The 72089-nt window shown below is 36.3% G+C and overlaps 1 protein-coding gene across 1 annotated transcript; it reads left to right on the top strand.

The window, feature by feature from the left end:
* Nucleotides 1–21360: 21360 nt before the first annotated feature.
* On the top strand, nucleotides 21361–25234 carry LOC131073502 (pentatricopeptide repeat-containing protein At2g03880, mitochondrial). Its single transcript, XM_058009945.2, has one exon. The coding sequence runs from the start codon at nucleotides 21700–21702 to the stop codon at nucleotides 23986–23988; it is 2289 nt and encodes a 762-aa protein (XP_057865928.2). The 5' UTR covers nucleotides 21361–21699; the 3' UTR covers nucleotides 23989–25234.
* The last annotated feature ends 46855 nt before the right edge of the window (nucleotides 25235–72089 follow it).

Here is a 72089-nt window from a genome sequence, read left to right on the forward strand (position 1 = left end):
ATGAAAAATGAAAAGGGACACACTAAGGTGAGTGCTAACCTAACCGTGGAATTGGACAACCCTAATTAGGGGTGTACAATTTACGATGCTATAGAGTGAAAGATAAAATTGCTACTATGACTCTTGAGGAGGGGAGAAGAATTGTTAGAGATAGCGACATTCTTTTGTTAGAAGGTTGGGACATTTTCTTAGCTATGACAGTTGATTCGTTAAGAAAGAAGAAAGACATGGAGCTTATAGATGATCCTGAAAATGCAAAGGATTTATATTTTGGCTTTGCATTTAATGACAAACAATATATGTTCCCCATTTGATGTATCTTCCCTACAATTTATAAACCAATCATGCTCAAAGAGAAACATGAATTGTGTGGGCACTTAATTTTGAGAAGGTCATCAAATACAATAATAATTCAAGTAGCACAACTAACCTCCCATAGTACCAAATTTACTGAAAAGTTAGCCTTGAGAGAAGAGGAGGACATTGCAATATTGATTGAATAGAATCAAAGGCTAGGAGAGTAGTTGACCACAAGGATTTCATTAATCCCTACCCCTCCACAACCTATTATTTCATTTGAGGAGATAGTAAAGTTACAATAGGATCTAGCAATGGAAAAGGTTAAGATAACTTAGCTTGAAAGGGAAAAGAAAAAAAATTGCAAAGGAAAAATGAAGATATTATGGCTAGAGAGAAGAAGTTAGTATTTGATTTGATCAACTCTCTATTGGGTAATAGGTTGGAATCACTCCTAGGACATGTTAACAAGGCATGGAAAGGCTACAAATCCATAAAAGAAACTTTCAAAGATCATCCTAGGAGTGGGATACATTTGTAATGTGTGGAGAAGATTTTGAAGAGAAGGGTTGAAACCCTCCATGTTTTGATAAGTCAAATGAAAATGGATAAAGATGTGTATGGATTCCCTTATAATATGTTGTAATGCACTAATACCGATAGTAAATTGAGAGGGGAGGGGGGGGGTGGATCATTTTACTAACAATAACAACAATCAATTCAATTATAAACCTTAAACAAGAGCACAACCCAATGAAGAATATAACATGAAAGAACAACACACATAACACCAATATTTGACGTGGAAAACCTAGAAAGGGAAAAACCATGGTGGGAAACCCTACCCACAATCAGATGGATACTCTACAATAGTATTGCGAATAATTACAAAGGGGTATGCACATGCAAAAATTCTAACAACCTAGAGCACACTTCTCATTACAAAGGGAAGTCTCACTGACTTACAAAATCATCGGACTACAATCCTGAAAATGATAAATTGTGAAAGTAGCATCTACTAATGCTTGATACAGTTTTGGTTAAGCACTGATGCTTGCTCTGCAATACAAAACCTTTCCAACCTTCACTTGAATGATATGAATTTATTCACACTTAATTCTTTCTTTGATAGTGTAGACTTAACCAACCATAACCATCGATCTATGCATATGTAAATTACATGAATAAGTCACTTATAAATACAAATTGTCAACCTTATTGACAAGGTCGGCTAAACCCATAAACCCATAATTACAAAAATTACATCACATGATACCGCCATACCAATATTATGATTTACATTACATAGCATGGACCTAAATCAAGTAACCAAACAATTATATCCGTCAGGGATTTTGCTAAGACAAAGATCCAACACACTTCAGTTGTCGGTAGAAACCCTCAATGAAAGTTTAACTAGATCCAAATAGGACCACCATAATAGCACACCATCCAATACAAAGTCACCAAAAACTCAAGATATGATCAAGAAGCACCAACATCATGAAAGAAACTAATTCCATAAGACGGACCCAAAATCAACTAACCAAGTCACCAAAAGAACATACTGGTAAAGCTAACTAGGAACAACAAAAGTTGGTAAAGCCAAAAGCTAGCCGGTAAAGGTATAAACCAACTGGTAACTGGAAATACCAAAAGCGATAACCAAATCATGAAACCATCAGATTATAGCAAGCATATAACCATCAGAATAAGCATCCAAAACTGATTCCAGAGGTCTGATCATACTGGATCAAAATCACATCCAAAACCAAAAAGATCACCAAGACTAACTAGGATAGATCCAATCAGGATACAATGTTGAAATTAATGACAACACTTAACCAAATCCATCATCTTGCCGAAAATCTCCCCTTTTGGCATTGATGGCAACAATGAATGTGAAAAACATCCAAGTGCGAAGGAATGCCAACAAAATCCAAAACCATCAAAAGATCTAGCAGTTTTCACATGAATACCTTCTCCTCCTTTAACATCAATGACAAAGGATGAATACTAAACCAAGAGTACTGAACCAAATATCTTACTACTCCCCCTAAGTAGTAGCACCATCTTTGTCAACTCAAATCAGAAAAGTATTTATGATAAGCTCACCAGATTGATGCATCTTTGCATCTCTAAGTATCTTCCGGAGGGTTGGTAACGCCCAACTGATCTCTGAGATATTCAAAAGTGTCTTTAGGCAATGGTTTCGTTAGAATATCTGCAATCTGTTCCTTAGTAGGCACATAAACCAATCTGACTTCCCTTGCTTCAACCTTTTCCTTCAAGAAATTATACCTTATAGAAATATGTTTTGATTTGGAATGAAATACCGGATTCTTTGACAAATCAATAGCAGCAGTATTATCACAGTGAATAACAATAGGCTCATCATAACTTACCCTTATATCCTTTAACATTTGTTTCATTCATAAAATCTGAGTATAGTTGGTAGCAACTGCAACATATTTTGCTTAAGGCTGTAGACAATGAAGTGCATGATTTTTTCTTACTACGCCATGAAACCAACTTCTTCCCAAGAAAGAATGCATACCATGTCACAAACCCAAGCATTGCGGTGCATAACACAAGGAAACCAAGGGCGCAAACCTTGCAATAATCCCCAAATATTTGATCTTCAGAATGATTTAGCTTTACATACCAGGGAGTCTTTGAATTTTCTTGATTTGCTGACTCATTCCGTTGTTCCTCTGTCACTGTTGAATTTTTTGATGCTATTGATGTCATAGGTTCACTGTTCTAAACTAATTCTTACATTACCAATTCAGGTATGATAAATTCATCTTTCGATCCATAATCATATGCTCTGATCTTATTACTGCCATGCTCATCCACCTTGACATTTATGCTTTCTAATATCCTATTCAATATTTTGTTATAATATCTATATGCTTTGTTCTTAGTAGAATAACCCAAAAATATTCCTTCATCACTTCTAGGATCAAAATTTCCTAATGCATCATCTCTTCTAATGTAACATTTGCTTCCAAAAATTCTGAAGTATCTGACAGTAGGAGTATGACCAAACCATAATTCATAAGGAGTCTTACCGATATTGCCTTTTATATGTACTTTGTTGAAAGTGCATATAGCGGTATTGACAACCTCTCTCCAATAGATATTAGGTAATTTAGCTTTAGTCATCATAGTCCTTGTAGCATCCAAAGTTGTCCTTTTCTTCCTTTCCACCAATCCATTCTGTTGTGGGGTTCTAGGTGCAGAAAGTTGTCTCCTAATACCATTCCTTTCACAAAAGTTGTTGAACTCACTGGATGTAAACTCACCACCATGATCTAATCTTAAGAACTTTATCTTCAGTCCTATCTCAGTCTGAACCATATCCTTAAAGATTTTGAATTTCTCAAAAGCTTAAGATTTCTCTTTCAAAAATGTCACCCACATCATTCTAGAATAGTCATCAATAAGTAACATAAAATATCTATCACCTTGAAATCTTTTAGTCTTTGCCAATCCACACAAATCAGTATGAATAAGATCAAGAATTTCATTAGATCTATCATGTACACTTCTGAAAGAAGTTCTAACTTGCTTACCCATTTGGCATTCTCTACATACTGGATTACGAGGTTTAACAATCTTGGGCAAATCTCTGATTGTCGGTAATGAACTAATCTTTACTATGCAATCAAAATTAACATGACAAATCCTCTTATGCCATAACCAACTTTCATCAATTTGAGTAACGAAGCAAGCCTTCTCATCGGAGTTCAAATGAAATATATTACCATTGGTCTAAGTTCCAGAAGCAATCTCCAATCCAGATTTATTAATGATCTTACATTTTCCATCCTTGAATTGCAAATGAAATCCTCTATCTACCATTTGACCTACACTTAAAAGATTATGCTTTAATCCTTCAACATATTAAACATTATCAGTAGTCTTACCATCCAATGATATTGTTCCTTTGCCTTTGATCCTACATGCCTTGTCTCCAAAACTGACCAATCCACCATTAAATTCTTACAGTGATAAGAACTTTCTTTTGTCACCAGTCATGTGATGTGAGCATCCATTGTCTATAACCCATTCATCCTTTTAATCAATTTTAGCAGCCAAGGCCTTTTCCTCAGTATGTGATGTTTCAATGACAGATTCTAGAGAATCATCCTTGATAGCAATAAAGACGTAATCTTTGCCAGATAAGGCACCATTAATGGATCCACTCATAGGTTCATCATCATCATCATCAAAAATACCATCATCATCACCAACATAATAACATGATTTATCCTTATTCCTTTTGAATCTAGGTTTGCTCTTATATCCAAGATTAGGCTTATAATTCCTCACAAATCTTTCATGATTCCTAGCAGCTCTTTTAGGTCATCTAGATGCAAAATGACCAATCTTATTGCATGAAAAACATTTAAAAGGGAATTTTCCTTCATACTTACTTCCAGTTGGTCCTTTAGGAATTCTTCTAGCAATCAGGGCTTCCAGATCTTCCAGTTCTCTTTCTTATTTCTCAATTTCCTCCATATCCTTAGCATACATTTCTTTCCAATCTATCTTCTATTTATCGAATGCAGATGCTCTAAATGCAGTCTCCGTTTTAGCAACACTCTGATCTCCAAGTTCTTCAAGTTCAAAAGCAGTTAATTTCCCAAGTAGTGTATCTCTAGTCACATGTGTACTTGACATTGTCCACAGTTCATTGATAGCAGTATCCTTCATCTTGTACAATAGAGGTATAACTCTTAGAAATTTTGACACTATCTCATCTTCACTAACAGATCCACCACAACATTTCATACCCACGACAATCTCATTGACTCTATCTATGAAAGAACTTATCTTCTCATCTTCTTCCATCTTTAAAGTTTCATATCTTACCTGGAAACCTTCAAGTTTAGCAATCTTCACAGCCCTGTCACCTTCATAAAGAGTTTCAAGCCTTGTCCAGATTAGCTTAGCATTCTCCAACTCTATGACATTCAATAGATTTTCATCAAATAGGGCGCTTAACAATGCTTCTTTTTCTCTTACATCATTTTTATCTCTCTTATGTTCATCAAAAGGTGTTGGTGTTCTAGAATTAGGATCATGAGGTATATACCCTTTCTCCAATATCTCCTAGACTTCAGATCCAAGACATATGAGATGAATATTCATTCACTCCTTCCATATCTTGTAATTTGTATGATCAATTCAGGGACTCTCCTTCTAGTAAGGATTGAATGTAGAACTAGATGTTGGTATTTTGATGATGATTAGTTGTGATTGTCATTGATGGACACACACTTATTTGATAAATGAATTATTCTCAACCGGAAGTTGTTCTAATAGGTATTGTATGTATAGTCTTTATTTGTTGAATACTATCGGTGTTTTGAAGAAGAAGCTTATTGGTCAAGTGGTATGAAGACCTCAAGTGGAATGAAGACCCCGAGAGGTAGTTAATCTTTTGATCAGATCAACTATGATCCAATTTTCCAGTCTTCACTTGTGAACAGGTGATTGGTATATGTAATTAATCGATATACATGTAATGTGTGATGAGTTATCATCCACCGACACTTTTGCGGTGTTTCTGTGTCATGTTACCAAATGTGTCTAGATGTATTGTACCTAGGAAATTGTAGTCTAATCCTATTGGACTGAAATGAAATCAAGTTCCTATATAAGGACATCATGTCTAGGGTTTTAGATATAGAAGAGAAGTTGATATGTGCGAGTTTTTGAGAGGAGAAAAGATATGCGATTGAGAGTGCAAAGTATAAAAGACTGAAGTAATGCTTGAATGCATTAAAAAGGAGTTGTCAAGGATCCAATCAAGCATTTTGTGCTACTATCTAGATCATTCACTTGTTGATTACTAATATCTTCGACAAGTCTGAAACCCTTAACTGGGTAGGCCCAGCCAAGCCTATTGTAAATCCTCTAACAAGGTGGTTCATAGTCGTGGATCTGAAATCCTTTAACAAGGTAGTCTCTAACAGGACTTATCTCCTAACAGAGATCTAGATTCCTAATAGGATCTATTCTGGTGAAGAACATTGTAAGGCCTTAATCAGTCCGGTTACTATTCTGCGGATAGTTGACTTATGAGTTTTACTCACCATGGTTTTTCCCATTTGGGTTTCCACGTCAAAATATCTTGTGTTATGGTGATTGTGCTTCTGTGGGTGAATGCTTTATTTTCTATTAGGATTATTTATGTTTTAATCAGTTTGTTGTTTAAACTACTACACCGGTCTGCTGGAAATTTGTTTAAGAGTTTGGTTAAGTTCTTAGGCATACTAATTCACTCCCCCTCTTAGTATTCATCAATTGGTATCAGAGCCAACCTTTCTATAAGTCTAACCACTTGGAAGGAGATATGGGGGAATACAACATGAGGGAACTTGCTCACCATTTGGCTGAATTTGAAAGAGCCTATGATGAACTCAAGATCAAGTTCAAAGCCTCTTTAGCTAAGAGAAGAGAGCTTGCTGAGCAATTGATGGAACTTACTAAAAATAGCTCTTGTGATGAAGGAGACATGGATGCCCTGGTTGAAGAAGTAGAAAAATTAAATGAATCCAAAACTAACTTAAGGAGGGAGTTAGAAGGACTGACTATCAGGATGAGTCAGGAACTAGAAAACATAAGAAAAGTTGAAGATTTGGTAAAAGAAAAGGAGCATGAAATCTTTAAATTAAAAGAAGAAATTGGTACCATTACCGCTTATCTACAGGAGGGTAAAGAAGAGAAAGAAGAAATGCAAGCTGAATTGAATGCAACTATCTCTCAAAATGAAACCTTGATGAAGACCAATGATGCTCTTTCCAAGGAACTTGCTGAGACAAAAGAAATACTTGCTAAGTTCAACCAGAGTGCTGTCAAGTTAGAACAAAAACTGGATTTGGTAAATCCATCAAAGGATACCATTGGACTTGGTTTCTCTAGATACGAGGAAGGTGAGACCTTTGGAACCAAGAATGATGGACTGAAGAAGCAATCAACACCTAAGGACAAAAATGAAAGTAAAGGTAAGCAAAAGTTTAAACCTATTTGCTTTAACTATCTTAAGGAAGGACATACTACCAATGTATGTAGGAGAAAACCTTACAATAATTTTCCTTATTTTCAAAACAATGTGGCTAGACCTGGTAGATTTAATGGTCACTGTTATACATGCAACAAGTTTGGGCATAGAGCTTTTGAGTGCAGGTCAGTTATGAACAACTCTAAGAATTATCCACCAAGATTCAATGGAGCTGTCCCTAAACTTCCTATGAAATGAAACCCAAACCAATATAGAATCCATGACCACCAGTCAAACTATTATGAAGCGGAAACCAGTTGGAGAGCAACCTGTCTAATCTATCATGGTAGTGGTCACACTGCTGCAACATGCAAAAGGAAGAATGGAAATGTGAACATTGGACCTTGGAGAACACCTGGAATGGTATGCTATCACTGCAAAAAATCGAGACACACCACCAGAGCATGTAGATTGAGAAAGAATCCATCAGGAGACATACCGATCAACACTGAAGGGAAGATTGATGTTGAAACCATTCAAGCAGATATGAACAAAACTTGGAAAAAGAAATCTGAAGTGAAGCCACATGATGAACCAGTTTCCACACCAAGTGCGGAAATCCCCGAATCAGTAAACTAAGATTCAAAAATTTTAGGGGGAACATATCGGTATAAATATTTAGAAACCCTCGAAGTATATCGGTAAAACACTTTTATCGATAGTTGTTACCTGTCAACTAATAGAAGAATGGAAGCGGTAAAAAGTGAAATTAGGGTTTGAACCCTAATAGTGATGCATTTATTGTGGTAGGTGGAAGCGTGTTTAAAAGTGACTTTTGTTGTCATTTCTACTTACCTAGTCTCCAAGAAACTTTGTTTAAGCTGAGAAGCTCAACCAGAGCTATTCATTTCGCATTCGAAAAGAATTCAGAAAGGAATCTTGCACAAAATCCTACAACTACTTCATACTATCAGTGTGAAAGTCAAAGTGGTAATCAAGTGCCCGGAGAAGTGTGTTTTTCTCATCATCGGCAAACCCTAAGCTTAGAGAATAAAGGTATTTTTCACTGAAACATTCTTATCATTTGGAATCCGTTTGATATGGCATCTGCATCTAATGTCCCCTCTAGTTCTACTGAACCTGAGGACACACCTGAGCTTCTTAAGATGAGATATAATGCCCTATCCCAAATTCTCGTCAGAGTCATTGTCCAAGGCGATGTTTCAGGATACATTGATTGCAAACTAGAAGAACTAGGGTCCCTAGTAATTCACTCCTAGTTGAGTCTGTTCTGTGGAGAGGATAAAAAGATTAAACCTGAATATAGTGTAATATAGAAGAAGAAATTGCACAATGCAGTATACTTTCTCAAAGAATTTACCGAGGAACACATTAGGATCATACTCAATAGGGTTCATGGTGACAAGATGTACCTTGAACGAACTCATGACATTACACCGGAGGCAATTCATGCTGTGACCAGATTCTGCAATATTGGGGAAGTGCTCGTTCTTCGAAAAATCCCCAAATCCAAAGTAACTGAGCTTACTAGTTCTGTAAGTGACCAACGAGCAATGACTGTCAACACCATTAGAGATGATTTGGTAAAATATGCATGTGTGGTAATTAGATACATAATATTCTATGCTAGCCGAATAAATTTTGTTCCTTCAGCTGCGGTGCATGCCGCTTACAGAATGATAAAAAAAAAATGCAGAATGTGACCTATGTACCTGTATGCAGAAATAACTCATAGATAACCCGAAGTCAATCAAATCAGATAAAACTCAGAGGTTCAGGTTTGGTCAACTTCTTATTGGTTTATTTTTATACTTTCAAAGTTACTTTCCTAGAGTCGGTGATGTTCAATGGTCAACTAATTCGCCGATTTGCAAACAAATAAAGGAGAGTCTACAAGCAGTAGGAGTTGCATATCCTAAGACTTTGAACAGGTATTTTGATGAATTCAAACTAAAAATGAACTAGATAATGAGAATATTTGGTGATTTAGTTAAGAAATATGAAGATGACATCTGTTTCACCATTAAAATAGATGAATGCATAATGGAAGCAGTTGAGCCTAGAAAAGATGTAGTTGGGCCTATGGGCTATGAGGTGGTAAATGATATATTGATAGAATATGCCTCAACCCTACTAGCCTCACCACTGGAACCCAAAAAGAAGAGGACTGGTACTTATTTAGAGAGGATCGAATCTTCTGAGGAACCGAAGGAGATAAAAGGTAAATCAATACCATCAGCATCAACATCGGTTACATCTGCTGCTAAAGCCAAAGTGACCAAAAGGTCACCTACTAAGAAGAAACCGAAGGCTATTCCAGAAAAGGTGTTCAAATGAACGAGGAAAACCAGGAACAACTCACCAGATCCAGAAGACTCTGAATTAGAGGTAGAAGTAAAGAAGACAAGGCAATCTACCAAGAAAATGGATTTAACTGGTAATGTACCAACAATCTCTACACCGGTAAAATTAGATATTTCTTCTTACAAACCTATGATACATTGTCAAAGGACCATAAAGAATATTAGAAGAAAATTCCTTGATGATTTAAAAGACTATTTCGATGATTTCAATGATAATGAAAAGGAGGATGTTGAACAAGAATTTATTAAATATATATGCATAAATGACCAGCCACCTTCTGAGATTAAATCTATTACATCTAAGTCTTTGTATGATTCTTTGGATAACAAATGACACATTGCTATTGAAAAAGAGCAAGACATCAGGGAGAAAATTTTTGCTCAATATTTTCTAGATGTCTCTAATTCAAAATTGTTTGAACTCATTGATAAGAACAGAGGCATTTTCTTCATGCGAAGAAGAAGACTTCTGTTACTCGAAGGCAAATCTTCTGAAGTGGAAAAAGATACCCATTTGAAAGTGAAAACTATTGCCGACATGCAAAAAGTACATGAAGCTAATCGGTTGGCTGAACAAGAACCTGATCTATCCATAGCCAAACCCGATGTAGTCTTTGACAGTATGGGTGAAAGAATAATATAACAAAATGACCCCATTGATGTTGATGCACTAGAAATAGAAGATATTGCTCTAGATAAGGAGCAAGTTGGAAAAGAAATATTAGAGAAAGAAAAGGAAGAGAAAGCGAAAAATGAGAAACTTGAAAAAGAGAAAGCAAAGAAAGAAAAACAAGAGAAAGAGCAAGCGGAGAAAGTGTGGAAGGAAAAGAAGAAAAAGGAAGAAGAGGAAAAGAAGGAAAAAGAAGAAGAGGAAAAGAAGAAAAAGGAAGAAGAGGAAAAGAAGGAAAAAGAAGAAGAGGAAAAGAAAAAAAAAAGAAGAAGAGGAGAAGAAGAAGAAAAAGGAAGAAGAAGAAAAGAGGAAAGAAATAGAGAAGAAGAAGAAAGAGGAGAAACAGAGAGAAGAAGAGAGAAAGAAACAAGAGGAGAAGGCTACCAAGGTAGCTCAAAAGACAAGCAGAGGTCCAGGCCAAAGAAGGAGAACAGATTCCTAAGGCAACTGGAGATCACGCCAAGCAGGTTGATTCCACCAGTTCCACTGATTTGACTCTTGCCTATTTGACCTAATCAGTTGATGAAACTAAGCCACTACAAAGCATTCATTTAGCACAGGAGAGGTTGGAAGAACTAAGGAAAAAGAAACAGAAGGATGTCATTCAGTTTGCCATTGACACCCTCTCCAATCTAGTTCTTGGTACTAATCTCCCCAGTACCGACTCCTCGCTGGCTAAGCTCAAACTACTTTGCATAGTAGTTGATGACCAGGTACAATGTTTGGAAGATGTTGCCCAGGCCACTGCAAAGAAAAGCCACGAAAAGGCACTCGCAGTTGCCTTAGTACAACACATGAATGATAACTGGGCAAAATTGCTTAAGCAAAAAGATGATATAAGTTCTTCTATGAGTGAAGGTCACCTACTCTTGAGTAAAATTTGTCAACCTCGCCTGTTTTATGAAGATGCTCTAAAACAAGAAGACACTATTACAAACAGAGTTACAAAAGTACATCGGTAACTTCAAACTGCTCTATGATATGTTCACAACCTATGGACACACTGTTCATCAGTTTCAACATCAAATTGCCAAGCTTAACTCAGAGATGTGCAATTGGACTCGAGATTTGCAGGAGCTTCAGTTGCTCCTATTGCCAAAATTGCAGGTTCATCAACAATGCTTTCTGAACTTAGAAGCCATCATTGTGACCCAAGAGTTGAGCACCATAGATGCGATGGAAGAATTAGCCTTCCAAATGAAGACCGAGAGTGAAATTGCTGCCTCACTTCTTGAGTCGTGGTCTTTAGACATGAAGAATTTTCTGAAAAACTTTAAATCTCTTTTTGAGAAATTTTATTCTTTATTGTCGTAAATACATACTCTGTTTTTACATTTTGCAAATTGGCAAAATTTTGCATTTGCTTTGTCATTGTTGGCAAAGGGGGAGTAGTGCATCTATCTTCAAATTTTGACGAGCATTTTTGCACATACTTGAAATTTTTGCAAAGGGAGTAATGTATATGCTTAGGGGGAGTAATTTTGCTCATGGCATTTTTTTTGTTTTGATTAGCACTTGGATGTCAAAAATTTTCCTAAGTGTTGCCATCAATGCCAAAGGTGGAGATTGTTGGTATTTTGATGATGATTAGTTATGATTGTCATTGATGGACACACACCTATTTGATAAATGAATTATTCTAAACTGGAAGCTGTTCTAACTGGTATTGTATTTATAGTCTTTATTTGTTGAAGACTATCGGTGTTTTGAAGAAGAAGCTTACAGGTCAAGTGGTATGAAGACCTCAAGTGGAACAAAGACCCTGAGTGACAATTAATCTTTTGATCAGATCGACTATGATCCAGTTTTCCAGTCTTCACTTGTGAACTGGTGATTGGTATATGTAATTAACCGGTATACATGTAATGTGTGATGAGTTATCATCCACCGACACTTTTGCAGTGTTTCTGTGTCATGTTACCAAATGTGTCTAGATGCACTGTACCTAGGAAATTGTAGTCTAATCCTATTGGACCGACATGAAATCAAGTTCCTATATAAGGACATCATGTCTAGGGTTTTAGATATAGAAGAGAAGTTGATATGTGCGAGTTTTTGAGAGGAGAAAAGATATGAGATTGAGAGTGCAAAGCATAAAATACTGAAGTAATACTTGAATGCATTAACAAGGAGTTGTCAAGGATCTAATCAAGCATTATGTACTACTATCTAGATCATTCACTTGTTGATTAGTAAAATCTTCGACAAGTCTGAAACCCTTAACTGGGTAGGCCTAGCCAAGCCTATTGTAAATCCTCTAACAAGGTGGTTCATAGTCGTGGATCTGAAATCCTTTAACAAGGTAGTATCTAACAAGACTTATATCCTAACAGAGATCTGGATTCCTAACAAGATCTGTTCTGGTGAAGAACATTGTAAGGCCTTAACTGGTCTGGTTACTATTCTGTAGATAGTTGACTTGTGATTTTTACTCACTGTGGTTTTTCCCATTTGGGTTTCCACGTCAAAATATCTTGTGTTATGGTGATTGTGCTTCTGTGGGTGAATGCTTTATTTGCTATTTGGATTATTTATGTTTTAATTAGTTTGTTATTTAAACTACTACACCGGTCTGCTGGAAAATTGTTTAAGAGTTTGGATAAGTTCTTAGGCATACTAATTCACCCACCCTCTTAGTATTCATCACTAGATGCAGTTGCCATCGGTTCTCCTCAAGCGGTTAAGCTTCTGCAGAGAGGACCTCGCTTTGATACCAATTGTTGGAATGCACTAATACCAACAGTAAACTGAGAGGGGGGGGGGGGTGAATCAGATTAGTAACAATAATAGAAATCAATTCAATTACAAACCTTATACTGGAACATAACCCAATGAATAATATAACATGAAAGAACAACACACATAACACCAATATTTTACATGGAAAACCCGAAAAGGGAAAAACCACGATGGGAAACCCTACCCACAATCAGATGAATACTCTATAGTAGTATTGTGAATAATTACAAAGGGATCCACACATGCAGAAAGACCAACAACCTAGAGCACACTACTCATCACAAAGGGAACTCTCATTGACTTACAAAATCATCGGACTACAATCCGGAAAAAAAAGAACTGTGAAAGTAGCATCTACTAATGCCTGATACAGTTTTAGTTAAGCATTGATGTCTGCTCTACAATACAAAACCTTTCCAACCTTCACCTGAATGATATGACTTTATTCACACTTAATTATTTCTCTGATAATGCAGACTTAACCAACCATAATTGTCAATCTATTCATATGTATATTACATGAATAAGTCACCTATAAATACAAATCATCAACCTTATTGACAAGGTGGGCTAATCCCTTAACCCATAAACCCATAATTTCAAAAATTACATCACATGATACCACCAAACCAATATTATGATTTACATTATATAGCATGGACCTAAATCAAGTAACCAAACAATTACATCAGTCGGGGATTCCACTAAGACCAAGATCCAACACGCTTCACTTCCCGGTAGAAACCCTCAGTGAAATTTTAATCGGATCCAAATAGGACCACCATAATAGCATACCATCCAATGCAAAGTCACCAAATACTAGGGATATGATCAAGAAGCACCAACATCATGAAAGAAACCGATTCCATAAGCCGGACCCAAAATCCACTGACCAAGTCACCAAAATAGCATACTGGTAAAGCTAATCGGGAACGCCAGAAGCTGGTAAAGCCAAAAGATAGTTGGTAAAGGCATAAACCAACCGGTAACCGGAAATACCAAAAGTGATAACCAAATCATGAAACCACCAGAATATAGCAAGCATATAACCATCAAAATAAGCATCCAAAACCAATTCTAGAGGTCTGATCATACTGGATCAGAATCAAAGCCAGAACCAAAAAGGTCACCAAGACTAACTAGGATAGATCCAATCGAGATATTCTCCAATCGGGATACAATGTTGACATCAATGACAACACTTAACCAAATCCAACATATTGCCAACATAATATACATATGAGATATAATCACGTTTCTTTCTTATTGGAGTCACACAAGTTGCACACAAGGATGATTAGGAGGGAATTGACTTCATTTGAAGGAAATTCAGTCTTTCATATGCCCTCATTGTATAAAGAAAATGGTGATCAGAAAAATGTACTAGAATAGAGGACTGATGTCTAGAATATTTTAGGTCCCAATTTTGGAGATATCAATGTTGAAGAAGAAAAGAGCATGGAAAAACTAAGCAAGTATTTGGATGATCTCTCAAAGCTTGAGAGTGGTTTCATTCAAATGACAATGACTACAAAATAATTATTGGGGAATGGTTATAATGAATATATAGCCCTTGTCAATAAAATAAAAATAGATATCGAGGGGGTTATGGCTGCCCTTCCTTTGGTTGAAATTCCTCTTATCCTATTGAGGTGGATATCAAGGGTGTTTCTCTTTTGTCTGCTACAGATCTATCCTATTGAGGTGGAGACTTTGTTTGCTAGAGATGGTGGGAGATTTATTATTTTAGCAGGGTTTCTCTCATTCATTTATTTATGTTTCTCTATTTGTAGGTGATGAGTAATCTGTGTTTTACTTGTTGTTGTTTGTCCTAAGGTTATGGGAGCCTTGTTAAAACCCATGATGGTTACTTTCAATAGCTAAGATTGTTGGCAGCTTCAACTTGTTCTTTTGCAAATGAGTCTTTGATTTTCATATCTTTTTGTTCTACTGTTGTTGGGCTGCTATTTGTCTTTGTTGATATTCTAATAGCCTTCAGTTTGTGGGCTCCAGATCCTTGTAAAATCTGCTTGTAAAGGGGTTTTGGGGTTCCTTCAAAACCTGTTTTACCCAATCAAAACCAAAATAAAAGTAGATGGTATTTTTTCTCTATGAGATGAAAGAGACTGCACAAAGGTGTTGGATTTCAGCTCAGCCATCATACATGCTTTTTCCATGTCATCAACTTACGAAGGCCAATAGTTTTGAAGAGAGGAAATGCAATGAAATGTGAATGCATTTAATATTTATTTCAATTGGTCATCCAATTTGGACCTTTTTGCTTCTTCTTCATCCTTGTAGTCACATGCTCCACTCGTGTAGTTGTACTGGTTCTACATTAGCCAAAGGTAATATGAAGGAGTGGAGTATCTACATTGATCCACAAGCCTTTTCTTCAACAAGTTTGCAAATATGTCCTCATTTTGGTGGGAAAAGTTTATTTTGTTTCACAAAGATGCTTTTTGTCATATTCTCTTGATTGTCAAATGGAAACATGATATTTGTACATGTCCAAATGCTTGTTGCTCCCTTGTTCTATAAAAGAGATTTCAAGGCCATTTTTAAGGGTTCTAAATTTTGTTTTGGGTGGGTAGCTACATGTAATGTCAAATTTAGAGTCTATGAAGGATAGTTTTAGACTATAATTATTCAAATTCATAAAGCAATTGTTAAGCTGATTTTGAGTATCAATAAAAAATATTGTATAATTCTCTGTATATTATACCTTCAAATTCATATTAATACAATATATCAAGGGTATTTTGAGTTCATCATTACAATATTTTTGTGATTGTGTGATTTATTTATAGATTTCTTCCAAGGAAAGAATTACATGCTTTAATGAATTCAATGTGAATTTGAAGAGTGAAATTGATTTGTAAGTAGGATTTGAAATATCATGAGGGGATTCATTAATGTAAGACATTAATGTGTATATCCATTGGTTTGGATTATATTTCTAAATGAATACATTTACTCTCTGTAATTAGACTCCATAACCTTAGGATACACACTGATTAGGTGAGAAGCCCATGTGAAATTAAGAAACAAATAACAACCATCAAATTCATTTGATTTTCATGCTATTTAGAAGGGGTAGGGTAGGTTACAACTTGTTCTCAATCATTGGTAATTGTTTTATTTCTAAGAATTGAGACAATTTGAAAGAAATTATACATTTCCTCGGTACATTTTCATTAAGAACTTACCTTCTTTCTACAATGTCCATTTGAAACATGTTGAGATCCATGGATATTGTTAAGGGATACCCACCTAGGTCTTGCAGATCCTAAAGTGTAGAAGACAACAATCTTGTAGTTGTTTCTTGTCAATTGGCCATTGATCCAAGAGCTTAATCATTGAATCTAGCTAACTCATAGAGTTTATTGGGCAATTAGTTGGAACAACCAACACTATGTCTGCCATAAAGATGAAATAACTACTTGTAACCATATTAAAAAAATAGAATAAAGTGAAACTAACCCCCAACAAATAGAAGCCCATAGGCTACAAAATTGTATAACATACCAAGATTATCATGTTTGGCATAAAGAGGGAATAAATGTGTGGAAACGCATTAGAAGCTTAGAGAAAAAAATATTCCAACATCAAAATACCCAAAAACACCAACAAACAAAACATGCAACACCATTCAACAACAATGCTAATTAGAGAAAAAACATTCCAACATCAAAATACCCCAAAACACCAACAAACAAAACATGCGACACCATTCAACAACAATGCTAACTTAATGACAACATTGAATTTTTTTTGACAGAGAATAGATGCATCAAATACTAGTCCTACTTACAAAACATGCTTCAACAAGAAAGGCATATACATTGATTCTCATTACTGAATAACATGGACCCAAGAGAGCAACTTGCTGTGTTGAAAAGACTATCACAAGTGGAAGAAATGTTCATCGCTAGAGTAAACCCAGTATTACAAGTTACCCACACTCTTGGAGGCCAATACAAATATATTGGCCACACGATTAGCTTTGCACAAAACATTAAAAAAATTGCAAGAGTACTTCCTTGCAGAGTAGAAGACTTAGATGTGCTCATAGTTCAAAGACTACATACACAAGGATAGTATTATGATTGTTATGTAATAAAAAGTCATGTTAGAGGTGCATTGCAATACAAAGTCAAATATGACCTATACTATAATGATGTTGCCATAAGTGTTGAATACTTAGCACAAATCCTTGAAGAAAGAATAAAACATTTCAAACATGGTACACACCATTGAAACTAACAAATATATAGTGATGCCAAGTAAAAAAATGGACACCAATGAAGACCAAATTGAAATTAGCACAACATACACCATCATTTATTGCTAAATTACCAAGAAGACGCTATGAACTAGAAATTATTAAGCAAACACTAGAACTCGAGGACAACACAAATGAAATTATAAATTGGCCTTAAATACACTTATCTCCAATAAATGAATACAATCTTGAAGGCTTGCTTGATATGTCATTTCCCACACTTTTTCCAAATGCAACGACAGTACAAATACAACCACGAATTAGGGAAGTGCAAATGCATGAGTATGCATTACACTTTATGAGGTTGCATGACTAAATATTTGGAAGGAATCTAAGGTTTTGAAATTTTATCTCCAATATTATGATGCGACATTGTAGCCAAGGGCTTGCAATAGTTTTCATTTAAAAAAATTCAAAAGAAAACATACAAACAACTATTAAAAAACTCCATGCACATCTTAAAAGTCTTCTCGACACACAATTGGTTGATGAGCTCATGCACTTTGTATCTTCCATGAGAGGTAGATGACCATGTTGGAATAAATGTCATGCTAAACTTACAAACATGATCAACCAAATAGGGTCACCCACTATGTTCTTCACATTAAGTGCAATAGACACAAAGTGGTGAGATATAGAATGCCTAATATCAAATGATATGGTAGTGGAAATGTTTTTTTTTGCTTATATAATATAGCTAATAACCCCCATACCAGGTTATTATACCTACATTAAAAATTCACAATCTTATGAAAGAAAATAATTGAAAAAACACTTGGTGCAAAATAATACTAGTATAGATATGAATGGAAACATTGAGGAACTACACAAGTATATGGATTCCTCTAGCTACAAAATGCAATAGAAATGAATAATATTGGTTGGGAAAACAACACATAAGTTGAAAAAGAAAGAACATTATTCAACATGTATGTCGACGCTTGGAACCCTCATGATGCATCTTGTAGAAGCAACACAATATACCAATCTCGGCTCGATGATCCATGTTTACTAAACACTACTAAGATATTTGCTACAAATCCTCTCATGACTATGAAGAAATAATGAACCATGTTCAAAGGCACATGAAATGTAGAGAGGAAGCATGCTTATGCAAGAAGGGGAAAATACTAGAGTGTTGATACAAGGATCCATGGAAAGAATGAATTATATCTACCTTATCATGTGACAATACTAGAAAGAAAACATATGAACCTGCAAGAAATGGTGATAGGTTAAACACACACAACCCAATATAGATTTCTATCTTGTGATCTTATGGGCACTTGTTGTGAAATATATTGCAAAGTATGCATCAAAGACATAGAAAAAATATGAGACTTGTACTAATATGCTAACAAGAATATTTGCAAATCAAAAAATAGATGATAGAAATTGTCACAAAACATGATATAGGAGTATAGAAAGAAGGTAATATGCATCCAGAATTGCTCCTCATTTCCAATCAACCTTTTACATATTTGAATATTGGACAAGAAGTCTTCCATTAAATAAAAAGAACCAAAAATGAAAGTCAAACCCAATCTAGCTACCTAGATTTCTACATAAACTAACCTCTAGAGATAGAAACCATAACACTACTTGAATCTACAATATCTTTCTCCTTTGTTGCAGGTCGTAAAAAATACAAATGGAAGGACAAAAAGGAAAAATCCATTGTCAATGTTTTCCCAAAATTCTACAACATCCCAAAGGAGTCAAAACACTTTGAGACATTCTATTGGAGTGAGTTACTCTTATACAAACATTTTCAAAACATAGAAATCGACATAGGACTTAATAAAAATAAAATAATCACAAATTGGAACCAAATGAACACAATAAAATATGTTGTGTGGAATGTCATTCATGCCACCGAAATTGAAGCAAGCTCAGAAGAAATTAGAAGATAGCAATAAGAAGATGAACACAAGGGAAACAATAGAAATGAATGAATCAAAATTATTTTCACAAATGAGACTCTCAAATAATGTTCGCCTAGATGAGCTCAAAATGCTTGGCATATGTGATTTTGATAACAATAATAGATGGGATCAACCTACAATACCCCAAGATTTACATGAAATTTCCCCAAAACTCATAAACATGAAAAAAAACATGCAACCAAAATCAAAATGTGCCAAATAACTTTGACATCCCAAACTATACACTTTTACCAAAACAAAGGCTTGCTCTCACAATAATTACAAACCACAAAAAACATCACCCAAATAAACCATTGCACATGATCATTCAAGGAACAACATGAACAAGAAAATCCTACCCAATCGCTTGCATAAGGAATGCACTCCAAAGTAAGACACCACAATTGAAGAGACAAATACTTACACTAGCTCATATAGGAGTTGTCGCATTTAACATACATGCATTAACGATACGATCAACGCTTATGATTCTTATCAAAGAAATGGAATCATCGTAGGGACAAGAATTAATATTATTGCAAGAAGAGATGAAACATATAAGGCATATCCCATTGATTAGATGAGCTTCATAGGGCTAAATATACTACTACAAATAGATACTAGATTACATAAGGCTTTTCCCCACCGACAACATGTATACTTCGATGGAGTATCTATAATTCTAATTGGTGACCTTGCACAACTCCCATTTGTGTTGGACAAACCTATCTACACATAGCACTCAAATGCCAAAATATTGGGGGACCAATTTACAACAATTGTCACCTTACAAACAATGTTCTATAAAAAAGGTGGAGCTCAAACACAAAGAAAATTCCATCAAACATTGCAAAACATATGGAATGCAAAACCAACACAAGAATATTGGTAGCTTTTAATGACCCTCACAAACAAACAACTTACATCAAGTGAAAAAGAACAATTTGAAAAGTCAATGCACCTATTTGCTACTGATGGTTTAATAAGATTGCACAATAGAAGAATGTTAAAATTGTTGAACCATCCAATTGCAATAAGTACTGCAACAAACACCAGGAACATAAAAGATAATGTAGCTAATGATGAACAACTTGAAAAAATAAGCACTACTATGTAAAGGTCAACAAATCATGGTCACAACTGACATATGGACACAAGCAATACTTGTAAATGGAGCTCTTGGAAAAGTTATTGATATTATTTACAACCCTGGCTCCAAACCACCAAGCATTTCAATGTACGTTGTGGCAAGGATCGATGATTACAATGGGCCACCATGGAACCAAGACGACCCAAAAATTATATCAATAATACTTGTATTGCTAGGCAACGGTAAACATATACCATTCACAATGATATGGGCTATTACCATACATAAATCCCAGGGTCTTACACTACAAAAAGTAACAATTGATATTGAAAAAAGAGAAAGACAAGGACTAACATTTACAGATGTATCCAAAAAGTCATTAAATGACCTCCACATTCAACTGATGTTCTCCTTCGAGCGATACTCTAAAATGCAAAATAATCCTAATTATTCAAATTATTATTTTTAATAATATTATCCTAATTCAATTATTGGACCATTTAGGATCCTATCTAATTCAAATTCTCATAATGAAGATTTACATGTCAAGAGTAATAGTTTTGGCTGTCACCAATAACTCACAACATAATGGTTGGACCGTCATGTTCGACACACAAAACTTCTTAGATTGATGCATGGACAAGACAAAAGATGAATAAGTATACATATTCTTGGAGTTGCTTATACTAGATTTTGTACATTTTATGGATAATGACAATTGTAAAGAACATATCTCACTAGTCAACACCAAATGTATCCAATGTAATCAACTTCTCAAATTAATCATTTCAATAGATTATAAAAACGTTTCATACTATAAAAACATTTTTTACAACAGAATTTTCAATTCATATTTAATATTTTATTTCAATATCAATTCATTCACATTATAAATAATTGTAATTAATAAATGTATTTTCTATTTTCTGCAATTTTCGTACCCTCCAATACTAAATGAAAAATGGCATTGCTAATTTCACCACTACAATTGTAAAGCAGTAAAATTATTCAAATGATCGTGGACTCGTGGGTTAAAACCGAGTCATCACTACTTGCTGTTAAATTTAGAACCAGAACTTAGTTCGATGAAATGGAGTTAAAAAATGACATAACTCTTCGGATGGATCACTCTTCAACTCAAAATGTCATGTAAAATTTGAGAGCTATGAAACTCCATGTAAAAAACGAAGCAATGGTTCAAAGCTATCAAATCCATTCCCGTTGTGTGTAGATATCGATATAATTACTCGCAGAAACAGAGTGAACCAGATGGCAAACAAACTCCACTAACAACATGACAATCCTCACTGTTTTCACCAAGCTAAGATGGTATCAAACGCAAGCAAATATGTTGGTCAGGAATTATAGCTATTCTTTGGCCATAGATTATAATAACAGAGGAGAGTTGAAGGAATTGATAAACAATTTATGCGACAAAAGACGAGTGAAGGTCGTAGATCATACCACTTATGCTAACCTTCTTAAAGCCTGCATCAAAAGAAGAGCCTTGGAAGAGGGTAAGTGCTTGCATGCTCATATAATCCACACAAAATTGCGTCCTGGCATTTTTCTCAGCAATCGTCTCCTTGATTTATATGTCAAATGTGGAAGTCTGGAGAGTGCACGCCAACTGTTTGACAAAATGCCTCAACGAGATTCGTGCTCTTGGAATACATTGATTGCTGGGTACGCAAAGTCCGGAAACTTTGAAGATGCGCGCAAACTGTTTGACGAAATGCCGGAACGAGGAAATGTTTCGTGGACGTCCATGATTGCAGGATATGTGCAGAATGGCCGTAGAGGGGATGCTTTGGAGCTGTTTGAGAAAATGCAAGGTGCAGATGTTGAAGTGGATCAGTTTATTTATGCTGTCGTTCTCAGTGCTTGTGCAAGTTTAGCATCTCTGCAAGGTGGTAAAGCAATCCATGCTCGTTTGTTTAGAAATGGAATGGATTCAGATGTGTATATAGGCAATGCACTTCTTGACATGTATGCCAAATGTGGGGTTTTGGAAGATGCACACCAGGTGTTTGACAAATTACTTGAGCGAGATGATGTTTCATGGAATGGTATGATTTCTGGATATGCCAGATATGGATATGGTGAAGAAGCCTTGAGATTTTTCTTGCAGATGCAACAGGCAAACATGAAACCGACACCTTTCACTTTTGCAAGTCTCCTCAGTGCATGTGCGAGCATGTCATTTCTGAAACAGGGCAACCAAATCCACAGTTACATTGTTAAAAATAACTTAGATTCAAATGTAATATTGAGTAATGCTCTAATTGACATGTATGCTAAATGTGGAAGTTTGGAAAATGGAATCAAAGTGTTTGACAGGATGCCACAATCAGATGTGATTTCATGGAACACTTTGATTGCAGGTAATGCGTGCAATGATCGGGGTGAAGATGCTCTGGAATTGTTTATGAAGATGAGATGGACCGGCTTGAAGTCTAGCCAGTGCACTCTTGCAAGTGTACTCAGTGCTTGTGCCTCCTTAGCAACTTTAGACTTGGGCAAGCAAGTCCACGGTAACATAATTCAAATAGGATTCGAATCCGATGGCTTTGTTGGTAGTGCCCTTATTGACACATATGCAAAATGTGGAAGGATAAATGATGCACGCCAAGTATTTGCTGGCATCCCTGATAAAAATGCAGTTTCATGGACTACAATGATTGTTGGATATGCCCAGAATGGATGTGGAAAGGAAGCCCTTCAACTCTTTGAAGAGATGCTGCTTGTGGGCATGAAGCCAAACCACATTACTTTTGTTGGTGTTCTTGCTGCATGTAGCCACGCTGGTTTGGTGGACGAAGGTCGATTCTACTTTGATTCCATGAGTAGAAATCACGGCATTACACCTGTAGCAGAACACTATACATGTGTGATTGATCTGTTTGGGCGAGCTGGGATTTTAGAAGAGGTAGAGCATTTAATAGACAATTTACCATTTGAACCTGATGCTTTTATGTGGGGATCAATACTCGGTGCTTGTAGAATTCATGGAAATGAAAAGCTAGCAAAGCGTGCAGCAGATTGCCATTTTAAGTTGGATCCAGAAAATGCTGCACCATATGTGCTTTTATCAAACATATATGCGGCAAACGGAAAATGGGAGAATGTAGCAGAGGTGAGAAAGATGATGAGTGGTAAGCTTGTCAAGAAGCAGCCTGGCTGCAGCTGGGTTGAAATAAAAAACAAGCCACATATATTTAGATCGGAAGATGGTTCACACCCACAAATTGGAGAGATCCATGCAATGTTGGAAAACCTAAGTATACAGATGAAGAAGGAAGGTTACATACCTGACACAAACTTCGTTTTGCTTGACGTGGATGAGGATCAAAAGGAACGCCTCCTTCTTCATCACAGTGAGAAACTTGCTCTTGCGTTTGGGCTTATTAATTCATGTCCTGGTGCGCCAATTAGAATTGTTAAAAACCTTCGAGTATGTGGTGATTGCCATACTGCCATGAAGTTCATCTCTAAGATTGTTGGGCGGGAAATTATTGTGAGGGATGCGACACGGTTCCATCATTTCACAGGTGGATATTGCTCTTGTACAGATTATTGGTGAGATTCAGTGAAGGAGCTGACTAAACTTCAATCAATTGTAGGATTATATATGATCCTACTCACTTTTCAGTTGCAATGGAATTGCATTTCCTTGAGACTGACGTACATGCACCCTTAGAATTAAAAATTCTCGCTGTGATGCAGAAATTGAATTGCCATATTTCACAAATGCTGAGTATTCTTTGTGCCGATGACAAAAGAAATAGTTTTCAATATTCTGCGGATTTACAGGAAAATTTGAGAAAGAAGTTAAATGGAGAACTGGCAATGGAAATCATTCAGTGTTCAACCCTGATACATAAGATAATACAATCTGATTGGTGATTATGTTTCAGGAGCATTGCATGATGAGTATCATAATGACGTCCCTTCCAAGGCAGTACATGGAATCTGGAAGAGTGCTTCGGGAAACTTATTGTATTTTTTTTAATGCCTTATACTTTCTGATGCACTAGAACCTTCAAGTGCTGAAGTACCAGAGGCTGCAAAGTGGAAGAGCTACTGGAAGTGCTTAGGAAGCCATGAGAAGCAAGTTCAATGCTGGCATGAAGAGTACCGACGCAGAACAGCTATGTAAAAAATGAGAGATGCAGAATCAAGAGAGTAAGCAGTCATATAGAGTATGTCTTTAATAAGGGAGAACAAATATGGAATTAAAAAGGCACAATGTGAAGGCTCAACAATAAAACCATTTGAAGCGCGGCAGAGTTTAATAAGTAGATGAGGAATATAGTTTTGAGAATGTGAAGTCCAATAGTCATTTGACCATTTCTTTCCTCTGTCTCTTCATATTTGAAGAGTTAAACATTTGTATAAAAGGATGAGTGCAGATTATGTATCGTGTATGAGAGTAACAGTGAATAAAGATATTGCCATGCTTTCCCGTGGATGTAGCCTTTAATGGTGAACCACGCAATTCACTGTGTTATGTTTATTTTATGATCATCTCTATTTTTTGTTTTGCTGTTTGATATTATCTAATCTGTTCTGATACCAATTGTTGAAGAATTGAGCAGATTTAAAAAATAGAGCAGAAAACAGAGCACACACAACAAATAATACATAAATTATGTGGTTTGCCAAATTGGCTACATCCATGGAAACAGCAGCTAATACGAGATCTTCATCTTGCAGATTACAATTAATAATCCCCTATATATAGAAGTCAATTGGGGAACAGCATAATTAAAGAGACACGGAATGTGAAGGGGCAAAGCCCGGTGGACTTCACATACCAAACATATATATGCCTCTCAATGGATGGATTTATTTCATGTACCTTTGGGTACAAACTCAAGATGCTACAATTTTATTTGAAGCTTGAAAATTGAGTTTTGAATTAGAAAGCAAAACTGCGCACTACAAAATGTTGGCCAGGTGATCTAAACGATTTTTTTTCTTAATTTCTACCTACATACACTGCAAAAGCACCATGCCTATGATTCTACAAGCTTGTGAGTTTATCCTTAGAAGTGTATCTGGGTGGGCTGTGTTGTTTAAACTGTCATTAACTTTAACCAGTTGTTTGAATCCTTCCGTTTCCTATTCTTGTTCATCAGAATGTATGATAATGGTGTTTGTTAGAGTCTATAGATTCCTCGTCCTCCTATTGAAACTTTAGATGTTTGTTACTAGTAGATGTCTATGAGTATCATCTTGAGTTCCTTGGAAAGGGAATGCTGTTCTTGCACTAAGCATTCCAAACCGGGAGGGAGAAGAAGGACAAAATTGGAGGAGACAGACATTTCTCCAATTTTGCATTCACCAAGATGATCTCGTGTTCAATTCTCATTATTGTACATTAGCTTACCAAATTGAAATATTCAAGATCCATATCTGGCCAATATTAGTTGACGAGTCACATGCCAATTTTAGGAATATGTTTACTGTAGGCTATTCATGATGTTATATCTAGTAACACACTGTAAAGGGCGTGACTACAGCCTATTCCTGTTGTTTATTTGCAGTTTATCCTTTATTTGCTTTGAATTGTTGTCTATGCAATTGAATATCTGCTATACATGATCTCATTACCCTCTTAGGTAATCTAACAACAAATTTAAACTACTCCTGGTTGTGAAGGGGCTTCTTTCTTAGAGGATCTTCAATGTTTATTTTACTATTTATTCACATAACTCAGCAGCATATTTCAATTGAATTTATTATTGCTTACCTAGCTTTTTAAATCATATCTATTGATTGATGTGCTAATGTGATTGTATGTCAAATTAAGAAAATGTCATAGTTAATACAATGCTATGAAATGCCTTAGGGAAAATTTTATGGAGTTCTATTTCAAGTTCTATTTCAACTTTGACATGTGCAATTCATCTGGCTTAAAATTATTATTTGTACGTATAATAAAATTCACAGCATTATTAGTTTCTGCCAGAACTATAGCAGAGAAGGGCAACGTTAAATGGTGATTAATAGCCAATCAGGATTCAATTTTATTTCAATATTTGATTCTGTTTGCTATGTGCATCAGTTAAGGCTACAGGAAATATTGATCAGAAGTCTTTTGGCATTCTGTGGTTGGAGTTTCAGATGAGTTCACAGATTGTCAGAAGCTCTGTAGATATTATGAGGCGAGAGAAGGCACAAATACTGAAGTGTGGTGGCAGATTATCGGGAAGAAGATGCATTTATGAGCTACAATAAGACTATATCGAACGACACATGGCCTGCACATTTTTTCTGGTAGAAACACATTTTTGCATGCACCATATAAACAGTCCACGTACCTTGTTTATGTTTCTATGTTCTGCATACAGGTCTAGCATGCTCTTCCTCATCACTTTTTTCTGGTGCTTCTTTTGTGCTCAGACCTGTACAGGTAAGTTTGGCTGATAAAGCATTTGATTTTCATGTGTCTCTGTAAAAGAAAAGTTTTGGATGTTTCTCTTTGTGGGTTCGGGCTCTGCGCTCTAATTTTTTTTGTTGGGCTAAGTTTAACTCTAGCATTTTCATAGATGCAAAAAAATATGGGTAAAAATGTCCATGCAGGTAAAATGCTCATTACAGTGTATTTTACATGTTTTTTCTATAAAACCATGCATTTTCTCTTTCAAGATGCCAATTTAATACATTTAGTAATTAAATTTGACCAAAAAAAAGTTTTTAAGAAGTTTTAATTTTTTAGTACTTTCTAACCTAAATTTTTTTTGACTTATGGAGTTCTCTCTCAATACTAGTCTGCAAACTATGCATATACATATACATATATATGAAAAAAATTCATAAATAAATTCAGCTTATATTAATTAAAAAATATTAGAGTATAAATATTATAAATACCAAAATATATTCAATTTAATATACTTTTTATTTTAAGAACCTTGTAGAGATTTGTCTTCCCTTTCTCGGCGGATACGTTGTAGAGATTTTGGTGGACCCGCAGGTGAACCGGACCCAAATTGGGCCTGGCAGCAGGCGAACCCGGTAACGTAGGTTCAAAAATGCCACAGCCTGGAGAATTTCATATCATTTCATGTCACCTCCTTGTGCGGACAGCTAAACTTTTGGCAAAATTCCTTTTCCGTACAAGAGATTTCTTTAGGCAGGAGGAAAAAATAAATTAAACTTAACAAAAATTTCAGTTGCATTTAAATCGTATTGCTGATTTGGTGGATCCAAAGGCATCGACATTTGATCATTAACCGTCTATTTAATTTCAATCTTTTTTCTCAGCCTTGACTGATAAATAACATTTGAGATATCATGGTTCTAGTTGCAAGACACAACTTAGATGATACTGTAAGTATAATTTGGGAATGTCACTCCAAAACACAAAATTTATGCATTAGAGCTCCCAAAACAATTTGGAGTATTATGTTTCTGGTTGCAAGACAAAACTATTAGGTAATACTTTTCCATGACACAGATTATGTTCGAGAGCTCTGAAGGCCAAAACATTTTGGAGCATCATGTTTATGATTGCAAGAAAAAACCATTAGGTGACACTTCAGCTATAATTGAAAATATTGTTTCATCACACAATTTATGTGTAAGAGCTTCCAAAACATTTTGTTTGGAGTGTCATGTTTAATCTTTAGTTACAATTGACAATCTCATGTTTACAACTAATTTTTGACATTGACAAATACATTCTCTAGGATCGCTTTGTCATAAGGCTTTTGCTTGGCATCCTATTTTTATATAAAATTGACATATGACTGTGACATTTTGGGTAATGGTTTATTAGGGTTTGTCACTTTTAATCGGAACTGAGCTGAGTATACTAGTTGATTTTTGTCCTTGACAAATATATTCTCTAGGATCGCTTTGTCAAAGGCTTTTGCTTGGCAGCCTATTTTTATATAAAATTGACATCTGACTGATATTTTGCCTATGGTAATCTAAGACTTAGTTACTTTTTATAAGAATCGAGCTGAGTATGGTAGTTGATGACATCCCATGGAATAACAAGTATAAATAGAAACTAGCAATTGAGTCAACTATGAAATAAGGATGCTAAGATGGCATGCCTAGGGATAAGGATGCTAAGATGGCATGCCTAGGGTACAAATGATCTTATCTAAGAATAGCCTTGAATGCCGATCTATGTTCCTATATATCGAAGAGCAAGGATTTCTCATAGATTAACTTCCTTGATGCTCCTCCTTGAATGCCGATATCCAATGTATATCTCTTCCTTGGAATGGAAGAGTCATTTTCTTCTCATAGTCACGTCCCCTCCTAAAAAATGGTGTCTCTCTGTTTGTGACCATTGCCTTTGATTTGACTAAACCGCTGAAGGTTAACTTAATAAAATCCTTTCCCTACACCTGCGCCTCTTTAATAATGATCTGCTGTTGCTTGGGTGTAATCGCTTAATAAAACACACTCCTGTATATAATCACTGCATAGGAACTCAACGATGCTGAATTACTAGCTTATTATATTAGTTTCTTGTATTAGAAATCTCAGAAAATCGTGAAGTCTTATGAATAAGATGATTTTCTAACAGTGACGTCTCCTAAAGTCCTTTATGGCGGGGGCATGACATCAGGGAATGCTATCTATTCTAATCTTTGTGAATAGCATATGTACTTTCATGCAAGATAACATCAATCGCTCATGGAAACTGACATCGGGCTAGCAAAGGAGCACCAGAGAAGTAAAAACCAATCTCTATTTTTATGTATTATGTACTTGAAATCCATCTAAATGTGTTCTACTTAGCATTTAATAGCCATTTTTGCTTTGTTCTACTAAATGGTGTATCTATTTGTTCTTAAAATTAAGACATTTTTGTGGAACAGATTATTGACCTCTGCAAATATACTCAAGATATGAGAAATAAGGTGCATTCAATAATTGATAAATTTACTGAATGTGGACTTCGATCTCTTGTTGTAGCTAGATAGGTATGCTAGTCTTAATTTGGCATAATGAGGAGTTGCAAGGTTAATTGAATTTCTCCTATCAAACAAATTTCTTTCAATTTTTTATTTTAAAAAAAATGGTTATTAGAATATTTGCATAAGGTCTCTTTGATATGAAAACTACAAGAAGTACCTGGATAGAGCAGAGTAAGTGCTAGAGTTCCATGGCAATTTGTTGGCTTGCTGTCTCTGTTTGACCTTCCTCACTGTGATAGTGCTGAAACAATTCTCTGAGCACTTAACCTTGGTTTCCTGTCTCTATTGTATGCCTAATGAGTTTTTTTTCATGAGCTTTAGTGTCATGATAGTCAATGACAATGATTATTAGATTATATGACTGTTATTTAGATAATCATGACTCTTCTTTCAGTCTTCTTCGGGAAGTTCCTGCTTTACAGCCTTCGTTATATTTGTGACACTTGTTTTCAATCTATTCTATCTTGAAAGTTTTAGAACCATCGTATCCGTACTGTTAGTTGACAATGTGCTATAATCGCCCCCACTACAATTTGAACACGAATTCATAGTGGGAGACAAACGAAAGAAGTCTCATATTGCTTCAATATTTTAGTACTTGTTTGTGGGAAAAATTTAAAGAAACCTTAGAATCCAGTTGTTGAAAGATTGGTGAGCTGATTTTTGTAAGAATACTTAGAAAGATCTTGACTAAAGAATTCAATTAAATACCTAGCATTGAATGTGGGTTTGTAATAGAATGACACCTTCGCAACATGATTGTTTTGGTGAGGATGCTTGAAGTGTTAAACTCACAATCTGGTTTTATTATGGACAGGGTTATTGTTGATTTGGGTGTATTAGATATTGAGTAATAGAAAGTAGTAGTTATATCCTTTCAGTCATCTTTATGCTTCCCTTTAGCTATTGCATTGGTTTAAGTATAAAGTTTGCGATAATGCAACTCATCATTTTATATGATTAAAGAAATTCATTCTTATTATTAATAACAAGTATGGTATTGTGTAGACATCTAAATATGCACACTTAATTAAATGAATTTTATTTGTTTAATTATCATTTATCCACCCTTTTTCTTCTATCCAACCATTAATCAGATTCAACATTTGATTAATTCTCATTTCTTCTGTTAATTAAATAAATCCTATTTATTTGATTAAATCCTCTTTCCACATTTAATTAAATCTACATTTAATTAAATTCATCTTGTTGCATATAAATAAATCAATATTTATTTATAAACCCTCCCACTTGCAATTTCCTACAAATGCAAGTTGCATCCATTTTTAGTTGAAATAAAACATTTTATTAAAATCCCAAATTTCCCCTCCACTTGCATCCTCCTACAAGATCCACTTGCTCACTAACCCACCTTCTAGAACCTTCTAAATCCCACTTAAAAAGTCTAATCCCCTCCTAAACATTGTCACATGTAAAAACAAGTCACTTCTCAAACCCTCAAAGTCTTTACAAACCATTAAAGGCTTTTGTGTCCCCAACAAGTTAACCTCCAAGAGTCTTCAATAACCATTAATGGTTAACTCAACCTCAACCCTTGGTTAAAAACTTTCCCTCTAACTTAACCATCCTTTCACCCATGGGTCTCTTCAAGCATTCATTGATTTGACCATGGCTATCCACTAACTCTTGCACAAGAGTTTATCTTTTGGGTAAAAGGATTATCCAATAACTCAACCCTAACCTTACCTCCTAAGGTAACCACCCTGTCTTCTCAAGCATGTAATGCCTCTTACATCTCCTCTCAAGCTTCCTCATGTTGACACTTGTCAACCTAGGATTGGGTTGAAAATCTCACAAGGATTGAAGATCATTCAATCCTAACCCTTGATAAGATTACTAAATCTTAACCCTCCAATGGCCCATTTCTTCTATAAATAGGCTTCATTTCCTTCATTATCATCAATCTAAGTCTTCATGCATCTAAGTTATAGCCTTTCTTTGATAATAGTAATTAGATCATTTAAGTAGCATCATATCATAGATTTATCATGTTTTGTATATCATGTTAGTCTCATCTCCATGCTAGCTTAGTATCATCTTAATATCATTGTCATGCTAATTTAATTTCATATCAATCTCATCATCTTGCACCATATCATTAACTAGTTTCATATCAATATCATGTTAAGATCTTAGTTGCTTTGCATTTAGATCTTTGATCATATATCCCTCATTCTTTGAGTAGTCATCCTAGAGATCAAATGCTCATCCAAGCTGAGAGCCACCTTGATTTGAAGGATCCTTGGAGATAGAGAACAATGGAACAATCTTAGGAGATGGATGATTTAGCTTGCTTTGTCATTTAGATCTTTATTTTGTTACGTTTCATTGGTATACTTGCTTGTCTATACTATTGATTGGCTCCACTCATCTCAGGTGTACATTTCTGACACCCACCGTGGGGCTACCCACAAAATTTCTAACATTTTTTCATAGGTTCATGCCAAGAGAGTTTTAGCACATACAACATTTCTTGTGGGGCATGCATACATTGTTTTGGCGCATACAACCTATATTTTGGCACATATAAACCTTCTTCTAGCGCATTTGAACATTATTTTAGCGCATCTACTGATTCTTGTAGCACATATAATCTATGTTCAGACGCATATAACTTTTGTTTTGGTGCATACTGATTTTCTTTTAGTGCATATAGTGACTGTTTTAGCGCATTTGACACAAAGAGCGGGAAAAATTTGTAAACTAATTGAAAGTTAGGCTTGTCTATCCCACCATCGATCTTTGATGATTACTAACTGGTTTTTGTAGGTTTGATAGTGTTTTGCAGGTTCTAGGGGAGTTAGTTTTAATCTTATTTACTTACTTTCTCTTAAGTTAGTAAAAATAATTCATTTTTTTACAAGGTTAAAAAGAACTAAATCTATCAATTTGGTGCAATTAAAAGAATCTCACACTTCATTTTTGGGCTTTAAAAAGAACCAAACCTTTCTTTCTTGCAAAACATAAAAAGAACAACAAAATCTCACATTTTCTTTTTGCATGTTAGGAACCTCACACTTCATTTTTGGGCTCTAAAAAGAACAAATAACTTTTCAATTGTTGCAAGGGGTAAAAAAAACAATCAATATCTCATTTTCTTGCAAGTAAAAAGAACAAGCCACCCTTTGGTTTTAACAAGCAATTTTACTTTTGTTGACCAAGGTTTGATTTCAAGTTCAAAACAAATTGCTACGTGGGACTAAAATGAACACCATGCTTGTTAGAGAAACATTTCCAAATAGAAGTTAGAAAATCATTTCTACGAAGGATTAAAATGAATTATTGATTTTTTTGTCTCGAAAGTGATAGGCATATGCTCTCCCCTTAATTGAGTGACCAAAAAGCCAAACCCACTATTTCAAGCTTTCTTTCAATTCATGCAAGTAAGATACAACCTTTAGTAGGTCTGCCCTCCCGAGAAGCCCATAAGGTCGGTGAGAGGGGAACGACCTAAGTGGGGAACGAATTTTAGCCAAGTTTACCAACCCATTATAATCAAATGTGGAGGCTGATGAAAATCCCCTCCAATGGCAATGTGCATTGATAGCCTTCCCCCAGTATCCTTGAGATACGAAAAGCCTTTGTTTTAAAGGTTGGGAAGCCTCTTAAGGGAGTTTATCTTTCACCACGCCAAACATAACCTTTACTAAAGAGCCTTAGAATTAGAAACTTCGTCGAGTCAGTAACCAGACATTTGTAATACCAGCAAGGGTGGGGAAGAATCTGCCCCCAAGACACTCACCATACATCTCCCAAAAAAATGATCCAATTGAGGAGATATCCTTTTTGGTTCAACTTCTGGAAAAAAAAGGGAAAAAAACGGGTGCACCCTAGGGTGTGACAGGGTTGTTTGAGCTGAAGGAGTATCGAGCTATGGGCTATGATATTATTTATGACCTTTGAATAAAGAGTCTTCTTGGTGTGTTTTTCTTGTACCAAATCAATGAAAACATAGGGGATTTGAAAAGATCCTCAAAAGAACATACACTTCATGTTAGAGTACGACCAAATCTGCTATTGTTTTCATGTGTGCTTGTTGTGTTATTGTCAGATATCAAACAAACATCTTGCAAAAATATCAACGAAGTCAAGAATCACTTTACAAATTACAGAAATCAGGTTCTTCCAACAAAATTAGAGGAATATCGACTATTGATCCAAGTTGCACAATTCAAACCATATCAACATCAGATACTTAGTCTAGATATTCAAGTTAGTCAAATCAATCTAGTTTCCACTATCAAGATACATCATCCTTCAAATCGGGGAACTTTATTATATCATTTGATGCACTTAGTCACATCAATAGGGGGCATATCAAATCCTCTATTCGACTTAGTAGACTTGAGTATCCAAACAAGGTATTTGTTATCAAATCAACTTATCAACAACATCAACTTCGAGCAATTTTATGACCACTCCTCAACACTTAAAGAGGAAGAATTTTCGTTAGAAAACTGATTTGAAGAAGAAGAAACCTAGCCAAGAGAAAATATTAAAGAGAAGGAAGTTTCTCTACATAAACCATGAACTCTACCTAAAACATCACACTTTCTTGCACTGCTTTCATATCTATCTACACAGTAAAGGAATTGGGTTTGACGAGGAAACCTTGCAAGCATGTGCTTTCGAACAAAAGTCAACGTTCTCTCAATGCCTCAACAAAGGAGGAAAGATCAACTTAGCTTATCTACCCAAGGATCCAATCACTTATTGAATCAAATCATGCCAGTTTTTACACGTGCCCATAAAAACAATGAGTGGGACGCGTAACCAGAATCAAGCATGCGACATAGAGAGAATAACACTTGGAAAAAGTAGATAAATATGGATGAAGAAGATATAAAAAATGACATTATCGAAGAGACCCAACTATACCCCAACCTACAAAAACTCCTATAGAAACTCATCAAAACAAACAAACAAAAATACTTCCTCCTGCTATCTAGCAAACGTGTTAAGATCCCTGAGGATTTTGACACGGATCAGTCAAAAGAAACTGAGAGCGTAAAAAGGACAAAATCAAGAACATATACCTACAACACTAACCATAACAATACACATGATCATGACAATACCAATGATCAAGACAACACTAATGATCAAGATAACACCAACAATCGGGATTCCAACAATGAAAACAATCCCCTCACTACACTGACACAACAACTACAAGCACTTCAACAACAAATGCAAGACATGCAACAAGGGACCACGACATGATATTCCTTAGAGGATATTTGTCCCTATCCCTTTGATAGAAGTTTAAAGATGGTGCTATTCCCACAAAAATCTGAAATACCAAAGTATGACAAATACAATGGTAAAAGTGATCCCCGCAATCAAATAAGGTAATTTCACACAATGAGCTTAGAGTTTGCCCATAATGACACCTACATGATGAGGTTATTTCCAAGAAGCCTAAGAGGACAAACGATGGAATGACTTTCAAAACTCACACCTCCCATTAGATCATTTGAAGAGTTGGTGAACAAGTTTGTTTCACAATACTCTTATAACATTCAACATGAGGTCACCATGCTTGACCTTTGCAACACAAAAAAAAGAACAATGAACCATTCATGATGTTCATGTAGAGATGGAAATGATTGATCTCTAGATATCCCCAGACCGTACTTGAAAAGGAAAAAATAGAAATCTTTGTAGACAATCTAAATGATGAGATGAGTTATCAACTTAAACTACAATGTCTACCTAGTTTTCAAAAGTTGATTAACAATGGCATCTAGATAGAAGAGACCCTAATAAAAAAGGGAACTTTAAAATTTTCTAAGGAAAGCGCTAGTTCATCAAACAACAACTATAACAACAACTACAACTCAGACAAATCCAAATTTTGGACAAGGAACAAGAATGTCGTCAATGATGGTGTAGTTGACGCTAACCATGTTAAATCAAAATAACTAGTGCTAAATTTATCAGGTACTATTCCAACAAACAACTATCAAGGAAACACCCATCAAGGGACCAATAATCAAGGGAACAACAATCAAGGGAACAACAGTAACACAAAACCTGCACCATATCAAAGGAAGTTCACACCTTTGGGACAATATCTTAAATCAACATTTCAAGAGTTATTGGCAAACAAACTCATTAAGTTTCCAAACACAAGGGATTTTGAACCACAAGTCAAACCCTCATGGTGGAATGGCACACACTACTGCGAGTATCATAGAAACAAGGGGCATAGCACAAATGATCGCCTAAGGTTGAAAAAATTGGTCCAAGATTTACTAGATAAGGGTGACATAACAATAGATGGCCATAAAACCAATTCAATAATCATGAAGCAATCAAAAATCCCCTCCCCAATTATGACAAAGGAGGAGCATCAAACAAAAAGGGGGGAGCCTGCATAAACCATCTTCATGTCAATACTGTCAATCACATATCAGTATTTGATAATCAAGTGAATGTCATCACAATCAAAGACAAACAAGAACATGTCCAGGTAAATGTGACTAAAAGAGACAAATCCAAATATATATTGAAAGGGGCATTTCCAAAACAACAATACCTCCTAGAAATCAATACAGTTTTTTTAGATCAATTGCAGAAAACACCAGCCCAGATATCGATGCTAGAGTTGCTCAGAATTTCACTAGTACACAAGGATATCTTAGAGAGAGATCTTGTCGACACTATGGCTCCAAATGACCTGGACATTAATCGATTCCAAGCCATGGTGGGACATTTGACAACACCTCATAACCTATCATTCTCAGAACATGATGACGTCTCTCTAAATCATCCACACAATACCCCACTCGATATTGAAGTTTTGGTCCATAAACATTGGATAAAACATGTGCTAATTGTGATGCTAAAAATGTTGTTAGTGTATAAGAGGCATACACATATAATGAGACAATAAAAACATAACTGAAAAGCTTAATTGAAAACTAGATTAAAATTGCAAACCATAAGCCTTCCTTGAAATGTCCCATTTTCCTCTATTCTTGAGGACCTTGAAGCTGTTGGATTGATGGGCTCTCAATGGAGCAATGACCTCCAAAGTGACAACCCAAGAGTTGAGTAGCTATTTGATCATGATTGACTATGGAGATGATATGAAATGCATGACTTAAGACACTAGATTAATATGCTATGATAAATCCAAAAGCTAAATGCTAGATAATTGAAATGCAAATTGCCTATAGTAATGATGCCTAAATTGATATTAGATCGGATCCATATTGCTCCAAAATGAGGGATATTTATAGAAATTCCAAGGCCAAATCTGAGGTGGTAGGAATTGACGGTCCAGATTTGATCTGAAGATATCAAGGGCCAAGATTGAGGAAGCTGGAGAAGAGGTTGGAGGAAGGGACACTTGTCATCTCTGTGGTGACAAGTGTCAAGGAGCCTTGCTCATGAGAGGGCAAGTGTCCAAGGGAGGAGACATGTGGCAAAAGTGCCATGTGTCTCAAGGAGAGAATATCCACACCATGGGAGGTTAGGATAAGGAGGTTAGAATGTGCAAGATAGGATAAGGTTAGTTAGACCCAAGATTAGATTGAATGGGTTAAGTTTGGGGATGATTAGGTTAGGTGGTTACAGTTAGGAGCTATGTGCTCATTTGAATTTAGAAATTCAAATAATTGGAAAATGGTAATTAATCTCAACAAACTTGAGTTTGTTAATCTTAATTAGGGATTAGAAAAATTGATTAATATGGGGAGACATTCATTAATTAATTAATCAAAAGGGGATATGAGATGAACTATATAAATAAATCATTTAGATTTATTTACTAGTAGATGAATAGAGAAATTAATTAAATTGCTTGTGAATTCATTTAATTAGGAAGGGGAATTAATCAAATAACTGCGTATTTAATTAACTATCTTCAGACCATTTTTAGGTGTATACATTTTGCCCCTCTTTGGAGTGATGTGTGACGATGCGTTGATTCAAAGAATAAACTCAATGTGATGATGTTGATGTGATATTGGTTTGATGGGATGCCCCAGTCATTGATTGCTAAATTGTGATACGATGATGCCCCCTTGAGAGATCAATTGAGATAATTGACCTTTGGAGTTTTTGGATCTTTGCGAAATTGATTTCCCGATAAACTAATGGATGATTCCTGTAACCGTGGTTGATGAAAGTGTGAGTTCTCTGATCACTTTGATGTGGTTCTTGATGTGATGATTGATAGAGTTTGATTGAATTGATAAGATTGATTAGATTGATGAGATTGAGATCAAGTCCGGTTTCAGGAATGACACCTCCTATATAAGACAAAGATGATCAAAGCGTCTAGTTTCAAGAATGATATATCCTGTATGAGACTTGATCAAAACGTCTAGTTCTAGGAAGGATTCATCCTATATAAGACATGATAGAAAGGATCAGATGAGATGGATTGATAGAATTGAAAAGATTGATTGGATAAAGAACTGACAGTTTGTTGATATCATATTGCAGGAAGATTCAAATAAGCTAATGTTGGCATATTTGGGGGAGTAGCATAAGTTTCACGTTGGGTTTTTCCATATTTAAAAAAAAAACCATTCGCCTCCCAAATTTATTTATGCAATGCATATAAAAATACATTAAATTTTTTTGTTTTTTAAAATTGTGTCATTTTTATTTTTAAAATTTTGCATTTTATATTTTTTGGGAGAGGGGAGCCGGTGGTGTGGCGGCGGCCACCGCAGGCGCCACCACAAGCGCCTTCGGCGCTGCAGGCAGCGCTTTGGGCGCCTTGGGTGTTGCGGGAGGCACCTTGGGCACCGCGGGCCGTGCCTTGGGTGCCACAGTGGGGGGGGGATTTTTTTTTTGATTTTAGACGATTTGTTCAATTTTTTTGCAGTTTTTCAATTTTTGACGATTTTTCGATTTTTTGATTATTTTCGATTTTCGACGATTTGTTGATTTTTTTTTTTTTTTAATTTCTCGATTTATACTTGATTTGATTATTTTTGATGATTTTTCAAATTGTGAGGAATTGATTCGATTTGGACTTGGAAAAGATGAGCATTGTGATCCCATGCAAAATGAAATGCAGTGATTGGACGGTCATGGAGTCATTGCTATGTTTCATCATTGAGCCTCTAAAATGTGGGAAGTGAGTGCAAACATCAATGGTATAATTGAACCATGATGAATTGAGCACTACTTTCTTGGGTTTTGATATTGCAAGTTAGCACAAGCATCGAGGTATAATTGAACCAAGATGACCAGTGTTGCTTGTGCAAAACAGGCAGTATTAACCATTTCTATATGCAAGTCCGAAATGTCTTCCATGATACTCTAATGATCATTTCCTTAGACAACTTTGCACATATTAATGATTAATTTACAGACAGTAGACAAGAAAAATATCATGTTCCTTCCTCATTCCTCTAGTCAAAGACATCCTGGAGTTACTCAGAAATCATGATAGCGAAAATCAAAATAAAATAGTTGAACCATTATTGCCAAAGTTTTAAAATCATGAGTCAATATATATCATCCATTGATATGTGTTTTGTCATGTTTAGATTGATATGTGATAGTTAATGGTTGATAATGTGATATCATGTTCAACGTTGGATGTATCTCAGTTTTTCACTTGACAAGCGTTGTCTGATTGTTGTTCTACCTGCTTTGATTAAGCTCAAAATGATAAAAAAAATTTGCCCCCAACCAAGTTCAAGATTTTGCCCCCAGCCTAGAAACAAGCCTTATTATGATATAGTCAATGATCCAAACGATGACAAGAAATCACCCAGGATGCTTGCATATGTACAAAAGGCTTTATGATATGAACATCGCTGATGGAAAAGAATGCAAGTGGAAGAAATCGTGAACCAATGGATGGCAGAGCTAGTCGACATATAGCGCCTATTTGCCAGGTTTTCACCATCTGTTTTTATTACACTTTTTCTCATATTTGATTTTTTTTTTTTTGTGTGTGTGTTTTTGCTTTTTCACTATTTTTGGATTTTTTTAGACATAAAAATTCTTCAGATGCATGCTATTGATGGGTTCCTTGAGCTAATCCCCATCTTGTGTTGATAGCTGATATGCTCCTGACCCAAATACTGCTGTGACCACAAATGGACCTAACCAGTTTGGTTCAAATTTTCCTTTCTTTTCTCGATTTGACTGATTTCGTGGATTTTCCTTTAGTACTAGTTCTCTAACTTGAAAGATTTATGGTTTGACCTTGTGATTATAACTTCTACACATTCTTTGCTGATATACCTTTAAATGGTCAAAGGCATTTTGTCTTCGTTCATGGATCAGTTCTAACTCTTGTATTCTAGACACTCTTTGTTCTTCATCTCGGATGAGACCTTTTAGTGATACACGTAGCAAGGGAATCTCTACTTCGATTGGAAATATGGCTTCTGATTCGTATACAAGAGAGAAAGGTGTGGCACCTGTTGGTGTGTGGATACTGGTGCGGTAGGCCCAAAGAGCAGGGTTTAGTTGAATATGCCAATCTTTCCCAGCATCGTTCACTATCTTTTTGAGGATTTTCAGAATAGTTTTGTTAGATGCTTCTGCTTGCCCATTCCCTTGTGGATAATAGGGTGTGGAGAATCTGTGCTGGATCTTGAACTTCTCACATAGCTCTTGTACATCCCGATTCTTAAATGGTCGCCCATTATTAGTGATAATGGTCATTGGTAATCCATAGCGACAGATGATGTAATTCAAGATAAATGCAACAATTTGTTTTCCTGTGATATTTGTTAGAGGTACTACTTCAATCCATTTTGTGAAATATTTTGTAGCTACAAGGATGAATTTGTGACCATTAGATGAGGAAGGATTTATTTTTCCTACTAGATCAAGACCCCATTGACAAAAAGGCCAAGATGTTGCCAAAGCATGAAGTTCTTGTGTTGGTGCAGGGATCAAGTTTCCATGGATCTGACATTGTTTGCACGTTCTAGCTATCTGAAAAGAGTCTCGTTCCATAGTTGGCCAATAATAGCCCAAGCGTATGAGTTTTTTTGAAAGGGTAAGACCACTTGAATGACTGCCACAAATGCCGTTATGGACTTCCTTTAAGGCCTTCTCAGATTCTTCTTGTTCAAGACATCTTAAAAGAGTACCTTCTAGACCTCATTTAAATAGGGTATCCATGACAAGAGTATAATGGGAGGATTGGTGAATAAAGTTTCTCTTTTGATTTTTTGATAAGTCAGGAGGTAAGATGTTATCTTTCAGGTATGTGTAAGTTTGGCCATAGTGGGAGGAATCGTGTCCAATAAGTTGACAAATGGTTTGGGAATCAAGACAATTATGAGAAGGGTAAAACAACTCTTCAACCAGGAATTCATAATGCTCTTGATTTTCCTGTGTTGGTAATAGAGAAGCAAGTGTTGCCATGGCATTTGCTGCTTTGTTATCATTTCTTGGAATTTGTTCAAAAGTGATTTCAACAAAATATTTCTTGAAGTCATCCACCATCTTTTTTTAAGGCATGAGTTTGTCATCTTTTGTTTGATAGTCATCATTGATTTGATTGATGATGAGATGAGAGTCTCCAAAGACTTGAAGTTGTGTAATGTTCCATTCTACAACCATTTTGATAAATAGAATGCCTACTCCTGATTTATGTTGTGTTCCTCTATTAATGTCTGCTCTTGATCCATGATGTGTTCCATTATTGATGTTTTCTCTTGGACTGATATCTGGGTGATGTATTATAAGATCTGGATCGAACCCTGGAGTGTCTGCATATGACCAGGTAAAATTGATTTGCCATCTTTTGAAGGGTTCCAAATAATTCTGCCTTGCTAGTTCTGATAGAGAAGTTGTTGGATATAGATCGGTTGTGCCAATGATAACTGCATCTGTCGGTTTTATTAGAATAAATAACTTCTCTTGATAAAATTCAGGTAAGGTGCCAAATCTCCCATCTTCTGGTGCCTCGAGGAGGTTTTCACCGTTAGATGCGTGCTTTGTTTTTACTTTTTCACGGTCTAATGTTGCCAATAAATGGTTTTCAGCATTAGACCTGATATCGTTTTCTTGATTTTCAATTTTGCGACTAGGAGATTTGACATCCATTTGACTTGAAGATACGTTAGCGGAATCCCTAGTGAAAGTTGTTGCAGGTTTGATTTCATTAAGATATAAGGATATAGCATGATCATTAGGAAAGGTATCAATGGCAGTATGTCCTTTATTTTCCCACTCCATAGGTTCAGAATAGCTTAAGGATAAAGGATCTTCAGGTTGAATAATTTCAAAGATATTAGGGGTCATGATAGAGATGTTAGAGCTTTCAGTATGTATTTCCATGTCTAGAATGGTACTCTCGTCAGAATGACCTTGCGCAAGAAAATCCTGATCGTCCTCGGTTAAGTCCATGTCAGTTGAATGTGATTCTAATTCAAGTAGGCTAGTTCCTAACGTTTGTTCTGCATACGTATGAACTACATCGACTACTATATCTGCTTCTTCTTCCCTTTCAATTTGAAGTTTCTCTTGTTTGCTTTTCCCTAATAGAAAATGTTCTCTGTTCCCTTGATCTTTCAGCTACATGTGTTCTTCCATGTTTGACAAAATTGATGCAAATGATTGTTCCTTGGATTGTGTGCTTGAAGCTGCTACCTCTCTATTATGTGAAACAATGACCTCTTGAGCCGATTTCAAATTATTATAACACTGCAATGGATTTGAGTCTATTGATATTGTGATTTCTTGTTCATTGTAAGGAAACTTTAAGCACTGATGACATGTTGATGGAATAGCCTGTATGTCCTGAATCCATGGTCTATGGTAGGTCCAAGTCTAGAACTTGGCATGCTATGTCCTTCTGCAAAGGTCCCACTATGATGGGTAATATCACCATTCCTTTAGATGAATATTCTTCTTCACCATATGCTTTGATTTTTATCTTTTTCAAGGAATCAATTGCATCTTCTGAATAACCCAGAGCACAGACAAGACTCAAAGAGAAAATGTTCAAGCCAGCTCCCCCATCTATTAGGACTCATTTAACAAGTGTTCTATGAAATCAGACTTCAATTTGCAAGGAAGCGCTATGGGGATGTTGCAAGGAATCAATGCTTGGATATGAAGTAGATGGGTTTTGAATAGGATCCTCTGAAATAGGTTTGATGGCCATTATGGATATCCCTTGGGGAACATCATCTTTGGGTGTATTGTTTGGTGAGGATGTTATGGAAGGTTTTTGCACTTTTTTAAGAAGTGTAAGAATAGATGCCTTTGGAGAGTTAATTTTCTTATGGGGGGAATGAACCATTGCTAGATATAGGTGTGCGATTGTGATCTTTTTAATAGTTGCATAAAAGAGCCATCTTTCTTTGGATATGTATTTGAATCCCTATTAAGTTTTGACATGGTTGGATTTTGATTCTGGACTTGTTTGATTTCTCTAATATGTTGGCTTGTTATGTGTTCTTGTCTTTTACTTTGGTATGTCATGTTTCTATGATCTTCAGGTATTTTCAATGTTTCAGCAATCTTATGTCTCTGTGCTCTAATTAAAATGGGCATTGTGTCTTGAATGTTTTTGTGATTAAATCTTGCTTAATGTGTCACAATAAGTGATCAATTGTTGAGGAAATGATTTTTTTTAAGTATTTGCTTGTTTGCAAGTTTTTCGATCTTAGTTTTGGAGTGCAAATTTTGTGATTTTTGATATGACCAAGTTCAAATAGGAATGATATATCCTATGATAAAGAACAAGGTTATTCTAATCAAGCATTGTAGTTTCGTGATTAAAGGATGATAGATCCTGATGAGAAACTAAGTTTGATTGATCAGTTTATTAAAGACAATGTGGTGTCGCACTTTAAGGTGTTTGATCTTTAACTTGTTTGAGGTGAATACTTGAGACTTTTGTGTGTCTTGTTCTCGAATCTATTTTTGATAGAAGATAACTTGATTGAATGACCCAACAAGATGACCTACTCTCTATGTTTGATTGTTTGAGAAATGGGTTGTTTTTGTTTTCCGATTTCGATGTAGTTTACTAGAAACGCTGACAAAGTGACCAAGAACTTTGCTATATTGACCAAGAACGCTGACAGACTTACCAGAAACACTGGGAAACAGACTAGGAATGTTGACAAATAAACCAGAAATGCAAACAGACAAACCAGAAATGCTAGCAGACAGATTGGAAACATTGTTCTGCACACCAGAAACGCTGACAAATAGATCAGGAATGCTGGCAAATAGACCAGAAACTCTGCTCTGCAATACAGTGACTCTAAAGTTCAAATGATAATGTGTAGACTTAGCAAATTAAGTTTTTGAACTTGGGAGGTTTCAATTTTGACTCAAAGTTGTGATTTTCAGACTCAGAAAACGGATATGTAGACCTAGCAAGTACAAACTAGGAGATTTAATGCTGCAACATGAGCATTTTGATATGCAACTCACAAGAGTTGTTGATTAGACCAAGGGATCTGACCTTTAGACCAAGAGAGCTACTGTTTAGAACAGGAACTCTGCTATACTGACCAGAAACACTGCCAAATGGACCAGAAACGTTGGCAAAATTACCAGAAATGCTGGCAAACTAACCAAAAATGCTGCTAAATGGACTAGAAACGCTGGCAAAATTACCAGAAACACTGGCAAACTGACCAGAAACACTACTAAATTGATCAGAAACTCTGATGTTTAGACCAAAAACTCTAATGTGTTCAACCTTGGAGAGTTAATGTTAAACTATGAGAAATTTGACATTCACACCAAAAGATCTGACGTTTGGACTGGAAATGCGACTGTTTGGACCATAGGTGCGACTGTTTGAACTATAGATGCGACTGTTTGGACCGTAGGTGCGACTGTTTGGACCGTATGTGCGACTGTTTTGACTGAAAGAGCTAATTTGCTGTGAAACTTGTGAATTTGACCATTTGAAGTTTGATTTTTCAATGTTTGTTGTATTTCAATGGATGAGATCTTGACTTGACTTACAAACACATAATTCAGATTGTATTTTTGTCCCAAAGGACACATAAAGTGTATGTTCAAGAAGCTTTAAAGAAAGCCCAAGTTTTCACGGGTTTTGAACAATTTGAAAACACATCAATCAGTCTATCCTAAGGAGTTTGGTTGAGAATGAAAACCTTTGCTTGCTGACTTAGGTACACACCCAATAGCTAATCAGAATACAGCCGCTGAGTCTCATGCAATGGATTCTCAACACCGTATTATCCGATTCCAAACGCTAATGGGGGCACGATATGACAAGTGTCTTGGGAGAGTTACTATCTCTCTTGCACAAAGATTATCACCCTTTTGGAGGTGAATCAGGTAGCTTCTAATTTACTTGGAACTAGTAAGGGGTCCATTCGGCGCGTCGGGGCATAAACTCAATTAAGAGGTCTCCTAGCCTTGAAAACCAAGGTTTGATATACCCAAAGGTACGAAGGAGAGCTATTCCCGAGCACTGTCGTTGCTTTGATTTTCATCAAAAACACATTTATTTTATAGTGGGTTGGAGTACTTGGCATTAGCCGTTCCCACTTAGGTCATTCCCCTCTCACCAGCCTTAAGGGCTAAGAGTTAATAACTCCTCGGGAGGGCAGGCCTGCTAAAGAAATGCACTATTGAAAGCAAAGGATGAGTCTGGCTTTTTGATCACCTAAGAAAGGTGAGAGGATACTCGCCTATCATCAAAACACATAGGACATGTTTGTTCGTTTCCATTGTAATTAGTCTATGTGCCTAATTTAACAAATATAAGTGCGAAATCCCGCGTCTACAAACAAAGTTAGTATTTTATATTGCATTCTTTGGCGGTGAAATAGTTTATGACTTCAGTCTTTCACAGCGAAATAAGTACCTGCAAAACCATCAATCTACAAATTAGGTTCGGGAAAATGATAGTCCAGAAGCAGAAATGAGGAATGCAACATACAATATTTGCAAAATTAATAAAAAACTAAAAAACGCCATCAAATTGATCAAGAACGCCATCATATATGCCAAGAATGCTGCTCTACACACTAGAAATGCTGATCCGCACACCAGAAATGCTGCTTTGCACATCAGAAACGCTGTAAAACAGACTGAAAATGCTGACCCTAGGGTGTGACAGGGTTGTTTGAGCTGAAGGAGTATCAAGCTATGGGCTATGATATTATTTATGACCTTTGAATAAAGAGTCTTCTTGGTGTGTTTTTCTTGTCCCAAATCAGTGAAAACATAGGGGATTTGAAAAGATCCTCAAAAGAACATACACTTCATGTTAGAGTAAGACCAAATCTACTATTGTTTTCATGTGTGCTTGTTGTGTTATTGTCAGATATCAAACAAACATCTTGCAAAAATATCAACGAAGTCAAGAATCACTTTACAAATTACAAAAATCAGGTTCTTCCAACAAAATTAGAGGAATATCGACTATTGATCCAAGTTGCACAATTCAAACCATATCAACATCAGATACTTAGTCTAGATATTCAAGTTAGTCAAATCAATCTAGTTTCCACTATCAAGATACATCAACCTTCAAATTAGGCAACTTTATTATATCATTTGATGCACTTAGTCACATCAATAGGGTGCATATCAAATCCTCTATTCGACTTAGTAGACTTGAGTATCCAAACAAGGTATTTGTTATCAAATCAACTTATCAACAACATCAACTTTGATCAATTTTATGACCACTCCTCAACACTTAAAGAGGAAGAATTTTCGTCAGAAAACTGATTTGAAGAAGAAGAAACCTAGCCAAGAGAAAATATTAAAGAGAAGGAAGTTTCTCTACATAAACCATGAACTCTTCCTAAAACATCACACTTTCTTGCACTGCTTTCATATCTATCTACACAGTAAAGGAATTGAGTTTGACGAGGAAACCTTGCAAGCATGTGCTTTTGAACAAAAGTCAACATTCTCTCAATGCCTCAACAAAGGAGGAAAGATCAACTTAGCTTATCTACCCAAGGATCCAATCACTTATTGAATCAAATCATGCCAGTTTTTACACGTGCCCATAAAAACAATGAGTGGGACACGTAACCGGAATCAAGCATGTGACATAGAGAGACTAACACTTGGAAAAAGTAGATAAATATGGATGAAGAAGATATGAAAAATGACATTATCGAAGAGACCCAACTAGACCCCGACCTACAAAAACTCCTGTAGAAACTCATCAAAACAAACAAACAAAAATACTTCCTACTACTATCTAGCAAAGGTGTTAAGATCCCTGAGGATTTTGACATGGATCAGTCAAACGAAACCGAGAGCATAAAAAGGACAAAATCAAGAACACACACCTACAACACTAACCATAACAATAAACACAATCATGACAATACCAATGATCAAGACAACACTAATGATCAAGATAACACCAACAATCGGGATTCCAACAATGAAAACAATCCCCTTAATACATTGACACAACAAATGCAAGACATGCAACAAGGGACCACGACATGATATTCCTTAGAGGATATTTGTCCCTATCCCTTTGATAGAAGTTTAAACATGGTGCTATTCCCACAAAAATCTGAAATACCAAAGTATGACAAATACAATGGTAAAAGTGATCCCCGCGATCATATAAGGTACTTTCGCGCAATGAGCTTAAAGTTTGCCCATAATGACACCTACATGATGAGATTATTTCCAAGAAGCCTAGGAAGACAAATGATGGAATGAATTTCAAAACTCACACCTCCCATTCGATCATTTGAAGAGTTGGTGAACAAGTTTGTTTCACAATACTCTTATAACATTCAACATGAGGTCACCATGCTTGACCTTTGCAACACAAAAAAAGGAACAATGAATCATTCATGATGTTCTTGCAGAGATGGAGATGATTGATCTCTAGATATCCCCAGACCGTACTTGAAAAGGAAAAAATAGAAATCTTTGTAGACAATCTAATTGACGAGATGAGTTATCAACTTAAACTACAATGTCTACCTAGTTTTCAAAAGTTGATTAACAATGGCATCTAGATAGAAGAGACCCTAATAAAAAAGGGAACATTTAAATTTTCTAAGGAAGGTGCTAGTTCATCAAACAACAACTATAACAACAGCTACAACTCAGACAAATCCAAATTTTGGACAAGGATCAAGAATGTCGTCTGATGGTGTAGTTGACGCTAACCATGTTAAATCAAAATAACTAGTGTTAAATTTATCAGGTACTACTCCAACAAACAACTATTGAGGAAACAACTATCAAGGAAACACCCATCAAGGGACCAATAATCAAGGGAACAACAATCAAGGGAACAACAGTAACACAAAACCTGCACCATATCGAAGGAAGTTCACACCTTTGGGACAATATCTTAAATCAACATTTCAAGAGTTATTGGCAAACAAACTCATTACGTTTCCCAACACAAGGGATTTTTAACCACAAGTCAAACCCTCATTGTGGAATGACACGCACTACTGTGAGTATCATAGAAACAAGGGGCATCACACAAATGATTGCCTAAGGTTGAAAAAATTGGTCCAAGATTTACTAGATAAGGGTGACATAACAATAGATGGCCATAAAACCAATTCAATAATCATGAAGCAATCAAAAATTCCCTCCCCAATTATGACAAAGGAGGAGCATCAAACAACAAGGGGGGAGCCTGCATAAACCATCTTCATGACAATACTGTCAATCACATATCAGTATTTGATAATCAAGTGAATGTCATCACAATCAAAGACAAACAAGAACATGTCTAGGTAAACGTGACTACAAGAGATAAATCCAAATATATATTGAAAGGGGCATTTCCAAAACAACAATACCTCCTAGAAATCAATACAGTTTTTTTAGATCAATTGCAGAAAACACCAGCCCAGATATCGATGCTAGAGTTGCTCAGAATTTCACTAGTACACAAGGATATCTTAGAGAGAGATCTTGTCGACACTATGGCTCCAAATGACCTGGACATTAATCGATTCCAAGCCATGGTGGGACATTTGACAACACCTCATAACCTATCATTCTCAGAACATGATGACGTCTCTCTAAATCATCCACACAATACCCCACTCCATATTGAAGTTTTGGTCCATAAACATTGGATAAAATGTGTGCTAATTGTGATGCTAAAAATATTGTTAGTATATAAGAGGCATACACATATAATGAGACAATAAAAACATAACTAAAAAGCTTAATTGAAAACTAGATTAAAATTGCAAACCACAAGCCTTCCTTGAAATGTCCCATTTTCCTCTATTCTTGAGGACCTTGAAGCTGTTGGATTGATGGGCTCTCAATAGAGCAATGACCTCCAAATCGACAACCCAAGAGTTGAGTAGCTATTTGATCATGATTGACTATGGAGATGATATGAAATACATGATTTAAGAAACTAGATTAACATGCTATGATAAATCCAAAAGCTAAATGCTAGATAATTGAAATGCAAATTGCCTATAGTAATGATGCCTAAATTGATATTAGATCGGATCCATATTGCTTCAAAATAAGGTATATTTATAGAAATTCCAAGGCCAAAGCTGAGGTGGTAGGAATTGACGGTCCAGATTTGATCTGAAGATATCAAGGGCCAAGGTTGAGGAAGTTGGAGAAGAGGTTGGAGGAAGGGACACTTGTCATCTCTATGGTTACAAGTGTCCAAGGGAGGAGACATGTGGCAAAAGTGCCATATTTCTCAAGGAGAGAATATCCACACCATGGGAGGTTAGTATAAGGAGGTTAGAATGTGCAAGATAGGATAGGGTAAGTTAGACCCAAGATTAGATTGAATGGGTTAAGTTAGGGGATGATTAGGTTAGGTGGTTAAATTTAGGAGCCATGTTCTCATTTGAATTTAGAAATTCAAATATTTGGAAAATGGTAATTAATCTCAACAAACTTGAGTTTGTTTATCTTAATTAGGGATTAGAAGAATTGATTAATATGGGGAGACATTAATTAATTTAGAATTAATTAATCAAAAGGGGATATGAGATGAACTATATAAATAAATCATTTAGATTTATTTACTAGTAGATGAATAGAGAAATTAATTAAATTGCTTGTGAATTCAATTAATTAGGAAGGGGAATTAATCAAATAACTGCGTATTTAATTAACTATCTTCAGACCATTTTTAGGTGTATACCCTATTAGATAGAGGAGCTGGTCTAAATATATGTACTCTAAAGCTTATCCATGCATTGGGCATCTCTGGAAAAGGCTATTGATCCTAAAAAGAAGATAAGCATAAAAGCATATGATGATGAAGAAAGAGCAACAAAATGATTGGTGGTGTTGCCCATTCAAGTGGGACCAATTTAGAAGGATACCATCTGTCAAGGCCTGGATATAGACTTGTCGTATAGCATACTCTTGGGTCATCCTTGGATTCATGAGATGCAAGAAATACCATCAACATATTACCAATGTCTCAAGTTTCCATACAATGGGCAAGAAATATCAGTATCAACAAACACAAATCCTTTTTAGTATTGCAACAATCTGAAAGCAGATCAGAATATCCTTATACCACATAACAGAGAAGCTCTTGCTTCCACATCATCAAGCAATTTGGATCAACTCAAGTCTTTATCCATAGATGTTGGAAAGAAGATATAACTGAAAGACAAAGGCATGTGGGAATACTCTTTTGAATCCCTATGTCTATCACAATTACCCATTTCACCAAGGTCTCATGGGCAACCATCAACTTTAAAGAAAATATATTCTCAACCCATAAAAATGTTTGATGGTGCATTTATCCAAGAAGACACACTAACAAATGAAATGGAGGACAAGGATGCCATAAATTGGTTATACAAAGATGAAGGATAAATTAGAGAAACAACTATTGCTATCACAATCCCAATAGAACAATATGGCAACAGATTTAGGATCATGCAACAGATGGGATACAAAGGAAAATGTCCTTTTGGCAAGCGTCAGGAAGGTATCAATGAATTGATTCAACCTCATTCACAACAAACCAAGGATAAATCAGGCCGATGCTATGGACTACACAATCAACTGCAAGATCAACAACAACATCATCAACCAATCAAAAAATCAACATGGAAACAACAATCATCATACGAATTGATACAACAACAAGCCGCAGAAGAAACAACCCACAAACCAAAGGAAGAAGAATATGAATATTAACAATAAGAGATTGCTATCAAAGGGGAGGAGGCCACTCAGAATTTATATGAACAGATCCACAAGATACAAGATAGTTCTAATACCAACTCACATGAGTGGGAATGAGATTCCTTCGATGAAATATCTTGTGATGAGAAAGAGATCCTTATCATCCAAAGATATAGGCCAATACCATATGAGGGACAAAGCTCAAGAGCTAGACCATTTGAATTTGGATCACAACATATCGATGACTCTAGTGAGGATGGTCAAGTTCAGAGCGAGATAGATCTGAGGAGGGTATCATCATAGACCTTGACTTCACTATTGCCAACTTTGAATCCATCATGACCCTCATTAATATAGGCCTTAACCCACCAGATGATCCCTTACCATTAATATATCTTGAACTCATTGATTGGGAACAAATGAAGTGGTGCAGTCACCGGTTGGGAGGGACCTCAAAGAGATCAATCCGAACTGGGCAGCAAGAGTAGACACAACGGAAATAAGAAACTATGATGGAGGCCATGCAGAAGTGAATATATTAGATCATGAAAACTAATTACAGATAACCGGTAACATCCAGGTTACAAGATCTAGCTCACTAGCCTGCTACAAACATGCTTAATTCAGAACATGTCACTTTCGGACCTCCAAACCTAAGATCTATCTACTATATTCTATCTGGTTTCCTCTTACTTTCTTACTCAGCTTCTAATGCACAATTACAATGATTTATATGATCCAAGGGGATCCAGTTGGCCCAAAAAGGGATCAAATGCCGAATAACAAGACCAAATGTGTAAAACCATTAGGTCAGCCTCTGACAAAGAGATTCCTCCTAAAAATACAAAGGATGAAGTGTGGATCAATGGGAAGGTCGACCACACACCAAAGAACATCATAATCAACACATAGGACTTCACAAGCTATGAAAGAGATCTGATAGATTCACCAATGCAAATAGGTCCAAATGGTTTTAGTGCCAGAAAACTATCTATAAAACCGGAATCGATAACTTGCCGAAAAATGATCCAAATACTCGCAACCAACAGAGCTATTTCGTAATTCAGAACTGGAGATAGAAAGGTATTAGAATCGAGAAACGTTAGAATAGTAGGGGCCTCCTCCCACCCGATGAATACTAAGAGCGGGGGGGGGGGGGGGTGAATTAGTATGCCAAAAATCACTACACTAAAACACTTACCTAGTCTAAAGACAAACCGGTAAAGCAGTCTAACAGTTAGACCGGTTACCACACATGCAAACCAAAATGAGAATAAAGCATTCACCCACAAAAGAAATACAACTATAACACAAGATATTTGACGTGGAAACCCAACTGGGAAAAACCACGGTGAGATGGAACTCACAAGTCACTATCTGCAGAATAGAAACCAGACCGGTTAAGGTCAGATTGGTTAAGGTCTTACAATGTTCTTCACCAGAACAGATCCTGTTAGGAATCTCAATCTCTGTTAAGAGATAAGTCTGATTAAAGACTACCTTGTTAGAGGATTTTAGATTCACAAGTGTGAACCACCTTGTTAGAGGATTTTACAAAGGCTTTGAGGCCTACCCGGTTAAGGGCTACAGACTTGTCAAAGATGTGAGTAATCAACAAGTGTTTGATCTATCTAATAGCACAAACTACTTGATTAGATCCAATATTGCTCACAGTTAATGCATTCTAGCATTACTTCAGTCTTCTCTATCTCTCTCTCAGTTACAATTTGATCTTCTCAGATAAGATCGTTCTTACAACAACTCAACAACCACCTTAAACCCTAGCACGACATTAACCCTTTCAGCAACAACTTAAAACCCTAGACATGAAGTCCTTTTAAAGGAATTTGATTTCATGTCGGTCCAATAGGATTACATTACAATTTCCTAGGTTCAATGAATCTAGACATACTCAGTAACATGACACAAAAAGCAGCGTCAATGTGTCAGCACCGTCAATCAGTCAGTGGATTGGTAACTCATCACAAAATGCCAGTTGGTAACTCATCACAGAGTATTATCGGTTCATACAAAATACCGGTTGCCGGTTTGACAAAAATGAAGACTAGTAAGATATGTGTTGTGCCGCTTTTCTCCCTCGTGCCACTTGGGATCTACGAACTGCTTGGGGTCGACATGCCGCTTCAGACCGGGAAACACATTCTACAAAATCATCACTAGTCTAAAGACTAGTATACAACATACCGGTTGGAACAAATACCGGTTGAGCACAAGCTCATACATATAAAGGGGATTTCAATACAAGTGTGTGTCCATCAATGACAATCACAACATAAACAACAAAAATGCCAACAATCTCCCCCTTTGGCATTGATGGCAACACTTAGGAAAATAAAATTTTGACATCTAAGTGTTTTACAACAAAAACTTGTTGTTAACAAAATTGCTCCCCCTAAGCATATACACTATCCCTTAATCAACACAGTGTATAACAATTTTTCATACAGAGCATGATCATTGAGACATCAGAGCATATAGCATATATCAAAGCATATATCAAAATTTCAAAACCAGATACTTCTCCCCCTGTGTCAGAAGATCAAAATTTTAAAACCAAAAACTAGATACTTCTCCCCCTTTGCCAACAATGAGAAAGTACCGCTGAATAGCCCTGTTTCCATATATATATATAAATTTATGACAATAATGATTAATACTTGTCAAAAACCGATTTATAGTCTTGCAAAAATTGTTTCATGGATAGAGACCAGGACTCAAGTAGGGAGATTGCCACTTCCTTCTCTGTTTGCATCTGGGATACCTGTTCCTCCATGGCATCTACTGTGCTCAATTCCTGTGTGACTGTCAGGGTATCTAGGTTCAGATAGCACTTTTGAAGAATTTGCAGTTGTGGAAGTAATACCAGTTGAAGCTCCTGCAAATCCCTAGACCGTGTACTGATCTCTTGCTCCATCTTGGCTGATTGGATCTGGAACCGGTGAATGGTTTGCCCATATGCTGCAAAGGAATCATAAGGTGTCTTAAATGTGCCCAAGTAGGACTGTAAGTCTGTTTGAATCTTTTGCTTCTTGGCTAGCACATCATCACAGAATAGATGAGGTTGACAGATTTTGCTGAGTAGCAAGTTTCCCTCATCCAAGGCATTCCTTATGTCCTTTTGGTCTTTCAGTAGTTCAGTCCTAAGCTCATTCATCTTTTTCACCAGAGCAACATTAAGAGCCTTTTGGTGCTCTTTCTTGACATTGGCCTCAGCTACTTCTTCCAGACTCTGCACCTGATCATCCACTACAATACATAGAAGTTTGAGCTGTGCTAGTGATGATTAAGTGTCAGGAAGATTAGTACCAGGGATTAAACCGATAAGGGTGTCTACTACCGCCTGAATAATATCTTGTTCCCTTTTCCTGCGAATGACTTCAAGGTGCTCTTGGGAAACCTTGATGCTCTACATAAGCTCAGACTCACTTGCGGATTGGAGGTCAATAAGACTCGAGATAGCAGTCAGTTTGGCTTGGCTCCCAGTTGCTTTAGGAGTCTCCATCTGTGTGCTCTTCATTGCTTCAGCTGTCTTGTTTTCTTCTTCCTTCTTTTTCCTCTCCTTCTCTTCTTTCTCTTTCTCTTCTCTCTTTTTCTTTTCTTCCTCTTCCTTCTTCTTTTGTTCTTCCTCTTCCTTCTTCTTCTTCTCTTCCTCTTCCTTCTTCTTCTTCTCTTCCTCTTCCTTCTTTCTCTTTTCTTCCTTATCCTCTTCTTATTTCTTCTTCCTCTCATCTTCTTGCTTCTTCTTCTCTTCTTCTTTTTGTTTCTCTTCTTCCTCTTTTCTCTTCTCTTCCTCTTTCTTCTTTTTCTCATCTTCATCCCTCTTCTTCCTCTCTTCCTATTCCTTAGCCGCTTCCTGTGTGTCCTTGGCCTATTCACCACCCTGTTTGGCTTGTTGCCCCTGTTCAGTTCCCTTAGAAGGTATGTCCTGAGTGACATCTTCTACATCCAGGGCATCGACATCGATAGTGTCGATTGGTTCTTCCACCAGGTTTTCTTCTTCATCAAAAACCTCATCCGGTTTGGAAATAACCAGTTCTTTTTCCACTTGGAGGTTGGCCATTTGTGCTTTGTGAGCTAGAACAACATGATTCATGTGCTGATGAGTGTCTTTTTCCACATCATCAATTCTCCCCTCCAACAGCTAGTGTCTTCTTCTCCTTGTGAAGAAGAGACCTTTATTTTGATCCAATACATCAAACAATTCTGAATTCGAGAGGTCTGGAAAGTACTGTGAAAAGACTTTCTCCCTAATCTCTTGTTCCTTTTCAATGGCAATGCGCCATTTATTATCTAATGCTTTAAATAAAGAAGCTGGTGTCTGTGATTTAATCTCTGATGGTGACCGATCATTCTTGCATAAATAAATAATGATTTCCTGTAGTATTTCCTCCTTCTCCTCATCACTAAAATCATCATAGTAATCTACTAAATCATGAAGTAATTTTCTCCTAATATTCTTAACTATCCTTTGAAAATGTGTCAAAGGTTTGTATGAGGAGATGTCAATATTTACCGATGCGGATGCTGTCAGTTCATTCTTCTTCATCTTCTTTGTCTGTCTTGCCTTCTTTGGCTTTTCATCAGACTCGGTTTCTTTGGAGTCTAGTTCATTTGTCTTAGTCTTCCTCTTTCTTTCGAAGAATTTTTCCGGTGTTACCTCTGGTTTCTTCTTTTTCGGTGACTGCTTGGTCACTCTTGGAGTTGCAGTGGTAGCCGGTGCCGATGCTGCAGGCACTGCCTTGGCTTTCTTTGTTGCTGGTTCTTTTCCTTTCTTAACCGATGGTTCTTCAGCTGGTGCAATCCTCTCCAAGTAGGTTCCAGTCCTCTTAGCCTTTGGATCAAGAGGTGAGGCAATAAGGGTTGAGGCATACCCTTCCAGCATGTCATACATAACCTCATAGCCCATTGGCTCTACTTCCTCCATTCTAGGCTCAACAGTCTCCATTAAACATTTGTCCACCTGAATGGTGAAACAAATGTCATCTTCATATTTCTTCACTATATCACCTGAGATTTTTACCCTCTGACTCATCTTTCTTTTGAACTCATCAAAATATTTGTTCAGTACTTCAAGGTAGCCAGTTCCAATGACTTGAACGCTTTCCTTTATCTGTTTGGTTACCGGTTGGTCAGGAGACCACTAGACATCTCCTACTCTGGGAAAGTAGCCTTGGAAATAGAAGAACAACCCTACCAGAAGTTGTCCAAACTTAAACCTTAGTGAATTGCCCTGTTTGATTACCTTTAGATTCAACAGGAGTTGCCTCTGCATACCGCCGCATAAGTCAAAAGATGCATCTTCTTTTATCATCTAGTAAGCGGCATTTACCGCTACAACAGATACAAAATTAATCCTGCTGGCTGAAAACATTTTGTAGCCTATCACCATATAGGCATATTTCACCAGATCATCCTTAATAGGATTAACTGTCATCCCCCGTGAGTCACTAGTTGAATTGGTGAGCTTGGCTATTTCAGTTTTGCTCACCTTTCTCAGGGGAGGCACTTCCCCTATGTTGCAAAAATCGATGACTGCATGAATTTCCTGAGGTCCTCTCCAGATACATCTTGTCACCCTAGACTCTGCTCAAAATAATCCTGATATGGTCCTTCATTAATTCTTCCAAAAAATATATTGCATTATGGAATTTCTTCTTCTCTAAGACACTAAACTCCGGTTTGATCTTTTTGTCCTTGCTGCAAAATAGACCTAACTGAGTGTGAATAGCTAAAGACCCTAGGTCTTCTATTTTGCCATCAATATAATCGAAAATTCCCTCTTCAACTATGACTCCAGCCAGAACTTGTGATAAGGCATTATATTTGGACTTCCTCTGAATAAAACTTTCTGACTCTATGGATGTACTCGAACTGGTATGAGATGCAGAAGCCATTGTAGAGTATTTCAAAAACACGAAAAATACCTTTCAAACACGAATTTAGGGCTTCCTGATTCTGCTTCACTCCACTCTTCGTCGGTTGCCAAATCACCGCTTTGTGTTCTCCACTACCGCTTGCAAAGTGGATTTGAATCTCTTTCAAGGTTTATCAATTTCTTGAAATCTTAGCTCAAATCACCTTTTCTTCACTCTGCACTTGAAAACTTCTCTTCGCTCAAAAATAGATAGTGAGAAATAATTTGAAAAATGCTTTTATACATGTCTCTCACCTACCACCATTAATGCTCCTCTATTAGGGCATAAATCCTAATTTGCCTTTTTACCATTTCCGATCTTCTGCCAAGTGATAGGTATCGCATACCGATTAAGGTCTTTTACAGGTGTCAACTGGGGGTTCGAAAGCATTTCGCCGTTTGCTCCCCCTAAGCCTTTGAGGCTTAGTTTGCCGGTTCCGATTGTTTATGGTGAAAATGGATAACAATAATAACGGTATTGAAAGACTAAATGGATTCAACCACAAAACCCTAGCCTAACAACAACAAAGATCCACCATAACATATGAAGATTACCTAAGACAATGCAAATCAAACGAAATCACAAAGATTATACCATCACATGTCCAATAGGGTTTGGATCTTCATTCTTCCTATCTCCATTGATCTTGTTTGATGTATTTGCTCTTAGATTTTATGTGCACAAGAGCTCAACAAAGAACGGAAATGTGGTTGCAAGTCGGATCGCCTATGTTCAAAAGCATAGTGTAGTCAAGTAGTCAACGGGGGTAAATGCATAGTGAGTTTAGTTAGGGTGCATAGATTGATTGATTAGGGTTGATAATGAAGGAAGCATCTCCTTATATAGAAGACACTATAAGAAATGGAGGGATAAGATTGAGAGGTGTAAAAGGAGGTTGGCTATGATTAGAGGGTAGGTAAAAGAAATAATAAAATAATGAAAGGGGTAGGTAGTGTATGAATTAAGAGATGAATGACATGTGTCATGGGTAGAAAAGGTTAATGAATTAATTAAATAAATAAAGATTTATTTAATTAATAGAAGGAGTGAGATCAATTAAATAAATAAGATATTTATTTAATTTAGGAAAAGGACAATTTAAATAAATAAATGTATTTATTTAAATGAGAAATAAGGCTAGAAGAGGATAAATGAATTAATTAAATAAATAAAGATTTATTTAATTAATAGAAGAATTAAGCTTAGATAATTAAATTAATAAAATATTTATTTAATCAGACTGGACAATTTTGGGTGTCTACACCGATATTTCCACACTAGGTGCAAAAACTGGTTCCTCTTCCAACATTGTTGGTTTCTTCCTCCAGGTTTTGTTTGTGTCCCCTTGAACTTTTTCAACATTGATTTCTCCTTCATAAGTGACCGGTATATCATCAGATATTATTTTTCTACTTCTGCAGAATCTTGCAATGTGACCCAGTTTGTTGCAGTGATAGCAAACTAGTCCAGGTGCTCTCCAAGGTCCATTGTACATGTTTCCATTCTTCCTTCTGCATGTTGCAGTAGTGTGACCATGACCATGATAGATCATACAATTTTCTCTTCATCTGGTTGTCACTTGATGGCCACTGCTTCTTGACTGATGATTGAAGACATTAAACCGGTTGTGGTTCTAGTTCACAAAAGGTTCAGGACCAGTTCCTTGGGTCCTTTGAGGATATCTTCCAGTGTTATCCATCACAGACCTGCATTCAAATGCTCTGTGCCCAAACTTGTTGCATGCATAACAATGACCATTAAACTTATTGGATCTAGGTGTATTGTTGATAAAATATGGAAAATTATTGTAGGCTTTGCTCCTACATACATTGGCAGTGTGTCCTTCTTTAAGACAGTTAAAGCAAACATGTTTGAATTTTTGCTTACCTTTTCTTTTGAGTACCGGTTGCTTCTTTGATGCTTCAGCATTTTTTCCTGAGGATTCTCCTTCCTCATGTCCAGAGAAACCAAGACCATTGGTATTCTTTGCCGGTCTAGATGACTCAAGCTTTTGCTCTAGCTTGATAGTACTTTTGCCAAACTTAGCAAGTATTTCCTTTGACTCAAAGAGTTCTTTGGAAATAGCAGTATTTGTCTCCATAAGACTTGCATTTTCAGAGATGGCTATGTTTAGTTCACCTTGCATGTCTTCCTTTTCCATTCTGCTCTCATGAAGGCAAGCAGTCAGTGCACTAATCTCTTGTTTCAACTTGGAGATCTCATGATCTCTGTCCTTTACCAGATCTTCAGCTTTTCTCTGGTTCTCAAGCTCTTGACTAAACCGAATAGTCAGTCCTTCCAACTCCTTTCTCAGATTGGAGTTTGAATCATTCAGCTTATTCACTTTAGCAATCATGGCTTCTGTGTTAGCTTCATCTTCAGAACTACTTTTAGATAGTTCCATCAGCCTCTCTGCATGTTCTCTCCTTTTTGCTTGAGATGCCTTGTATTTGACCATAAGATCATCATAGGCTTGCTCAGACTTAGTGAGCCGTTGAGTAAGTTCCCTCATGGTGTATTCCCCCATATCTCTTTCCAAGTGGTTAAACTTATAGAAAGGTAGGCTCCGATACCAATTGATGAATACTAAGAGGGGGGGGGTGAATTAGTATGCCAAAAATCACTGCACTAAAACACTTACCCAGTCTAAAGATAAACTGGTAAAGCAGTCTAACAGTTAGACTGGTTACCACACATGCAAACCAAAATGCGAATAAAGAGTTCACCCACAAAAGCAATACAACTATAACACAAGATATTTGACGTGGAAACCCAATTGGGAAAAACCATGGTGAGATGGAACTCACAAGTCACTATCTGTAGAATAGAAACTAGACCGGTTAAGGTCTTACAATGTTCTTCACCAGAACAGATCCTGTTAGGAATCTCAATCTCTATTAGGAGATAAGTCCGATTAAAGACTACCTTGTTAGAGGATTTTAGATTCACAAGTGTGAACTACCTTGTTAGAGGATTTTAGATTCACAAGTGTGAACCACCTTGTTAGAGGATTTTACAAAGGCTTTGAGGCCTACCCGGTTAAGGGCTACAGACTTGTCAAAGATGTGAGTAATCAACAAGTGTTTGATCTATCTAATAGCACAAACTACTTGATTAGATCCAATATTGCTCACAGTTAATGCATTCCAGCATTACTTCAGTCTTCTCTATCTCTCTCTAAGTTACAACTTGATCTTCTCAGATAAGATCAGTCTTACAACAACTCAACAACCACCTTAAACCCTACCATGACATTAACCCTTTCAACAACAACTTAAAACCCTAGACATGATGTCCTTTTAAAGGAATCTGATTTCATGTCGGTCCAATAGGATTACATTACAATTTCTTAGGTTCAATGAATCTAGACATACTCAGTAACATGACACAAAAAGCACTGTCAATCAGTCGGTGGATTGGTAACTCATCATAGAGTATTATCAGTTCATACAAAATACCGGTTGCCGGTTTGACAAAAATGAAGACTAGTAAGATATGTGTTGTGCCACTTTGCTCCCTCATGCCGCTTGGGATCTACGAACCACTTGGGGTCGACATGCTACTTCAGACCGGGAAACACATTCTGCAAAATCACCACTAGTCTAAAGACTAGTATACAACATATCGGTTGGAACAAATACTGGTTGAGCACAAGCTCATACATATAAAGGGGATCTCAATACAAGTGTGTGTCCATCAATGACAATCACAACATAAACAACAAAAATGCCAACACCACCCACAATTGAATCTGAGGGGGGGGCCAACCTCCGTAGGGCCACCCTGCAGAATAATCAATAGATTTGGCTCGAAATCCCATCCAGAGATCCTTCATGCTAATCACACCATCAAGATTAGGAATAAGGAATATGATCATGTCCTCAAGAAAAATCCAACTCCACAAAATCTAGTGAGTGAATGCAAGAAAATGCGGAATGAAATGCTGAAACTACAAAAATAGGAAAACAAACAGAAAAGAAATATTTTTTGTTGATGCAAGATTGCTAAGAACAAGAGATGCTCCTACATTAGACATCCGGGTTTGTTGAAAAAGAAAGTCTCTCACTTTGTCGGGGTTAGAGGAAAACCAAGGTGGTCCACCTCTGCCTAAGAAATCCAAGATGAATCTTCAACTGGTATGTCCTTCCATTTTACAAGATACTCCTTAAGCTGTCTACCCCGGGTGCTACGCCCAATCCTACTGTCCAAAATGTCTTCAATCTGATTTGGCTCCTTCTGAGGCAACTATTTCTCCAAGTCTGCAATACTGTCCTCACTGAATTCCGGTTCATGATACTGATGTAGATCTGCAATGTTAAATATAGGTGAAATACTCAAACTATCTAATAACTCCACTTCATATGCATTTCTCGAACTGAACTTCCTCAAGATATTATAGGGTCCAAACTTCCTCATCTGCAACTTGTTATAGGTTTCAACTGGGAATCTTTCTTTTCTCAGATACACCATCACTTCATCACCAACTTCAAATTCCTTATGTATTCTCTTCTCATTCGCTTTCTCCTTATACTTGTTGTTCATGTCCTCCAAATGTTGCTTAACCTGAGTATGCAAGGCCTTCATGTGATCTGCAAATTCTTTTGCCTTTACACTCCACTTATCTTCATTACTGACATCTCTTAATTTTGATATACCTCTAGGGTGTGCTCCGATAACAATCTCAAAAGGTGTTCTTTCGGTACTCCTATTCATTGAATTATTGTAGGAAAACTCTACTTGTGCAAGAATCAAATCCCAACTTCCAATCTTTTCTCCAACCAAGCATCTCAACAAATTTCCCAAGCTTTGACTTACTACTTCTGTCTGTCCACCGGTCTGTGGGTGAAAAGTAGAACTGAATTTTAAATCTGTCTTCATCTTTTTCCAAATTGTTCTCCAAAAATAACCAACAAACTTAGTATCTCTGTCTGAAACTATGCTCTTAGGTAATCCATGCGATCTTACCACTTCCTTGAAAAATAGGTTAGCTATATTAACTGCATTTGATGTTTTCTTACAAGGTATGAAATGAGCCATCTTCCAGAATCTATCCACTACCACAAATATAGAATCATTCCCTCTCCATGTCTTATGCAATCCAACTATGAAATCCATACTTATATCCTCCCAAGGTCTCTTTGGTACTATCAAAGTCTTATACAATCCCACATTCTGACTACTGCCTTTTGCAACTTGACAAATCATACAACTCTGCACATATTTCCTAACATCCTTATGAATCTAAGGCCAAAAGTAATGCTCACTCACTAATGCTACTATTTTGTGAACACCAAAGTGTTTGGCTAATCCTCCACTATGCTTCTCCTTTACTGGATTCTCCCTCATAGAACTCTTAGGTATGCACAACTGAATTCCTCTAAATAATATCTCATCCTGAATGAAGTAATCCAATCACTTGCTTCTATCTACCATAACCGGTTCTCTACATGCTTTCCAAGGTTCTGCAAAATCTGGGTCATCATCATACAAGGTCTTCAACTCCTCAAATCCTAATGTTGTCACTCTCATCTCTGTGAGAAAAATCCTCTTTCTACTCAATGCATCAACAACTTTGTTAGATTTCCCACTTCTATGCTTCAACACAAAGGTGTAACTCTGCAAAAATTCTACCCATCTCATATGTCTCTAATTCAACTTACTCTGACTATTCAAATATTGTAAGGCTTGATGATCAGTATATAACACAAACTCCTTAGGCAATAGGTAATGTTTCCATTTATTCAAGGCTTGAATTATGGCATAGAATTCCTGATCATACACTGAATATCTCCATCGGGCATATTCAACTTTTCACTGAAATAAGCTACTGCTCTCCCTTCCTGACTTAATACGGCTCTAATTGCAGTTCCACTTGCATCACAATCTACTTGAAACACTTTGTTGAAATCCAATAAAGCTAACACAGGCTACTCAGTCACTTTCTGCTTCAGCAATTCAAAACTTTTATTTTCTCCTATTTTCCACTTGAATTCCTTCCTATCTCTCCTCATTGTCTCAGTCATAGGGTTACAAACAAAACTGAAATTTCTGATGAACTTCTGGTAGAAAATAGCCAATCCATGAAATGATCTTAACTCTCCAAAGCTTTCTTGTGTAGGTCATTCAACAATTTCTTTTACTTTCTTAGGGTCCATCTTAAATCCATCCATAGATATCACAAATCCCAAATAGATTAACTCTTCCTTCATGAAAGTACACTTAAGATTTATCAGCAACTTTTCTTTTCTCAACCTCTGCAAAACTTGTCTTAAATGTAACAAATGCTCCTCTTTTATCTTACTGAAAATTAGAATGTCATCCAAATATACAATAACAAACTTACCCAAGAATTTATTTAATATCTCATTCATCAACCTCATGAAAGTACTCAGTGCATTAGTCAACCCAAAAGACATCACCAACCATTCATACAATCCTTCATTTGTCTTGAACTTTGTCTTCCACTCATCTCCTTCTCTGATTCTGATTTGATGATATCCACTCTTCAAGTCTATATTTGTGTAGTATTTGGCTCCACTCAGTTAGTCCACTATGTCATCCATCCTAGGTAAAGGAAACCGACATTTCACTATGATCTTGTTTATTGCTCTGAAATCGGTACACATCCTCCATTCTCGATTATTCTTAGGTGCTAATACTGCTGGTACTACACAAGGACTCAAAATTTCTTTGATCAAACCTTTCTTCAACAATTCCTGCACTTGTTTATTCAACTCTTCATTCTCTTCCTATGTCAACCGCTGAGCACATTTGTTAGGTAAACTAGATCTGGGAACTAGGTCCATGTAATGACTGATACTTTTCATAGGTGGTAATCCATCAAGCACATTATCTGAAATGATGTCTTCATACTCTAACAGTAATTGCTTTATCTCTTTTGGTTGTTCTTCTTCATGCTTCAGATGCTTATTCTTCTTAAGAACTAAGGCAAAACACACATTCTCATGTCTCATTCCATCCAGAAATTTCCTTCCATCCACCAAACAGATTCTAGCATTCGTACAAACTTCACTCTTTAGGGGTTCCTCCTAGGGTAACAAGGTTTGTTTCATCCTATTTGCTACCATAGTGTATATGTTCCTTCTCCCATCATGTATTGGGCTTGTCTATCAAACTTCCAAGGTCTACCCAGCAAAATGTGACAAATATCCATAGGCGTAATATCACACAAGACTTCATCATGATAATTCCCAACTTTCAATTTTACTAAACATTGCTCACTTACTAACAACTTATGATCATCTCGAATCCATTATATCTGATAAGGCTTAGGGTGTTTCAATCTTTCCAACTTCAACTTATTCACCATCTCTTCTGAAACAAGATTATTTGAACTACCACTATCAATAACAACTTTGCAACACATATCAGATACCTTACATCTGGTCTTGAAAAAATTTCGCCTTTGCAAGGGTTCCTCATCTTCTCCAGTATGACATAGAGCTCTCCTTGTCATCAACAATTTTCCATCTTTTGGTTTCTTAGCTGATCTGGTGGGGCTTTCTTCTACCAAAGATGTTCTCCTAGTGTTTTCTATCTTCTTACATTCGAAAGCACGATGTCCTTCTCCTCCACACTTATAACAAGTTCATCTAAACATTCTCTTATCTTGTCTACTATCATCCTTTCCAAATTTTTCATTCTGGTAGCCACCGGTTCTCTCCTCCGATAGAATTTTCTATCATCCTTCCAGTATGAATTATCTTCTTTTCTTACTTCCTTGTCCTTTTTTTGATCCATACAGGTTCCTCCTCCTATGGTATATCCTCTTCCTCCTTGAAATCTTCCTCCGGAAAACCTTCCACCTCTACCTCTTTGTCTCTGCTCATATCTTTTATTGAGCTTCTGTTCCACTTTCAAGGCATACTGGTATGCTTCTTCAACACTTTGCAAATTGATCAAACTGAGTTCATCTTGTATAGATATCTGCAGTCCATTAAAATATCATTAATTTGTTCAACCTCATCATCGACATGTCCGGATTTGATATTCAACTTGTAGAATACTTTGGTGTACTCCTTCACACTAGATTCCATCTGCTTCAAGTTCTGCAACTTCTGGAACAGATTTAATTGATAATCAAATGCCATAAAATTTGATTTTAACTTAGCAACCATCTGCTCCCATGTTTTTATCTTATCTTTACCTCTTCTTTGTCTATCAACCTACAAATGCTCCCACCAAAGAGATGCATGACCTTTCAATCGGGTACATGGATACTTCACATTTATTTCCTCTGCGGTGTTCTCAAAATCAAAATACTTCTCCATCTATGAGATCCAATCCATCAATTCATCTAAATTCAACTTTCCATCATACTTCGGTGGGGTAAAATGTGGTTTAGTGTTCACCCTACTCAAAACCCTTAAGAACCTTTCTTCATTTGGATCGATCACTGGTGGATTTGCTACTTGTTTTTTCGGGGCCTCTTCTTCCTCATCTTCACTCACATCTTCAATATGTCGACCTATTCTCTAGGCTATCTCAACGGCTTCCAATCGGGCTGCAATTCCTTGCAACATTTCCATGACAGTAGGGTCTACATTCTAACATGCTCCACCATTCCTATTTCCTCTTCGTGTGATCTTCACACCAGTCCTTTGCAGTTGCAAGTCAAAACCACAATCCGCCACCCTACAACAAAATTCTCAGGACAACACAATCTCCAGAATGAAAACTCACTCTAATACCATTTGGTGCAGTCACTGGTTGGGAGGGACCTCAAAGAGATCAATCTGAACTGGGTAGCAATAGTAAACACAATGGAAACATGAAACTATGATGGAGGTCATGCCCTGAATATATTAGATCATGAAAACTAATTACAGATAACTGGTAACATCCATGTTACAAGATCTGGCTCACTGGCTTGCTACAAATATGCTTAATTCAGAACATGTCACTTTCAGACCTCCAAACCTAAGATCTATCTACTATATTGTATTTGGTTTCTTCTTACTTTCTTACTTAACTTCTAATTCTCAAGTACAATGATTTATACAATCCAAGGGGATCCGGTCGGCCCAAAAAGGGATCAAATGCCGAAGAACAAGACCAAATGTGTAAAACCAATAGGTCTGCCTCCAACAAAGAGATTCTTTGGAAAAATCCAAAGGATGAAATGTGGATCAAAGGGAAGGTTGGCCACATGCCAAAGAACATCAAAATCAACCCATAGGACTTCACAAGCTACAAAAGGGATCTGATAGATTCACCAATGCAAATAGGTCCAAACGGTTTCAGTGCCAGAAAACTGTCTTGAAAACCGAAATCGATAACTTGCCAAAAAATGGTCCAAATGCTCCGCGGTTTAGGAATACGGAATATGATCATGTCCTCAAGAAAAATCCAACTCCACAAGATCTAGTGAGCCAATTCAATAAAATGCAAAATGAAATGCTGAAACTACTAAAAAAAAAACAAACAAAAAAGAAATATTTTTGGTTGATGCAAGATTGCCAAGAGCCAAGGATTCTTCTGCATCACAGAGCCACTCAATATCCCTATCTTTCAAGATGATGAAGCCATTGTTCATTATCTTTTTTAGTAAACCCATAAACATGTTCCGCTAGTGAATCTCATGACAAAGTTCTCAATCAGGAGAGTGCAAAGTCTCTTAGTCGCAAAATAAATAAAATAAAAATCGATCTAATGGTGAAAACCATTTAATGGAAGTATTATATCATAAAAAATTAAAAACAAAGGATACATCCAATGGTGAAAACCTCTTTGAGGTGCCAAAGGATGATAGACTTGACACTCTTCCTAAAAATTATCAAGAGAGATCACCAATTTTGATTGAACCAACTCAATCAATCACATTGGCATTGAAGCAACAACACAGATGATACACTTGGTAGAGTCATTAATGGAACAAGAACGACTTGAATTCACCAATTTCTGCAAAGAAAATGAAATCAATTTTGCTTGGTCCTATGCAGATATGCCATGGGTAGATCCAGATTTGATCATGCACCATTTGTAAATCCATGCCAAGAAACCCTAAAGGATACAACTACAAACACTCAAAAAGATTGATATATATATATATATATATATATATATATATATATATATATATATATATATATATATATATATATATATATTAAACAATATAGAACACATAAACGTAAAAGATAAACATTGCAATAGATGTTGCACAAGTGGAAGACTTAACTCAAACTCCTAAAGGGTTTCCCAATGCGGATTACTTAATTAAACCAATCTTTACTCAAGATCAGCTAATCCACTTAAGAAGTATATATATCCATTATGAACTTAATTACACTAAACAATGATTGTTTCATACTTTGCATGAGATAACACTAACATTTCTATGCTTCATTCATGATAATACATTCAATTACATTCAACAATGATTTAATTAAAGATATAAATCCTATCATCTAAATCTTACCATAATACAATATTTTTACATTGCAAGGATAACGTAATATTATAATTCCACTTAAAATATCAAGTCTCATAAAAAATACATAATGGCTACATCAAATTATAACTGTCGTGAAGGCATACATATAAGATACGATACAACTGACCACATAAGGTCCAAGAGATACAAATATGATCCAAGAAGAGCAAAGAGGATCCGACTAGTACAATGGAATGAAGTAAAACCAAGAGATACATCTGGAGAACCTGCGAAGCTAATTCCTCACAAGAAAGCATGAACAAAATACCCAATAGAAAGTGGCACTACCACCCGAGCATGTGGCTCAAAAAGGAACCACCCCTTCATGCTAGGAGATAGTAATAAGGCCCTCAAGAAAACTACAACAGAGCATCACATGGTCTAACATGTACATCGGGTACTCACATAATATATAGCATACTGTTGGTGTAAATAATTATTCATCTTGGATATTATTACACTTTACTTAAGTTTACTTAGTACATGCATTTAATAGTAGTTTGGGTATGAGACACTTGGGTGTTTGTGCCACATTGGGATAGTGTGTGTAGGAGAATTTCCACCTTTTATGGTGTTGATCTTATCTTGTTGTTACACTCCACATTCAGTGGGTGATCCATCATGTGGAATATTATATTATTTCTCCTACCTACCCACACCTATTTCCTACCTACCCTTGTTTCTTATTGAGCCACATGTCATGTTTGTGTACTCACATATCCCTAGCCTTGCCTATATAAGCAGGCTCATCTACATTGTTTGTACGGGCATTCATTGAACATCTTGTAATGATCCAATTGATCATATTTTGCATTTTGATAGAATACAGTTTATTTCTATCATATATTTTGTCTCTCTTATTTGTGCTTTCCATTGCCTCTTGATCTTGGAAAAATATCACATGGTATCAAAGTTGGTCCATGTCTCACATGTTATTAGAGCTGGTCCATATCTCACATGTTATCAGAGCCATTAGAGTGTCATTGGTTTGCCAATTGAGAGAAATTTGATGCTATTTGGGGTTTGCATTTTGGAGCTTTCTATTGCAGGTTATTATTAAAGCTTGATGGGTCAAATCTGAGGTCACCATTGGATTAAGGAGGTCCAAGAAAGTCAGTTTTGCCTTTTGTTTCATCCAAATAGGACTTCAGAGGCCAAATCTAGAGGCATTTGAAGTTTGAAGTCGCGACGGAAATTTTCCAGAAATTATAATTTTGCAGGCAATTTTCAAATAGCGATATCTCATTCATCTGAACTCCTTTATTTGAGCAATTTTTTTTGATTTGGGTTGAATTTTGTGATTTGTACAGTGGTGCAGGAGTTTTCTGATTTTCAGATACAGGTTTTTCATAAATTGTGAAATCCCGATTTTTACAACTTTGGAGGCTTCATTTGGGATCATATGGACTCCTTTTCAGGTGCCGTTTTTTTTAAAGTGCATAATTTTTTGTCTACTTTCATAATCTACCATTTGTTTGTAGTGATTTTGAGTGGATATTGTACTATCAATATTTGGTCATTTTTGGCCTATTTGGTACTTGTATTTTGCTTGGATCTCAGTTTAGATCACCAGTAGTATTTGTTGAAGTCTCTTATATCTCATTTTGAGAAGTTGTAATCATTGAAATTAGAAGTCCACTTTGTCATTATCTGCAAGTGCCAACATGATCTTTTTATGAGGGGTCAATTGTTCATTTATATCTCTTGGTGAAATTCCATTCGGAGGCATCTTCATCTGTAGTATTCTACAAGGCTTCTTTGTTGGTGGTATCATTTTCATGTTTCCACATTTGAATATTTTATCATGATGTATGATCTTTCTTGAGCAATTTTGTACTCACACTATCATAAAGTGCCACACCTCTTTGTATCTTGTTATTGTTGACTATTTGATGCAATCCTCTTATACACGTAGATTAGGAATATCTTGTGAGACTTGGTGCATGGCTCTAGTTGAGACTTAGATTGTACACATTTGTACATGGCTCCAGTATCCAGATGATGCTCACAATAGGTTGTCTCCATGCTTGATCTTCATTTTGTTGCAACGAGTGATTCATCGCCATCGACTTGGTACTTGGTTTTGTCACACTTTGACATTATTGGTGCAACATAGGCTCTCTTTCTTCCTTATGTGGAGGTATTTTGGTCAACATAATTGGACCATCCTTGCACGAGATTCAACGTTGAGGGAGGGTTTCATGGTCTCTTCTTTTCATCATTGAGAGCATTGTGTGCTTTCATCATCTCTCTTTTGGGGGAGGGTTTTTTCCCATTGGGTTTTTTTCTCTTTCTTTGTTTATGGGAGATTGCATTTGTACATGGGTACCTAACATGGCCTAGTAGCCGGGACCCATTTTACTTTGCTTAGTTGCATTGTAGACTTTAGTGCATTCCCCTAAGTTGCACTTAAGGGGGGGTGTTGGTGTAAATAATTATTCATCTTGGATATTATTACACTTTACTTAAGTTTACTTAGTACATGCATTTAATAGTAGTTTGGGTATGAGACACTTGAGTGTTTGTGCCACATTGGGATAGTGTGTGTAGGAGAATTTCCACCTTTTATGGTGTTGATCTTATCCACATTTAGTGGGTGATCCACCTCATGTGGAATATTATATTATTTCTCCTACCTACCCTTGTTTCTTATTGAACCACATGTCATGTTTGTGTGCTCACATATCCCTAGCCTTGCCTATATAAGCAAGCTCATTTACATTGTTTGTATGGGCATTCATTGAACATCTTGTAATGATCCAGTTGATCATATTTTGCATTTTGATAGAATACAGTTTATTTCTATCATATATTTTGTCTCTCTTATTTGTGCTTTCCATTGCCTCTTGATCTTAGCAAAATCTCACATGGTATCAGAGCTGGTCCATGTCTCACATGGTATCAGAGTTGGTCCATATCTCACATATACAAATATGACTCCCACAAGAGTGATCCAATTAAAGCCAACATAAAACTACACACTAGTGAACATAAGGGAAGAGTGTCATCACATAGCTGGTATGGGTTATCCTGAAAGGCCTCCATAGGCCCTAGCCCCCATCCTAGGTTATCGTAGTAGCCTCTCCCGAACCCCTAACCCCCATCCATGACTCATGTGGACCCAACAAACCTTTCGTGAAGACAAGGTAGTTTGTTTTCCATTCCAAGCCTTCCCACTGCATCTTGTCTATATGAGCACTCAACTATGAGTGGGGCATAATTAATCTTGATTCATGTTTAAAACCCAACCCCAGTTTATTAATTAAGTTATCACTTATTACTCAACTTTCAAGCAGTTATCCTGACAGCCACTTTGGGCCCCAACCCCCACTTAGAAGCCACTCTTCCTTATGAAACTACACAACCTCCAAATAACTCCAAGGCAAGATACAAAAGCCAACCAACACGGGGAGTTCAAAACAAAACTGAAGAAACAACTTGGTGATATAAACTTTCTACCAAGGTTAAACCAACTGGAGGTGTGAAACAGACAACTGGTCTATTCACAAGACAAGACCACAACTGGAGTAAAACAAGTACAACCACAATCAACACTTAACCAATTATCTTGCATGATAGACTTGCATTCAACAACATACCAACATGAATCATGAAAATGACTCTTTTCAAATCAAACACCAAAATCCTCCAATCAGAGTAAATACTCAAAAAGGTTCACTTGCACACTAAACATATCTATATTAAGGAATCATAATGATCATTCAAAATATATTTAAAAGCTAATGTTATCTAATTGTAGCTATTTCAATAAACTGACTCCTTCATGATAAGAAAATCCACAATAGGGAAAACACACAAAAAGGGTCTACGTCTACATACACCCAAATAGACTTGAACAATGCTTGATTTAAAATTCATACCCATACACACAAGAAAATCTCCCCTTTAGATAAAATTACACCATCAAATCTCCAAACCAAAAATGATCAACAAAGGATTCACTTTCATTTAAATACCATGCACCCTTTAAAAGAATAAAAGTTGTTCGTAGACTAAATAGGCCATCATTTAAAACAAATATAAAGCTTTTCAATTAAAGCCAATTTGAATATAAAAAAGTTTCATTTGCATTCAAATTTCTAATTAATAAAAATAACAATAAAATATAATTGAAAACTAAAATCATTATTTAAGTCAAAATAGTTCTTTTCAATTAAAAATCATATTGACTAAATTTAATTGATGACTATCCATATAGCCTTTATTTTCACAAAATAAATTACGATTATAACCAATCAATCTTTAACATTTAATTTGTTTTGTTAATTCCAAAATATATATTATACACACACACACATATATTTTCTTGTGTGTGTGGGTATGAATTTTAAATCAAATATTGTGCAAGTCTATTTGGGTGTATGTAGACGTAGACCCTTTTTTGTGCGTTTTCCCTATTGTGGATTTTCTTATCATGAAGGAGTCAATTTATTGAAAGAGCTACAATTAGATAACATTATATTTTAAATATATTTTGAATGATCATTATGATTCCTTAATATGGAAATGTTTAGTGTGCAAGTGAACCTTTTTGAGTATTTACTCTAATTGGAGGGTTTTGGTGTTTGATTTGAAAAGAGTCATTTTTTTTGTGATCCATGTTGGTATGTTGTTGAATGCAAGTCTGTCGTGCAAGATAATTGGTTAAGTGTTGATTGTGGTTGTACTTGCTTTACTCCGGTTATGGTCTTGACTCTTGTCTTGTGAATAGACCAGTTGTCCGTTTCACACCTCCAGTTAGTTTAACCCTGGTAGAAGGTTTGTATGACCAAGTTGTTTCTTCAGTTTTGTTTTGAACTCCCTATGTCAGTTGGCTTTTGTGTCTTTCCTTGGAGTTCTTTGGAGGTTGTGTAGTGTCATAAAGAAGAGTGGCTTCTAAGTGGGGGCCGAGGCCCAAAGTGGCTACCAAGATAACCCCTTAGAAGTTGAGTAATAAGTGATAAGTTAATTAATAAACTATGGTTGGGTTTTAAACATTAATCAAGATTAATTTTGCCCCGCTCATGGTTGAGTGCTTGTATAGACTTAGGATGAAGTGGGAAGGACTGGAATGGAAAACTAACTACCTTGTCTTCATGAAAGGTTTGTTGGGTCCGCATGAGTCATGAATGGGGACCAGGAATTCAGGAGAGGCTACCAGGATAACCTAGGATGGGGGCTGGGGCTTATGGAGGCCTACCAAGATAACCCATACCAGCTATGCGATGACACTCTTCCCTTATGT

This window comes from Cryptomeria japonica, chromosome 1 (genome assembly GCF_030272615.1).
Source record: "Cryptomeria japonica chromosome 1, Sugi_1.0, whole genome shotgun sequence".
NCBI lineage: Eukaryota > Viridiplantae > Streptophyta > Pinopsida > Cupressales > Cupressaceae > Cryptomeria > Cryptomeria japonica.

Excerpts from the sequence above, each read along its gene's own strand:
- LOC131073502 (XM_058009945.2), top strand. The coding sequence starts at position 21,700 with ATGACAATCCTCACTGTTTTCACCAAGCTAAGATGGTATCAAACGCAA.